The sequence below is a fragment of the Phyllobates terribilis genome, unplaced genomic scaffold, assembly GCF_046119375.1.
Source record: "Phyllobates terribilis strain yellow unplaced genomic scaffold, ASM4611937v1 Scaffold_385__1_contigs__length_1830459, whole genome shotgun sequence".
NCBI classification, from domain to species: domain Eukaryota; kingdom Metazoa; phylum Chordata; class Amphibia; order Anura; family Dendrobatidae; genus Phyllobates; species Phyllobates terribilis.
Window position 1 is genome coordinate 1,486,960 of NW_027363145.1, and position 72,089 is coordinate 1,559,048.

The following is a 72,089-nucleotide window of genomic DNA, read 5'->3' on the forward strand; positions in this document are numbered from 1 at the left end:
GTAACCGCTGGAAGCTCGCGAAGCCACAGCCCTGCCTCACGCACTGACGCAGCGTCAGGTCCTGGAAGGAAGCCGCCGTGACAGTAAGCAAATGCCCTGACGTCAAACGCAAGGGACGCCAGGTCCTGCAGCGGGAACTGCTATTCGAGCAGTTCTCCTCTTCCCGTCCGAGGGACCGCAGCCGGCTCAACAAGCAGGAAGGTAGGACGTGGTTCACTAGGGGGGAGGAAGATGCCCGACGTGGAAAAGGGTTCAACCTGCTGGCTCGGCCGCTGCCACTGTAATGCCGTTATCAATGCCATACATACTGGGGGCGGCATGGTTGCCCCAGTACTCAGGGGAGTCGCACACCCTGAATGACTTTGAGGAAAGACTGCACAGTTTGTTTAAAGTATACCCCCTGTCTGAGGAGCAGAAAGTCAGCATCCTCATAGGCCAGCTAATCGGTGCAGCCCAGAGAGAGGTGAAGTCCTGGCCAGGCAGAGACAAAGGCACTGTAAAAGAAATACTGGCCCGATTAAAGGATACCTTTGACACCCGCACCTCAGCGGAAATTAAAATTAAGTTTTACGGATGCAAACAAAGAGTACAGGACAGTGTACGGGACTATGCGCTAAACCTGCAGGAGGTGCTGCGGGCCATCAAACAGGTAGACCCTGACAGTGTGCGTGATGAGAACAGATTGCTAACTGAACAATTTATTGAGGGACTCCTGTCCAGCGCTCACAGGACGCAGCTGTGCATTATGGCTCTGCAAAACCCTGATCTGGACTTTGCACAATTTAAAGACAGAGCCATCAGGGTGCTGCGGGAATCAACACCAGGAGGCGCCACATCCCACCGGCGCCCAGCTATCACCTACCACCAGGAGGTGGCATCCTTTTCCCCAACACCTGTGGAGGCTGACGCGCAGACGCTGGACAATGACCCGTCTGCAGACCTGCGCCTTCAAGGCCAAGAGTTGACCAAAAGAGTGGCCGCGTTAACCAAAACAGTGCAGGCCATGCAAGTGTCTCCAGAGGAAAAGATCGAGCTGGCTTCCAGTCCAGATGACGTCCCGTGGCGACGACAGAAAAGAATCCCACTGATCAGAGGGAGGAACAGCGATCGCTATGACCAGGACGGACAACCCATCTGTCGCTGCTGTCAAAAGGCAGGACACTACGCAAGGTACTGTAATTTAAATGAGCAACACCTGGGGCAGAGGGCCAACCCCAAGGAGTAAGGCGACCAGGCCCACAAAGTTGGCGAGACAAGTACGTGGGATCACGGCCGGTCCTACCTGTCGTGCTTGACGGCATCCCATTGAACACGTTGCTGGACACTGGGTCCCAGGTGACCACGATGCCATATGTCCTTTATAAACAATACTGGACTGATTTAGACATTACTCGCCGTCCAGATGAATATGACTCACCCCCTGGGCCAGTGCTGTAGTGCGGCGCGCGTGCGCGCGGGGGATACCCGGAGCCGGATCCGATGGGGGTAGTAGTCTTCTTGTGGCGGTGACCCGGTCCGCGCCCAGGGTGGTCAAACTAAGTGGCAGTTATTGGTATGATGGTATTAGTGTCCGACTACGCCACCCGTTGAATGCGGTTATGAAACCGCCGCTGCAGGGCAGACCGCTGAGGCCGGTGGTATAGGTGTGCAGCAATGTTGATATAACCCCCAACGGGAGAGGTATGGCCTCAGGGCAGCGGATGTGGGTGATGTTGGGAGTGATGGTGTGGATGTCCCAGCACTAACGGTGCGACAAGGAAGCACGGAGACGCGAGGGTACAGTTCAGGGCCTTTACTGATGGTACAAGGCAAAATCCCCCGGGAGTACCGGCTAGTAGTTGGGGCCTGGTTAGTCTGCGAGTAAGCCGGAGTTCCCCTGGCCAGGTGGAGTTGTAGGCCTTCCCGTTAGTCTGTACCCTTCCTGGCTACCCTGCTTTCGGCGGTTACAAGTAGCCCACGTCCCTGGGTATACCGTGTGGTGCTCACCCGTATGGCTGGTGACCTGGGGCCTCCTGTTAGCCTCCGCTCCGGGATGGCGGTGCTGGTCCCTTCGTTGTGACTGAGCCTCCGGGCTTTTATGGCCAGAGGACCTGGAATCCCCTACCGGATGGATTCTGCTGCTGGGTATATCTTAGTCCCCACAGCCTCGGACTCCTGTGTCCGGTTTTAGTACCTTCTCCCAGGGCGAGCTCTGCACAGCTCCAGCCCCTGGCGCTTCTCCTTGGCTCCTACAGAGCTCCTGATGTCTATCTGTCCCTGTTTCTGCGTGTCCAGACCAGACTCCGTCTCTGTCTGGAACTCCTCTCTCTAACCCTGCCTCAGCCCCAGTTTATGTAGGGGAAGTTCTTCCCCTCCCAGGACTGGGCAGGAGGTGTGGTGGCATGCTTAGGATTCCTGCCCAGGAGACCTCCCACCTGCTCACAGACGTAATACTGCTATTACTGTGGAAACCAGACCCCTGGGGTGCCACATTCCCCCCTAGTGAAATTTAGTACTCCTGGACTAAACATATTTTTTATTTTTTTTTCAAAACATAACAGGGTATAAACAATAACAATTAAATACATGAGATGGTCACGGCGTGTCCGTAACCGGGAAGCAATAAGGGTGTCCATTTCACCAAAGAACAGGGAGCCGTAACCAGGTAGGGGTCTGTCCTGCCCCGAGTCTTTAACAGTCTTTAGTTCATTCCTGGGTTACACTCCAAACATATTTACAACAGAGTTCCGGTTACTCACTGTCCATAACCTGTCAGTCCATATAAAGAAATCTGTAACTGAAAAACATAAGCAACGGCTACAACAAAACAGGTAAACATAAAATAGTTAAAGCAACTAGCCAACTTAGATTCTCCAACGTACGGGCATCTGGCCTCTGGTAACTCTAGTGGACCTACGGAGCTCACTAACTGGTCCTGCACTACAGGGTGTAGGAGGTGTTATGGGCAGGCTGGGCAGCTTTCTGCGCACTCTTTGGCTCACTAGGGGCACGGCAGGCTCACTACTAGCAGAGGGTTGATCCTCCTGTACTGCTGATGTGGACTCTTCTGCCTCTTGGGCCGGCTGCTCTTCCAGCTCTACTGGTTCCTCTGTAGGCACTTGCGGGGCTGGCTGGAGAAAGGTGAGGACGGGTACCACGACAGCACCGTTTACTTGTGTCCAAGACCGGGGGAAGTCTCCGAGTACAGTCCTGATCATTTCTTCCCTTTCCTCTGCGGGTCGAGGGTTTTCTTGATCTTCTTCTTCAGGGTTTTGCAGCTGCTCGGGACACTTCTTCAGGTGGTCTCTGGAGACAACGGCTGTGGTTTCTCCTCCATCCTTACTGATCACGCAAATCTTTGGGTTCTCATGGCTTGATGGCAGTACGGTGTACGGGTCCTTCTCCCACTGGTCGTCCAACTTGTGGAGCCGTCTTTTCCTCTTCAAGACCTGCTCTCCAGGTACCAGGGGAACAGCGGGAGCATACTGATTATAAGCCCTCTCTTGCCTTTCTCTAGCTTGAGACAGACTTCGCTCCACGCTCTCCTGCACTTTCCGATACTGCTGCTGCCGTCCTGTATCCCAGTCTGCCTCTGGCGAGGTGTCCTCGGGCGTCAGGACTCCCATATCCAGGTCGATAGGCAGCTTACCAGGCCTCGCTCTCATTAGGTAAGCCGGGGTACAGTTGGTAGAACCTACAGGGATGTGGTTGTATAGGTCCACCAGATCAGGCAGCTTCTCAGGCCACAGACTGCGTTCTTCCAGGGGCAATGTTTTCAGGAGGTCTATCACCACCTGGTTCATCTTCTCGCAGAGTCCATTAGTTTGTGGGTGATAGGGCGTTGTTCTTATCTTCGTGCAGCCATACAGGTTGCAGAACTCCTGGAAGACTTCCGCTTCGAAGGCTGGCCCTTGGTCTGTCAGCACTTGGTCCAGGTACCCGTGTGGACGGCAGAAGTGCTGCTGGAAGGCTCTAGCTGCTGTTTGAGCCGTTAAGTCCTTGACCGGGACCACCACCAGGAACCGGGAGTAATGATCTACGATTGTGAGGGCGTAGACATACCCAGATCTGCTTGGAGCCAGTTTCACATGGTCCAGGGCTACCAGTTCCAGTGGCTGTCGGGTGATGATGGGCTGCAAGGGAGTCTTCTGGCTGGCACGGTCCTTCCTTCTTAGGTGGCACGGTCCACAGTCTCTGCACCACCTCTCGATGGCTCCTCTCATGCCTACCCAGTAGAACCGTTCACGCAATAAGAACTCCAGCTTCTTCCACCCGAAATGTCCTGCTCCGTTGTGGTATGCCTCCAGAATCATAGCCGCGTCTCGTCTGGGGACCACTACCTGCCAGGTCAACTCATGTGTTCGAGAGTTAACCATTCTCCGGCACAACTTCTCCCTGTAGAGGAACAGCCTACTTTTCTCCTTCCACAGTTGCTTAGTATCCTCTGGGGCGTCTGGGTCCAGACTGGCATCGGCTTGGGTCAGCATTTCCTTCACCAGACGGACTGCAGGATCACTGTCTTGCGTCTCCGCCCAGTTGTAGTGGAGCAAGGGATTGAACGTCGCGGAGCGCCTGTCCTTCACACGGTGGGAATACAAGGTAATCCCATGAGGGTGGAACGCAGGGAGCTCAACTTCTTCCAGATCTTCTGGATCTTCCCCTACGTCCGGTAAGTTCGGCATTCTAGACAGGGCATCCGCGTTGGCATTTGAGCGTCCTGCCCGGTATTTGATGGTGAATTCAAAGTTGGACAGGCGAGCCATCCATCTCTGTTCCAGAGCACCGAGCCTTGCAGTGTCCAGGTGTGTCAACGGGTTGTTATCCGTGTACACGATGAATTTGGAGGAGGCAAGGTAATGCTTGAAACGTTCGGTCACTGCCCACACTACTGCCAGGAACTCCAGCTTGAATGAGCTATAATTCTCAGGGTTCCTCTCGGTGGGTCGTAGCTTTCGGCTAGCGTAAGCGATTACCCGTTCTTTTCCTTGCTGGATCTGGGACAGCACGGCTCCTAGCCCGATGTTACTTGCGTCCGTGTGGAGGATAAAGGGCTGGCTGTAGTCTGGATATGCCAGGATTTCATCCCCCGTGAGGGCCATCTTCAGCTGGCAAAAGGACTCCTCTTCCAGCTTTTCCCACCTGAAGGGCGGCTTCTGGTTTTTGGCTTTTCGAGATTGACCTATCAGGAGGTCCTGCATAGGGGCTGCCATTTTGGTGAAACCGGGAATGAATCTTCGGTAGTAGCCTACCAACCCGAGGAACTGCCGCACTTCCTTTATGCTGGAGGGTCTTGGCCAGTCCTTAATCACGGTGATCTTATCAGGGTCAGGAGCCACTCCGTCAGCACTCACCACGTGTCCCAGGTATTGCACCTTTGGTTTCAGGAGGTGACACTTGGAGGGTTTCACCTTTAGGCCGTAGTTTGCCAGAGCTTCGAACACTTCTGCCAGGTGTTTCAGGTGGTCCTCGTAGGTCTTGGAATAGACGATGACATCGTCCAGGTATAACAGGACCGTCTCGAAATTCCGGTGTCCCAGACAGCATTCCATCAACCGTTGGAAGGTTCCTGGTGCGTTGCAGAGCCCGAACGGCATACAGTTAAATTCGCTGAGACCCATCGGGGTGGTGAATGCGGTCTTCTCCCGGTCTGCCTCTGCTACAGGAACCTGCCAGTACCCGCTAGTGAGATCCAAAGTAGAGAAGAAGTTAGCAGATTTTAATGCAGCTAAGGACTCTTCTATCCTTGGTAACTGGTACGCATCTTTGTGTGTGATACGGTTGACCTTCCTGTAGTCTACACACATTCTCATAGTGTTGTCCTTCTTTTTCACTAAGACTAGTGGAGCTGCCCAGGGGCTACAGCTGTCCCTGATTACCCCAGCCTCCTTCATGTCTCTAAGCATCCCCTTGGCGTGTTGGTAGTGTGCAGGGGGTACGGGTCGGTATCTCTCCTTTATGGGAGGATGGTCTCCCGTGGGGATGTGGTGTTCTACCCCCTTTACTCGCCCGAAGTCTAACGGGTGTTTACTAAACACTCTCTCGTACTCTTGAACCACCCGATAGACTCCTTGTTTCTGGTGTGAGGGAGTGGAGTCAGTACCCAGATGTAGTTGCTGACACCAGTCCTCCACTGGTTTCTTAGAGCCGTTACCTTCCTCTGGTTGAGATGGAGGCAAGGGTTCCACGGCCTGTACAGAATTCTGGTTTATGGTGAACAATTTAGCTAGCGTGGCATACCGGGGCAGGTGTACTTCTCTCTCACCGATATTTATGATGCGAACGGGCACCCTCCCATGGCGTACATCGACCACCCCCCGTGCTGTCAAAATGGTGGGTCTACTGTCTGAGTAGACGGGTTCTACCATTGCTTGGTAGTCTCTACCTCTTAGACCAATAGCTGCCCGACACCAAATCATCATCTCACTTTTTGGGGGCATGGCAATAGGGAACGGGTCACACATTCACACGCTACCTATCTCACCATCAGATAGTTCCACCTGTTGCCGCTTCATCAGTGCCCGGATCTCTTTTTGGAGCACACGCTGTTGGCCGGAACTGGCGTTCTTGGCAACCTGCTGTAAAATGAGAATCACCTCTGCAAGACAATTTTCAATTACATTGGTTCCCAGGGTGATTCTAGGGTGACTCTCATGACGGTCTATGTCCACTATAATCAGTCCTTGTGCCGCCAGTTCGACTTTACCGATTTTAATGGTCACCTCCTTGAATCCCACCTGCGGCACGGGCTGACCATTGCTGGCGATGATACTCAGGTCGTCGTCTGGGTAGCGGGTTATGTCCGAATCATTCCAGTACTGCTTGAAGAGCACGTACGGGATGGTGGTGACCTGTGACCCAGTGTCTAGTAGGGCACTCATAGGAATGCCATCCAGTACCACAGGCAAGATTGGACGTCCCCCTACGTATTTATCACGCCAGTTTGATGGGCCTGATGGTCTTATGCCTGGGGGTTGGCCCTCTACCCCAGGTTGTGCCCGTTTAAATGACAGTACCTTGCCACATGTCCGGGTTGATTGCAGCGGCGGCAAATAGGTCGTCCGTCCTCGTTGTATCGATCGCTGGGTCTTCCTCTGGCCGGTGGGGTCCTCCTTGGTCGGCGCCACGGGATGTCCTCCGGTCCGGATGCCAGCTCGATCTTCCCTGCAGTAGAAACCTGTAAAGACTGCACAGTTCGGGTTAGCGCGGCAACGCTTTTAGTTAGCTCTTGGACCTGATGGTGCAGGTCTGTAGCCGGGTCACTGTTTAAAGCCTGCGCATCAGCTCCCACAGGCCCTGCAGACAAGGGCGCCGTCTCCTGGTGATAAGTGATAGCAGGGCGCCTGTGGGTCACAGCGCCACCTGGTGCCGGTTCTCGGAGCACCCGGATGGCTCTGTCCTTGAACTGTGCAAAGTCCAGGTCAGGGTCCTGTAAGGCCATTGCCCCCAACTGGGTTCGGTGGGCATTGCACAGTAGACCCTCAATGAATTGCTCAGTCAACAGCTTATCTTCATTTCCCACGCTGTCAGGGTCTGCCTGCTTAATGGCTCTCAGGGCCTCTTGTAGGTTTAGAGCATAGTCTCTTATACTCTCATGTGCCCGTTGTTTGCACCCATAAAATCTTAGTTTTATTTCGGCTGAGGTGCGGGTGTCAAATGTGTCTTTCAGCCGGGTTAGTATGTCTCTGACAGTCCTCTTCCTCCCAGGGGGCCAGGACTTTACCTCCCTTTGGGCTGCCCCGATTAATTGGGCCACCAGGATGCTCACTTTTTGCGCCTCCGTGAGGGGATACACCTGGAAGAGGCTATCCAGCCTTTCTCTGAAGTCATTTAGGGTATGTGACTCCCCTGAGTACTGGGGTAGCCAGGCTGCCCCCGGGATATAGGGCATGGTGAAAGGCATGACCGCAGCAGCGGTGGCGCTGGCGGCGGCTGTGGCGGTGAAGCTCTCCTCCGTATCCGACATCCTCCTCCCCCCTAGTGGACCGTGGCCTACCTTGCGATGATCCTCTTCCGTAGGCCGCGGCTCCGCAGTCGATCGTCAGGGTTGAGGACCTGGCGTCGCGCTCCGATGACGTCAGCGTCGCTCTTCCTCCCTTCCAGGACCTTGCGCAGCGTCACTGTGTGGGGCGGAGCTTCGGATCCCGCGCGCTTTCGGCGTCCGCGCCCCTCTTCTTCCTGTGCGGCGTCCCGAAGATGGCGTCCGAAGGCGGGAAGCAGCTGCGGATGGCGGGAAGAAGGCAGAAGACGGCGGGAAACGGTCCAAGATGGCGTCTGATGGCGGGAATTGGCTCCGGATGGCGGGAAACGACTCCGGACGGCGGGAAACTTCACCACAGGTAAGTATAAAAGTCTCTTTTTCAGGCACGCAGTACTCGGTGGTTGCGGGCACGAAATCCTGCCTACTACGCCAAAGTTGACTCACCCCCTGGGCCAGTGCTGTAGTGCGGCGCGCATGCGCGCGGGGGATACCCGGAGCCGGATCCGATGGGGGTAGTAGTCTTCGTGTGGCGGTGACCCGGTCCGCGCCCAGGGTGGTCAAACTAAGTGGCAGTTATTGGTATGATGGTATTAGTGTCCGACTACGCCACCCGTTGAATGCGGTTATGAAACCGCCGCTGCTGTTAGAACCTTGCTGTTAGGTTTTTTTTTCCTTTGCTGGTCACATGACCTTGTTGGCCTATTTAATCCTGCTCCGCCCTTCTGGCTTTGCTGGACTTCATTGTATATCTACTTTCTAGCTAGCCTGTGCTCTGTATCTAACTCTGTTAGTTTGCTTGGTCTACGGACCTCTAGGTTCTATCTATTTTGTTTGTTCGTCTTTCTGCTGCTATTTCTGTTAGGAGGTGTCCCATATTCCTCCCAGTCCTTAGTACTTGTAGGGATTCCCTCCCCAAATCTATAGGTCTCCGTACAGACTAGATTAGGACTTTAGCAGGTCTGATCGCAGGATCAGGTTCCCTGTTACATCGTAGGGATTCAGCTGAGTCTTATAGTAGGGACAGATCTCCTCTCTTTCCTTAGCTTTGGTAGCAGAACATAACAGTAAGTCCAGCCTGTAAATTCTCTAAGGAAAGATTTTTTTTTGTTCCATCATGGTGTCGGTTCAGGATTTGGCTAAACACCTGCAGGGACTCTCTCTGGAAGTGGCCGAGCTCCGTCAGCACGTGAGTAACTGTCCTGGAGCATATTTCTTGGAGCCTAAGGTATGTTTGCCGGATTTATTTTTTGGTGAACATCGAGAATTTTTTTCATTTAAAAATGCTTGCTTATTGTATTTTCGTTTGAGACCCAAGTCCTCTGGGGATGAATCCCAGCGCGTAGGGTTCATAATGTCACTTTTGCGCAAAGAGCCTCAGGAGTGGGCCTTTTCTTTGCAACCTAGTGATACATGCTTCAGATCAGTGGATAGTTTTTTTTCTGCTTTAGGACTATTATATGATGATCCTGACCGTGTGGCATCAGCTGAGACTGAGTTGAGACGTTTAAAACAAGGATCAGGTAATATGGAAAAATATTGTACACATTTTCGTCGTTGGTCCACTCAAACAGGGTGGAACGATTCTGCTCTGAAAAGTCTATTTCTTGCTGGGCTCAGTGAAAAGGTTAAAGACCTGCTAATTGCTTATCCTACACCTGAGGATTTGCAACAGGCTATGCAATTAGCTATACGGGTGGACAGAAGACTGCGTGCTAGGGTTAATGAGAGCAAATCCTCTGCTATGTCAGTTTCTGGTTATGATAATGTGTGTACTAACAGTGGTGAACCGATGGAGATTGGATCGGTGGCACCTCGCTCTCAAGAAAAACACCGTCGTTTTTCAGAAGGCTTGTGTTTCTATTGTGGAAAATCTGGTCATTTGATTAAAGGCTGTGAGCTTCGTATGAAGAAAGAAAAAAAAATGGTCAGTCACGCCCGTATTGCCTGTTTAAATTCCAAGGGTATATTTTTAGCTGCTTCCACGATTGCTCAGGAAAAATTAATGGAATTTCGGGTGTTTGTTGATTGCGGGTCTACACTGAATGTTATTGATGGGGGATTCGTGGAAAAACTCAATTTAAAACCTGAACCTTTATCATCCCCCATTGCTGTGGTTTCTGTGGATGGCTCCCCTTTGAAGAATATTACTCTCAAGGTCAGTGAATTTCCTCTCACTATTAATGGTGTTCACCATGAGAAATTGGATTTGGTAGTGTTGAATAACTTGCCTTCTCCAGTAATATTGGGTTTGCCCTGGTTAAAATTTCACAATCCTGTACTGGATTGGTCTACCAGTGAAATTAAATCCTGGAGCCATAAATGTTATGACAAGTGTTGTAACGGGCGTATTGCAGCTTTGGATAGGGGAGAATTGCCTGTTCCTATTCAGGATTTTTGGAGAGTTTTTTCTGAGAAAGAATCGCAGGTTTTGCCTCCCCATAGAGACTATGATTGTTCTATTGAATTTGTCCCTGGAGCGACTCTTCCTAAAAGTCGTTTATTTAACCTTACTATTCCTGAGAGGAAGGCTTTGGAGGAATACATACAGACAAGTTTGGCCGCCGGTCACATTAGGCCCTCTAAGTCTCCTGTGGCGGTTGGATTTTTTTTTGTAAAAAAAAAGGACGGCGGTTTACGTCCTTGTCTGGATTTTCGTGAGATTAACAAAATTACGGTACGCAATCCTTACCCACTGCCATTGATTCCTGATCTGTTTAACCAGTTATTGGGGGCCAAGTGGTTCTCTAAAATTGACCTTAAGGGGGCATACAATCTGTTGCGCATGAAGGAGGGTGATGAATGGAAGACTGCTTTTAACACTCCTGTGGGTCATTTTGAGAATCTGGTTATGCCTTTTGGTCTTACTAATGCTCCTGCATTTTTTCAGAATCTGATTAATGACATCCTTAGACCTTTGATCGGTAAAAATGTGGTTGTGTATTTGGATGACATTTTGATTTATTCGCCAGATCTGGAGTCTCATTGGCGGAGCGTGCGTGAGGTATTACAGTTATTAATGGACAATTCGCTTTTTGCTAAGCTGGAGAAATGTGAGTTCGCTGTACAGAGAATTAGTTTTTTGGGCTACATTATCTCCAGCAAAGGTTTTGAGATGGATCCGGTTAAGGTTCAGGCTGTGCAGGAATGGCCTAGGCCTATTGGTTTGAAATCAATACAGAGGTTTTTGGGTTTCGCCAATTACTATAGAAAATTCATGAAAAATTTTTCTAGTATTGTCAAACCTCTGACTGATCTCACCAGGAAAGGTGCTGATGCGGTTCAGTGGTCTTCTGAGGCCATTGAAGCTTTTGTGTATCTCAAGGAGAGGTTCACCTCTGCTCCCATCCTTATGCAGCCTGATGTTACTAGGCCGTTTTTGGTTGAGGTTGATGCTTCCTCTGTGGGGGTTGGCGCAGTATTGTCTCAGGATAACGGGGATGGATTACATCCCTGTGCATTTTTTTCCAAAAAATTTTCGGAGACTGAATTGAATTACGATATTGGTAATCGGGAATTATTGGCTATTAAACTCGCATTTGAACACTGGCGCCACTTCTTGGAAGGTGCGGAATTTCCCGTTCAGGTTCTTACGGATCATAAAAATCTGATATATCTTGACGCTGCCAAGCGCCTGAATGCCCGTCAGGCTAGGTGGGCACTGTTTTTCTCGCGGTTTAATTTCTCCGTTACTTACATCCCTGGTACTAAGAATGTTAAGGCGGATGCCTTGTCTCGCAGTTTTTCTCCCATAGTCGGTGCTGAGAAAGAGGAAAACATTTTACAAGAAGGTGTTGTGATAGCTGCTTTAGACTCCGTTTTGGAAGATGAGATTCTTAAAGCTCAGGAGAATGCCCCATCTAACACTCCTCATGGGAGGTTGTTTGTGCCTGGGACCTTTAGGAGAGATTTGTTTGTTGAGTGTCACGAATCTCGGTTGGCAGGTCATCCCGGAATCTCTGAGACCAAGAGACTGGTGGGTCGCAGTTTTTGGTGGCCTGGATGGCAGAAGGAAGTCATTAAGTGGGTGCGCCAATGTACTATATGTGCTAGATCTAAGTCCTCACATACTCCTGCTGCGGGGTTGCTTTGTCCTTTGGAGGTCCCCAGTGCTCCTTGGACACATTTGGCTATGGACTTTATAACTGACCTTCCCCCCTCTGAGGGTTTTACTGTCATCTGGGTGGTCGTGGACCGTTTTAGCAAGATGTGTCACTTGGTTCCCTTCGTCAAACTGCCCTGCGCTAAAACTCTCGCTAAGGCCTTTGTCAAGGAAATTGTCAGACTTCATGGCGTTCCTACTGACATTGTTTCTGATAGGGGTCCTCAGTTCGTGGCTCGTTTTTGGCGTGCCTTTTGTGACAGGTTGGGAATTCATTTGTCGTTTTCGTCCGGATATCATCCTGAATCTAATGGCCAGACAGAAAGGAAAAACCAGGATGTTGAGCAGTTCTTGCGTTGTTTTGTGGCAGACAATCAAGAGGGGTGGTCTGAGTTTCTGCCACTTGCCGAATTTGCTCTGAACAATCATACATCTTCTTCTGCTGGTTGTTCGCCTTTTTTTTGTTGTTCTGGGAGACATCCGTCGTTTGGGTCGTTCTCCAAGTTGGGATCTGCCGTGCCTGAGGAGGAGAATTTTTCCGGTGATTTGGAAAGAGTTTGGACGGATGTGCGTGGTAATCTTCAGGAGGCCAACAGAAAATCTAAAGACTACTTTGATAGGAAACGACAGGAGGTTTTGTTCGCTGTTGGTGACATGGTTTGGTTGTCCTCTAGGAATCTGCGGTTGAGGATTCCTTCTAAGAAATTGGGTCCCAAGTTTGTAGGGCCCTTTAAGGTGCTTCAGGTTGTCAACCAATCTGCTGTTAGGTTGGAGGTTCCTACCTCCTGGAGAATTAATCCGGTCTTTCATGTCTCTCTGTTAAAAAAAGCTGTTGTGTCGGATGGTGACGCCTCTGCCTCTGTTCCTCCGGTGGTGGAGGACGGGGAATATGAAATTTCTCGCATCCTTGACTCTAGACGGTATAGAGGTAGTTTGCAGTATCTTGTGGCCTGGAAAGGTTTCGGACCCGAGGATAACTCTTGGGTGAGGTCAGATGATGTTTCCGCGTCCAGACTTATCAGAGCGTTTCACAGGAGATTTCCTGATAAGCCTGGTCCTAGGGGATCCGGAGGATCCTCTTAGAAGGGGGGGTACTGTTAGAACCTTGCTGTTAGGTTTTTTTTTCCTTTGCTGGTCACATGACCTTGTTGGCCTATTTAATCCTGCTCCGCCCTTCTGGCTTTGCTGGACTTCATTGTATATCTACTTTCTAGCTAGCCTGTGCTCTGTATCTAACTCTGTTAGTTTGCTTGGTCTACGGACCTCTAGGTTCTATCTATTTTGTTTGTTCGTCTTTCTGCTGCTATTTCTGTTAGGAGGTGTCCCATATTCCTCCCAGTCCTTAGTACTTGTAGGGATTCCCTCCCCAAATCTATAGGTCTCCGTACAGACTAGATTAGGACTTTAGCAGGTCTGATCGCAGGATCAGGTTCCCTGTTACATCGTAGGGATTCAGCTGAGTCTTATAGTAGGGACAGATCTCCTCTCTTTCCTTAGCTTTGGTAGCAGAACATAACAGCTGCAGGGCAGACCGCTGAGGCCGGTGGTATAGGTGTGCAGCAATGTTGATATAACCCCCAACGGGAGAGGTATGGCCTCAGGGCAGCGGATGTGGGTGATGTTGGGAGTGATGGTGTGGATGTCCCAGCACTAACGGTGCGACAAGGAAGCACGGAGACGCGAGGGTACAGTTCAGGGCCTTTACTGATGGTACAAGGCAAATTCCCCCGGGAGTACTGGCTAGTAGTTGGGGCCTGGTTAGTCTGCGAGTAAGCCGGAGTTCCCCTGGCCAGGTGGAGTTGTAGGCCTTCCCGTTAGTCTGTACCCTTCCTGGCTACCCTGCTTTCGGCGGTTACAAGTGACGCGCCCCCTGGGCCGTGTGCTGTGCAGGGGAATACCCGGAGCCGGATCGCTGGGGGTTGTAGTTCTCCGTGGCGGTGACCCGGTCCGTGCCCAGGGCGGTCAAACCAGTGGCAGTCTATTGGTGTTATAATTGTCCGACTACGCCACCCGTGGATTGCGGTCAGTGGGGACCGCCGCTGCGCTGCAGACCGCTGAGGCTGATGTTGTTTGTGCAGCTGAGTATGGGATGACTCCCCACGGGAGGAGTATTGCCTCAGGGCAGCTAGTGTGGATAATGATGGGAGTGATGGTGTGAGTGTCCCAGTACTGATGGTGCTGGTGCGGCGATGAAACACAGAGACTTGTAATTGCAGTTTCCAAAGCTTTACTCACGGTTGTTATTCAGGTCAATGCTGCAGGCGATGACTGCCCAAGCCGTGCTGCTTCCATCAGGTGAGGGACTCGGTCAACTCCCAGGCAATTCCAGAGTGTGGCTCAGAGCTCCCCTCTCTTCCTTTCTACTGGCCGTCCCCACCAGGGACCCACCTTTGTCCAGCTTCCTCGGGCCTTCTGTTGGCAAAACCTCTCCCGGTTTCCCTGACCCTATACGGTATGCCTTTCTGGTGGATGTAGTGAGGGGTCGCACCAAGATGTGGTCACAACCTCCGGTTTTGGCTGAGGATTAGTCGCCTCCACCAATTTGGGTTCCGGTACCCTGCTCTGCCAACCCTTCACCCTGTATCTCCTGGGCATATGGGGTTCCTTCTGACTTCGTGTCTCTGGGCCTTTCTCTGTGTTCCTGTTCCTTGCTTCCTTTCTCCTCTGTTCCAGTTCCTTTCTTACTTTCCTTTCTGTTCCTCCTTCTCTCTCTCTCTCTCAGGCTCCAGCCTCCTGACAAGGCCTGCCTGCAGAGCAGAGCTCATGCAGGGGCTCTGCTTCCTGTCTTCTCCTCAGACTGTCTCCACTGAACTGAACCCTGAACTAAGATGGTGCCCACCTTTTATACCTCCTTCTGTGTGTGAGCCCAGGTGACTAGCAACCAATGGGCTCCTACCTATGCCCAGAGACCCACCCCTATCTGCTCCTACACCACTGGGTGTACTTTCCCCTCCCCACTCCAGCCAGGAACAGAAGCTGTCGTGCTTGCACTCTGTCTAGTGGGAGCACCGTTGGTCTGTTCCTCGGAAATGGGGTGTGTGTGGTGCATGCAGCTTACTGAGCCCCAGTCCACACTCCATCCTTACCCGGGAGTGGAATATCACACCTCTGGTTCGAGGTGCAATACCCCTGTAGCAGCCGAGTCCTCGGGGTGCTACATTCCCCCCTGGTAAATCACAGCACGTCTTCGGGCTGGAAAAGAGCAAAGACAATTCAAAAACATACAAAATTTTAGAATGCATTCGTATATAAGACATTAACTTTTCACCCATCCCTTTATGGGAGGTACCCTTCTCTTTTTAACGTTACTGGTATAAAACATTTTTATAAAACATTCTACTAATGCCACTGGAACTCTTTTTGCAAAACACCATATAAAACTTTTGGCATTACTATTTTAGCAGCATATTAAACTTTCCATTATAAGACATTTTCACATAAACATTTTCAAAACATATTCTTGAGCTCTGGCCGCTGTGCAACTTGCGACCAGGTAAAGGTGCAACAGTCCATTTTAATTTTGAGGTAGACGTTGCGGTTCTTGTATAAAACCAGTAGGGGGCGCTTTAAGAAGCGCAACTATGTACAAGGGTATGGCCACTCTCAGTCCTCGGCCAGTGGGGATAGGGGAATGGCTGCTCACAGTCCTCAGCCTGGTTAGGGATTAGGGGCACACACGTAACAGTCCTTTAACTATTCCACACGAGTCCCAACGGGGACCACACTTCACTCAGCAACAGTTCCACAACAGTAAACAGTTCCTGTACCCTGACGGGTAACTATGTACAGTTTGTGTACCATCACCTTTCAGTGGCGATGTCCTCCTGCTTCATACTCTTCAGACCCGTCCGGGCCCTCTTGGCACTCGGCCTTGCGACCAGGCCAGTGGTCGCTTGTTGGTCGCGCCCGGGGGTGGCACCGCCAAGGTAGGGGGCGCTGGTGAGGCAGCGGCGCCCGGGTGTGCTGGGTCTTGCGTCCTGGCCCGTGACGTCTCACGCTGTACGGCGCCAGGGTTCAGAGGGCACAGCGCGGGGCGGGGCGTGACGACGGTGCTTGCTGCCTGAGGCCTAGCTGGTGGCGGTGGAGGCGTGGTGTCAGGTACGGTCCCCGGGGCTTCGGGTCCCGCAACGGAGGGTGAGGGCAGGCTGGTGTTCCCCGGGCTTGGGGTGGTGGCGTCCCCATTACCTGCCTCGGTCTCCGTGGCCTCCTCCGCGGCTTCATCTGCAGCTGCCGGTCCCTCTTCTCCGCGCCCAGTGGTAAGCGCGCTGCCCGGTTCCGGCGGGGTCCTCTGCTGGTCACCTCCGTGCTGCCGGGCCATCTCCTCTCTCCACCCGGCAAACACATCCCGCTGCGCCCGGACCATCCTCCTATTCAGATCTTCCAGCGCTGCGCGCGCACGATCCGGGTCTCTAGGCAGTTGGGCCAGCAGTTCTGTCAGGCTGCAGGGTGGCTCCACTTGCAGCAGGCTGCGGGCCAGGGTGCTGGTGGAGTTTTCTGCTCCCTCCATCTCCGAGTGCAGCAGGTCCAGACTGATCCAGGCCGCACCCAGCCCCTCAGTTTTCTTTCCTATCCGCCCCCATGGGGGTTGGTCTTGGGGGCATCTGCTGACAATCACCTTCAGGGGCAGCCCCCCCACGTTGATGGACATCTCCATTGCTGCATTCATGGCTGGTGGGGGCGGGCTCCTTCTTTGGCGCCACTCTGGGACCTGGCCCACGATGGGAGGTGGCTTCCTGCTGTCCTTTGGTGCGCACATAATGGCGTCCGCTCTGCCAGGGCGGGAAAAACTGATGAAGATGGCGGGAAACGATCCAAAATGGCGTATGATGGCGGGAATCGGCTCCGGATGGCGGGAAACGACTCCGGACGGCGGGAAACTTCTGGAAATGGCGGGAGACTTCTTTTTAAGGTACATGTGCAGTTTTTTTCAGGCACGCAATACCCGCTTGTGGCGGGTTGGTAATGATCCTGCCGACTACGCCAAAGTTGACGCGCCCCCTGGGCCGTGTGCTGTGCAGGGGAATACCCGGAGCCGGATCGCTGGGGGTTGTAGTTCTCCGTGGCGGTGACCCGGTCCGTGCCCAGGGCGGTCAAACCAGTGGCAGTCTATTGGTGTTATAATTGTCCGACTACGCCACCCATGGATTGCGGTCAGTGGGGACCGCCGCTGCGCTGCAGACCGCTGAGGCTGATGTTGTTTGTGCAGCTGAGTATGGGATGACTCCCCACGGGAGGAGTATTGCCTCAGGGCAGCTAGTGTGGATAATGATGGGAGTGATGGTGTGAGTGTCCCAGTACTGATGGTGCTGGTGCGGCGATGAAACACAGAGACTTGTAATTGCAGTTTCCAAAGCTTTACTCACGGTTGTTATTCAGGTCAATGCTGCAGGCGATGACTACCCAAGCCGTGCTGCTTCCACCAGGTGAGGGACTCGGTCAACTCCCAGGCAATTCCAGAGTGTGGCTCAGAGCTCCCCTCTCTTCCTTTCTACTGGCCGTCCCCACCAGGGACCCACCTTTGTCCAGCTTCCTCGGGCCTTCTGTTGGCGAAACCTCTCCCGGTTTCCCTGACCCTATACGGTATGCCTTTCTGGTGGATGTAGTGAGGGGTCGCACCAAGATGTGGTCACAACCTCCGGTTTTGGCTGAGGATTAGTCGCCTCCACCAATTTGGGTTCCGGTACCCTGCTCTGCCAACCCTTCACCCTGTATCTCCTGGGCATATGGGGTTCCTTCTGCCTTCGTGTCTCTGGGCCTTTCTCTGTGTTCCTGTTCCTTGCTTCCTTTCTCCTCTGTTCCAGTTCCTTTCTTACTTTCCTTTCTGTTCCTCCTTCTCTCTCTCTCTCTCAGGCTCCAGCCTCCTGACAAGGCCTGCCTGCAGAGCAGAGCCCATGCAGGGGCTCTGCTTCCTGTCTTCTCCTCAGACTGTCTCAACTGAACTGAACCCTGAACTAAGATGGTGCCCACCTTTTATACCTCCTTCTGTGTGTGAGCCCAGGTGACTAGCAACCAATGGGCTCCTACCTATGCCCAGAGACCCACCCCTATCTGCTCCTACACCACTGGGTGTACTTTCCCCTCCCCACTCCAGCCAGGAACAGAAGCTGTCGTGCCTGCACTCTGTCTAGTGGGAGCACCGTTGGTCTGTTCCTCGGAAATGGGGTGTGTGTGGTGCATGCAGCTTACTGAGCCCCAGTCCACACTCCATCCTTACCCGGGAGTGGAATATCACACCTCTGGTTCGAGGTGCAATACCCCTGTAGCAGCCGAGTCCTCGGGGTGCTACACAAGTAGCCCACGTCCCTGGGTATACCGTGTGGTGCTCACCCGTATGGCTGGTGACCTGGGGCCTCCTGTTAGCCTCCGCTCCGGGATGGCGGTGCTGGTCCCTTCGTTGTGACTGAGCCTCCGGGCTTTTATGGCCAGAGGACCTGGAATCCCCTGCCGGATGGATTCTGCTGCTGGGTATATCTTAGTCCCCACAGCCTCGGACTCCTGTGTCCGGTTTTAGTACCTTCTCCCAGGGCGAGCTCTGCACAGCTCCAGCCCCTGGCGCTTCTCCTTGGCTCCTACAGAGCTCCTGATGTCTATCTGTCCCTGTTTCTGCGTGTCCAGACCAGACTCCGTCTCTGTCTGGAACTCCTCTCTCTAACCCTGCCTCAGCCCCAGTTTATGTAGGGGAAGTTCTTCCCCTCCCAGGACTGGGCAGGAGGTGTGGCATGCTTAGGATTCCTGCCCAGGAGACCTCCCACCTGCTCACAGACGTAATACTGCTATTACTGTGGAAACCAGACCCCTGGGGTGCCACAAATATCTTTGCCAGCAATGGTCAGCCCTTGCCTCAGGTGGGGTATAAAGAGGTGACCATAAAAGTTGGCAAAGTAGAATTGCTATCACAAGGAATGATAATTGTTGATATTGATCGCCGAGAAAGTCATCCCATGATAACCTTAGGCACTAATGTTATAGAAAATTGTCTTTCAGAAATTATTGTCTACTCTAATAGTAGGCCCACCATTTTGACAGCCAGGGGGGTGGTTGATGTCCGCAATGGGAGAGTGCCAGTCCGCATCCTGAATTGTGGGGAGGAGGAGGTCCATTTACCCCGCTATGCTACCCTTGATAAATTATTCATAGTTAGTAACAACTCTACAAAAGCAGTAGAGCCCCTGCCTCTATCCAAACCGGCGGAGGATAATGGCTCTAAGGGACAGATGGAGGATTGGTGTCAGAAGCTACACGTGGGCACTGACTCCACCCCTCAGCACCAAAAACATGGAGTATACCGGGTGGTCCAGGAGTATGAGCGGATCTTCAGCAAACACCCACTAGATTTTGGGCAGGTAAAAGGGGTACAACACCATATCTCCACGGGAGATCATCCACCTATTAAAGAGCGGTACCGGCCTGTGCCCCCAGCTCACTATCAATGTGCCAAAGGGATGTTACGGGAGATGAAGGAGGCTGGGGTGATAAGAGATAGTTGTAGCCCCTGGGCTTCTCCATTAGTTCTCGTCAGGAAAAAGGATGGTACAATGAGAATGTGTGTTGACTACAGGCAAATTAACTGCATTACACATAAGGATGCCTACCCGTTGCCCAGAATTGAAGAGTCCCTAGCTGCATTAAAATCTGCTAATTATTTCTCTACATTGGATCTCACCAGTGGGTATTGGCAGGTTCCTGTAGCAGAGACGGATAAAGAAAAGACCGCATTTATAATGCCGATGGGCCTCAGCGAGTTCAACTGCATGCCATTCGGGCTCTGCAATGCCCCAGGAACCTTCCAGCGGTTGATGGAGTGCTGTCTGGGACACAAGGACTTCGAGACTGTCCGGCTGTACCTGGATGATGTCATTGTTTACTCCAAGTCCTATGAAGACCACGTGAAGCACCTGGCAGAGGTGTTTGAAGCCCTAGCTGGGTTTGGCCTGAAGGTGAAGCCGTCCAAATGCCACCTGTTGAAGCCCAAGGTACAGTACCTAGGTCATGTGGTAAGCGCCGAAGGTGTAGCACCAGACCCTGAAAAGGTCACCGTAATCAAGGACTGGCCAAGGCCCTCCACTATTAAGGAAGTGCGGCAGTTCCTCGGGGTGGTAGGCTACTACCAAAGGTTTATCAAAGGCTTCACCAAGATAGTGGCACCTATGCAGGACCTCCTAGTAGGCCAGTCCAGAAAGGCCAAAACCCCGAAGCCTCCGTTCAAATGGGATAGGCCAGAAGATGAATCCTTCACCCGACTGAAGATGGCCCTCACGGGAGACGAAGTGCTGGCCTACCCCGACTATGGCCAACCCTTCATACTCCATACGGACACGAGCAACGTGGGGTTAGGAGCGGTGCTGTCCCAGATACAGCAGGGCAGAGAGGGAGTAATTCCCTATGCCAGCAGGAAGCTCCGGCCCACGGGAAGGAACCCCGATAACTACAGTTCCTTCAAGTTGGAGTTCCTCGCCGTAGTCTGGGCTGTGACAGAGCACTTCAAGCACTATCTCTCCTCCTCCAAAGTTACAGTCTTCACGGACAATAACCCGCTGATGCACCTGGAAACTGCGAAGCTTGGTGCCCTGGAACAACGATGGATGGCCCGACTATCTAACTACAAGTTCACCATCAAGTATCGGGCTGGGCACAAAAATGCAAATGCTGACGCACTGTCCAGGATGCCCAACTTTCCAGATGGGGGGGAAGACCTGGAAGAGATAGAGATACCAGCTTTCCATCGTCATGGGGTAACCCAGTGCTCCCATTGTGTGAAGAACAGGTGCTACGCCAATAGAGAGGTCACGTTCAACTCATTGCCCCACCATGGATGGGCAGAAACGCAGGATAGCGACCCGGTTGTCCGCCTAGTCAAGGAGTTGCTGACGCAAGCTGACTCGCGCCCTGACCCAGATACTCCACAGGAGACCCAACAGTTGTGGAAGAAGAAGGGCAAACTGTTAATTTACGAAGAAAAGCTGTGTCGAAGAAGCATCAGCTCCCAGACGCATGAACTTGTCTGGCAGGTGGTAGTCCCGAGGCGGGATGCGTCGATGGTCTTAGAAGAGTACCACGATGGAGCAGGACACTGGAAGAAGTTGGAAGTCCTGCTACGTGAGCGATTTTACTGGGCTGGCATGAGAAAAGCAATCGAGAGATGGTGTTGAGAATGCGGACCATGCAACCTGAGACGAAAAGACCGTGACAGCCAGAGGGCTCCCCTGCAGCCCATCATCACCAAACAGCCACTCGAACTGGTAGCCTTGGACCACATGAAGCTAGCCCCAAGCAGGTCAGGCTATGTCTACGCTCTCACCATCGTAGACCACTACTCCCGGTTTCTGGTAGTAGTGCCAGTGAAAGACCAGACGGCTCAGACGGCAGCCAAGGCATTTCAAAAGCACTTCTGTCGCCTGCACGGTTACGCTGACCGTGTGCTTACTGATCAAGGTCCAGCCTTCGAAGCGGAAGTGTTCCAGGAATTCTGCAACCTGTACGGCTGCAAGAAAATCAGGACAATGCCGTATCACCCCCAAACCAACGGGTTGTGTGAAAAGATGAACCAGGTGGTGATAGACCTGTTGAAGACGTTGCGTCTTGAAGAATGCAGCCTGTGGCCAGAGAAGTTGCCAGATCTGGTGGATCTATATAATCACATCCCGGTGAACCAATTGTACACCCGCTTACCTGATGAGGGCAAGACCTGGTAAGCTGCCTGTCGACTTGGACATGGGGGTCCTAACACCAGAGATAACCTCACCAGATGCGGATTGGGATACCGAGCGGCAGCAAAAATACTACAAAGTGCAAGAGTGTGTTGAAAGAAGTTTGTCCCAGGCAAGACAGAAGCAAGAGAAAACTTAAAATCAACATGCACCTGCTGTCCCCTTGCTACCTGGAGAACAAGTTCCTAAGAGAAAGAGACGACTCCACAAACTAGATGATCAGTGGGAGGTAGAGCCGTACACCATCCTACCCTCGAGTTACGATAACACCTAAGTGTGCCTCATCAGCAAAGATGGAGGAGAAACTTCAGCGGCAGTCTCAAGAGACCACTTGAAGATATGTCCTGAGCAGTTAAAACACACTAAACAAAATCAAGACAACCCTCAGCCCACAGAAGAATTGGAGGAAGTGGTCCAAACAGTGCTCAGAGAATTTCCCCGGTCGTGGACACAGGTAAACAATGCAATTGTAGTACCGGTCATTAACTTTCTCCAAGCAGCCTCACCGGAAACTGCAGAACTCCCAGAACAGCTGGAAGACCAGTTGGCCCCAGAGACGGAAGTTTCATCATCAGCAGACCAGGAGAATCAACCCTCTGCTAGCAGTGAACCTGTCGTACCCATGGTGAGCCAAATAATTCGTAGGAAATTACCCAGCCTACCAGTGTTACCTCAGAATACCTGTAGTGTAGTTCACACTGAACCCACCACACCAGGGGTAGACACAAGGGACCAGGGTAGAGCAGTAACTACCGATGTACTACGTAGATCGACTAGGAGTACAAAAGGTCAGCTCCCTGCCCGTTGGAGAAACTAAAATGTAAAGTTTAAAGTATAAAAGTATTAAAATGTATGCTGTATATAGTTACCCGTAAGGGTATGCCAGAGACATTGCCAGTTTGACAAGTTTTATATGTGTTTATCCAGTTACCTGAAAGGGGTACAAAGACTTGTAGGTTATGGACAGTGAATAACCAAAGAACTTTCCATTGTAAATAGTTGCACTTATTAGAGTGCCCCCCTTATTGGTTTTATGATTATAACAAATGACCTTAGAACAAAAACCCGTTTGGCATGGCCGAAGACGTGGTCCAACACCTGGATCATCCATGCCCTGCAGCCACGCCCAGGGCCTACGTTGAGGGTTTGCAGACGGGTCCCTCATGTTCAAGTTTGCACCTTAATAAGGAAAATGGACACCTGGTTGCAGATTATACTGTAACCTGCTAAAGACTGTAATGTTAATAATTTTCTATGTGCCTTGTTGTTGTTATTTGTTACTTTTGAAAAATATTCTCAGTCCGGGAGTACTGAAATTAACAAGGAGGGAATGTGGCACCCCAGTGGTACAGTTGCCACAGTGGCTTTGCCTCCCTCAAAAGAGGTAATGCCATGCCTGGAAGCAAGCAGGGATCCCCTAGTCAGGGATACTAAGCATGCAACATTTTCCTGGCTCCAGACCAGCAAGGGGAGCTCCTCCCCTTGGCAACTGGGATTTGGGGGCGGGGTTAGTTAGTCTTAGTATTGGGAGTTGAGTTTAGGACGTCGAAGAGAGAGGAGCTAGGGACTGGAGCTAAGGTAGCTTATCCTAGCTAGAAAAAACACAGAGGACCGGACACCGGAGTCCGAGGCTTTGGGGCACTGAAGGCCCAGCAGCAGATACCGTAGGGCAGGAGATTGAAGGTCTCCTGGCCCCATCAGACGCCCGGAGGCTCAGCAGCACAGAGGGACCAGCACCGCTACGTGGGATCAACGCATGAGTATGGCCCGAACTGCAAGCCATACGGGTGAGCACAGAACGTTACACTCAGGGACATGGGCTATAGCACAGTTACAAGCAGCAAAGCCAAAGAGTATAGTGAGAAGGGGAGGCCTACAACCTCACCTGGCAAGGAGGACTCTATGCTTGCTTCCAGGCTGACCGGACTCTTACCTCTAGCCAGTACTCCAATCCAGGCTTGCCTAATTGTCATCAGTAAAGACCCTGGGACTGCACTATACTGACTCTGTGGTTATTACTGCACTACGACACCCTGCACAACCACCAACATTTACACCCTGCCCTGAAGCTAACTCTTCCTGTGGGGAGTCATAACATCCTTGCTGCAATACCACCAGCTTAAAAGGACTGCTCCGCAGCGGCGACCCCTTTAGCCGCATTCCACAGGTGGCGTAGTTGGACTCTTTAATAAAACCTATACATATAATTTCCCTTGGATTGACCGCCCTGGGTCACGGACCGGGTCACCGCCACTGTGACTACAACCCCCAGCATCTACCAGCCCGGCACCGGGTACCCCACGGCCCAGGGGGCGCGTCATATCCATAGACCTTCCCAGCCTGATAATATCAGTAATATCAGCCTGTAGCTGTCTGCTTTACCTTGGCTGGTTATTAAAAATAGGGGGGACGCCACGTCATTTTTTAAAATTCATTACTTATTAAATAGGTCAGAAAATGTTAAAAACACCATGAAAGGTAGTAAAGGGTACAATTGTATAATATTTAGGGTGGGACGTAGAATAATATAAGCTCTCCCTTTTTAGATCAACTCTCTCTGAACTGTTTCCAGAGGACAGTGTGGTAAGCTTCGCCTCACAGGGTCTTCTATAAACCCGATGACGCAATGCAGCCGGCCAATCACAGTAATGCCAATAACCAACATGGCTAAGGCCATGTGTATGGAAAACATTTCCTGCATGTTTGTCAGCTGTCACAGCCGCACAATATGCGGGCCGGGGGCTTGAGCATGGCGCGTGAGCATAGTAGAATTAATTCTCAGCCTATTAGTTCAGCCACAACAGTCACAATTTCTTATGTGGCCCCTCAGGAAAATGAATTGCCAACCCCTGATCTCAATGATTTGTAACTTCAGTCGCTTATCTTTAATTGCTCAATAGTTGTCACAGTTGTTAATAGTCATGTGCAACCAATGAGTTAAATGTTCTTTGGTAAAAAAAGACACATGAGAAATAAATCTACACAATGTTTCCAGTAACATAACTGAGTATATTTTTAAGGTATGTTCACAGTTGGCAGTTTTTTTTCAGCCGTTTTTTTTCTTCTGAGGAAAACGCTGCATTTTACAGAGCCGGCTTAGAGAATGAGATTTCTAAACTCTCAATCACACCTTGCATTTTTTTTCCTGTTCTTTTAAATCTGCAGCTTGTCAATTCTTTCAGTTTTGCAGCGCTTTTCACCCATTAAAATGAAAAAAAAAAACATTAAAAGAGCTGCAAAAAACGCGAGTATTGTATGCAGCGTTTTTCCTCCTACCACTCAGGTTTTCGGGGTAGAAAAAAATGCTGTGAAAATGCAACGTGTGAACATCCCCTTATCCTGGTTGTGCTGTAATTGGAAATAAAATAAAACGTCCATAATAACATGGAGATGTAATTCATTCTATGGTGTTTGCACTTTCAGTATTGCTAGGTGGCATCTTTTTGTGCAGAGCCGCCAGTTTAACATTCTGTGACAAGATTCCATGATGACATCACTGGTGATGGTCGGCCATTATGACATCACAGCTCACAGCCATTACTTATAGAATGTACACAGGGTCACGGGTGCCTTTCTTGGCTTCATAGTGACTGATAGCATTTGCAGTTTTTCGCTATGGCTGAATTACTTTTGGATAATCTTCAGGTAGACGCACTATGGGAGATTATTATCAATAATAACCCAGACACTGCGCTTCTACCACCTGATGGCGTCCTCAGCTTCACTCACCGGATGGTGATAAAGCTAGTAAATGACTGCCTGACCAAACACTACCAAGGTCATCTAACGTCAGACTATCTGACGGATTTACCTCAGAACATCAGGACTTTACTACAGCAGGTAAGCGGTGGACGCTCCGCACAAATCTTCTCCATAATCATAGATAATAATAGCGGGACAGAAACTTCTTCAGAGGAGCAGATGTCACATACAATGGCCGCCTCCATTGTGCCCTTTCTCACTCAGGATTTTCATTTTTATTTCTTTTCTTTTTTATAGGCTGAAAAAAGATTTCAAAACGGCGATTTGGCTTTTATTAAAGAACTCGCCGAGAAAGTCCTGTCTGTACTGGAACGTCGGGCCCGCTCATCGGAACGCCTGGTAAGGAGCCGTCACCTCTATCACACGTCCTTGTTTTCTGATCTTCTCCAGATCAGCAGTCAGATATCAGATCTGGTGGTAGATGTTACAGGCCTCCTGTCAGCTCCTGGCAGGCTCAGCAAATGTATGGCCGCCAGTCTGTGCTGCTCCCTCGCCTGTGAGGACAGTCTGTATTCTGCTGATGTAGTCACAGCTCAGTGGTGGGAAGTCTGTATTACCGCTTCTGTCTATCACTATTATCAGAGTCTTCCTGCTTGTAAATGCTGAAGCTGAGATAATAGGCGATAATAGTGCACACAAGTCTCTTCTACACTATATTAACATGGACTTGTGGAGAGGAACTGCAGTGTAAAGCAATTCCACCCAATACTGTAGGGAATGGAGTACAAGATGTACCCATGATATAAAGAATGCAGGTAACACAGCTTTGGGGTATCAGTGCAGAAAAGTCGAAGTTTACACTGAACGTTTGATTTTTCAATCTTAATTTATCTTAATCCACGTAAATCAGAGAACTTTCTGAGAAATATTATCAAGATGGCGCATTATTTGTATAGTTACAATTGCTGCATCTGTAAATGTGGGTTTAGTGCTTCCTGATTTATGTGTTTCGTGATTTGGTGAAATCTTCCACATATTAAATATATATATTATAATTATTAGGAAACAGCAAAAGGCAACACCAAAGATGGGCAAAATCTACACCCGGAAATAATCCCTGACCCTAATACGAGTCAGCCGGAACTGACCAGTGATCTGATTACAGGTAAGCCGATCATCCGACCTTCTACCTATAATATAATCAGGGATGTGACAGAGACAGAAAGACACATCCCAGACTGGGAGGGAGGAGGATGAGGATGGAGGAGGAGTGTGGTGACTGATAAAGCGGTATGCGTAGGCGCTTACCGTGTATTGCGATCTCCAGTGGGGACATACCCTGATCTTCAGAGAGGCCGGTGGAGGAGACTGGCGCCAGAGGATGAGGGGGAGCATATACCAGGATGGGGGACCAGGATGGGGGAGCATATACCCGGCTGGGGGGGAACATATAACATGATGGAGGAGTATATACCAGGATGGGGGATCAGGATGAGGGAGCATATACCAGGATGGGGGACCAGGATTGGGGAGCATATACCAGAATAGGGGACTACGATTTGGGAGCATATACCAGGATGGGGGGTAGCATATACCATGATGGGGGAGCATATACCAGGATGGGGGATCAGGATGGAGAAGCATATACCAGGATGGGGGACCAGGATTGGGGAGCGTATACCAGGATGGGGGAGCATAGACCAGGACGGGGGAGCATATTCCAGGATGGGGGACCGGGATGGGGGAACAAGGACCAGGATGGGGGACCATATACCAGGATGGGGGAGCATGGAGCAGGATGGGGGAGCATATACCAAGATAGGGGACCAGGATGGGGGAGCATATACCAGGATATGGAACCAGGATGGGGGAGCATGGACCAGGATAGGGGACCAGGATTGGGGAGCATATATCAGGATAGAGGAACAGTATTGGGGAGCGTATACCACTATAGGGGACCAGGATTGTGGAGCATATACCAGGATGAGGGAAAGCATATACCAGGATGAGGGAGCATGGACCAGGATGGGGGAGCATATACCAGTATAGAGGACCATGATGAGAGAGCATATAACAGGATGGGGGACCAGGATGGGGGAGCATATACCAGGATAGGGGACCAGTATGAGGGAGCGTATACCAGAATGGGGGGAGCATATACCAGGATGGGGGACGAGGATAGGGGAGCATATACCAGGATAGGGGATTAGGATGGGGGAGCATATATCAGTATAGGGGACCAGGATGGAGGGGAGCATATACCAGGATGGGGGACCATATACCAAGATGAGGAACAATATACCAGAATGGGGGACAATATACCAGGACTGGGGAGCATATACCAGGATAGGGGAGCATATACCAGGATAAGGGAGCATATTCCAGGATGGAGGAGCACATGCTATAATGGGGGCCCAAGATGGGGGAGCATATACCATGATGGGGGAGCATATACCAGGATGGGGGAGCATATACCAGGATGGAGGATCAGGATCCAATGTCTTAGTCATGAGAAATCTAATATAAATCTGGATGGAAGTTCACTGGGGGGGGGGGGAGTCAGAGTGCAGTAACATGCCCCCAGTGCACTTCCAGGCTAATTTGCATATGGCTGCTCTGCTTGAACTGTCTCTTCCCATCACTCACATGTACAGTGAGGGTGATGAGTTCCTCATTCATGTGATGATTGGGGATTCCTCCATCATTTATATTACATGTATCTGTCTATGGATGTGCCGTACGTTCTCATATTTAGAATCCCCATATAATTAGTAATAGCCCCATTTACAGACGTCCTGCCATTTCTCCATTATATTGCTGTATTGTGTATATAGGATTGATATCATCTAATACATTTTATTTCTTCATCGTTTTATCACTATTTTAGATACAACTGTGCTGGCGGATGCTGACAGTGTAATCTGTGAGATCCCGGAGATCCAAGAACCTGCCGCTGTAAGTATCATAGAGGGAGATGTCTGTATATCACCAGATCATGGGGTGTGAATGACACGTCCAGTATTATCCCCATATAACCATGGGACATCTCTATTCTAAATGTAGATGACACTATTGTGTTAGATAATAGCACTTATACTAAAGGGAATCTGTCACCAGATTGTGCTACTCATCTGAGAGCAGCATGATGTAGGGGCAGGGACCCTGATTCCAGCACTGTCACTTACTGGGTGCAGCAGTTGTGATAAAATCTCTCTTTCTCTGCATGCTGGGCTATGTATAACTGCCACAGCACTGATTGGCAGCTTTCTTGTACAGTACGCTGTGGATAGGCAGAAATCCGCTAATCAGTGGTGGGGGCAGGGTTACACAGAGCAATAGGACTACATGGCACAAGACAACTAGTCCTGTAGTGATAATCTCTTGCTGATTAAACACTGATTTTAATAAATCAACGACACAGACCCTAGTAAGTGACACATCGCCGGAATCAGGATTTCGGCCCTTACTTCATGCAGTTCTTAGATTACATATAAAAAACAACTTGCTGACAGATTCCTTTTCAGTTCTCTTCTGTGATCTCCCATATTATTCTGCACTGTACAATGATTCCGGTGTATGGAGGATCCCCCTAAATTACCCCCATGTCTGCGGCGCGTCCTGCTTGTATCGCCCCCTACATACAATCAGTGTAAATCAGCTGGGACATAACAGAGGTGGAAGATGGTTTTGTATCCGGAGCTTTTTTCTTGCAGCTTTTTTATCTGAAAATCATTTCTTATTTTTTTATAGAGTTTGATTGAATCATTGATCCCGGCGAGAAAGCCGCATATGAGCGACTTCCAAACATCCAGACTGATCGGCAGCGGAGCTTTTGGGTGAGATTTCTGTTGGTATAATCCATATTTCTCAGGTTCCCTATGACAATGCTTCTGCCTCTGTGCTCTGCCATTCAGCGTTATCATAGGGAAATGATCGGAGTCCACATCACTGTTCTAATTCTCACTATTCAGCTCATTTATATACTGTTGAGCAAACTGATCTATAACAAATCAGACTGTAAGGGCCTGTGCACACATTGCAGATTTTTTGCATTTTTGCTGTGTTTTTTCTGCTCAGAATTGTCACAAAACCTGAGGGATTTCATGTTGCCAGCCAAGTGATGGAGATCCCTGAAATCTTATGCACACGATGCTTATTTTTCCTTGCAGATTTGCAGCACATCTGCATCATGTCATTTCTTTCAGTATTTTTTCTGCAGATTTCGCACATAATAATAAGTGGGGAAAAATCTGCAACAAAAACGCAGGTAAAAACATGACAAAACGCACCTCTTTTTTGCATAGTTTTTCCTGCCTAGGGATGCAGATTTGGTGGAAAACTTTCTGCTCCAAATACTTCATATGGACACATACCCTTAAGGAAAGAGATTAAAATAATATATTCCATTCCCCTGTCCTAGCCCCTCACCTGTTCTTATGCTGCACCTCCACCAGGGCTTCCTTCTCCTCCTCAGCGGACTTTGTTTTTTTCGGGGCGGCTCCATTATGGAGCTGATAAGAGAGATTGGCTGCACACGGTCACGTGAGGATTGACACGATACTGACGTCAATGACATCTGCACCCACATCCTCCACCATGACAATGTGAGTCCAATCACTGGCCTCAGCACCAGAAGGGGGCGCCAGAACATCCAAAGACTGGCACAGAGGACGCAGGACTGCAGTGATGGACAGGTGAGAGCCTAGGATAGGTGGGTATAACATGTTTTATTATTTTTTAACTACTTCCATCCCCTCCTTTTATTATGCCATAGGGTATGGGAGGAGCATAATAAATTTCTTCTTACAGCAATTGGAGGAATTTCAATTTGCAGTAAATTTCACTTGGACAGAATCGTATCTATTGACCAAATATAGAGAATCTGGCCAAGAAGAATTTCGGTAGATTCTCTCCCATGTCTCTAATGCGACATGGGTGAGGGCTCAGACAGACATGGCATTGTGCAGATCTCCCATAGTTGATCTAGAAAGTGCTATTTTATTAATTTCTTGAAATGAATATCATTGACGGCCAGATTTCAAGAATTGGTACAGAAGATCATGTAATGACTTCTATAGATGGACTATTCATAAGGATTCATTATAAACCATAGATTCTCCTTTTCTCCAGGGCCGTATACTTAGTGCACCATAAAGACTCACACCAGATCTTTGCAATGAAGAAAATGGCCAAGCAGAACCTGGATACTCCAAGAAAAGTGGAATTGGCCTTTCTGGAGAGGGACATCTTAACATTCGCTGATTGTCCCTTTGTGGTCTCCATGCTCTGCTCCTTTCCAACTAAATCTCACCTGTGTATGGTTATGGAGTATGTAGAAGGTAGGACATGTACATTATATTATATTCAATCCATGTCTGCTTACATCTTATCACCGCTCATATAATTAGGATTTGTCCAAGTGGTTGGCTACATCCCCACAGAGAATTTACTATAGGTTATATATTACCAAGATACCCGGAAATTCATTGATCTGTGTGCACGGGTGCTATGGTGCCCATGAGTCGGAGGGGTCCTGCGCCACTTTGCTTTGTTTCCCATCCCTGTTCCTATCATCAAAATTTCAGCATAGCCACATCCTCAGAATATGCGAATATGGCTGAACAGAATGGTGGATCAAGAAGCCAAAAGCTCCCTGATCCACCATCAGCCTGTGGTGAGTCTGAGACTCTGTGCACTGAAGGTGAAAAGTCGCAATAGCATCACGCCTGTAGTGTGGCGACTCAGTACTCACACTGCACTGACCAGAATGCCTGGGGAATGGGGTGAGATGAGTAGTGCTTTTTTATGTTAGTATTTGTAGGGGCCATAATACTAAATGGGTGTCTGGCAGTAGCCAATCATACTGTTTGGGGCACTAGTGGGGGTCATCATGCTGATTTCAGGGGGGCAAAATACTGAGTGGTGGGGCTGAAGGGAGCCATAATAATGAGTTGGGGGGCTAGTGGGGACAATTATACTGAGTGGTGGGGCTATTATACTGATTGGATGGATGGTTAGGGCCATAATACTAAGTGGTGGGGCTCGTGGAGGCCATGATACTGATTGGAGGGCTGGTGAGGCCCATAATACTGATTGGTGGGGCTGGTGGGGGCCATGATACCGATTAGATGGCTGGTGAGGGCCATAATACTGAGTGGTGGGGCTGGTGAGATCCATAATAATGAGTGATGGGGCTGATGGGGGCCATAATACTGAGTAGTGAGGCTTGTGTCAGCCATAATACTGAGTGGTGGGGCTGCTGGGAGTCATAATATTGAGTTAAGAGGCTCGTGGGAGCAACTATACTGATTTGTATAAGTGGTGGGGCTGGTGGGGGCCATGATACTGATTAGATGGCTGGTGAGGGCCATAATATGAAATAGTGAGGTTGGTGGGTGCCATAATACTGAGTGATGTGGCTGGTGATGGGCATAATACTGAATTGGGGGCTGTGGGAGACATAATACTGTGTGAGAGGCTATGGGAGACTGTGAATGCTCCTATATTGAGTTGCCGACTGTGAATGCCCCTAAACTGAGTGGGGTCCTCATACTGAGTGGTGTGCCGTGGGAGTCCTTATTCTGTGTGGGGATCCTCATTCTATGTTGTGGTCAAAATTATGTGTGAGGGGCCACTCATATTAAGTGGGACATGTATTTATGTACGGTAATTAGCTAAGGACATTTTACCACTACTTTAGTCTAATATTATGTGCACTATCCATTACATCTGTATATATTCTCTCCTGCCAAATATATCTGCTCACTTCTCATTATTCGTCACAGGGATCTGATTTATAAACCCTTCACTTGTCATATTTCCTTTTTTTCTATAGGTGGAAACTGTCAGACCCTTCTAAACACCAGGGGTCATTTATCTGTCCCCTTGACCCGCTTGTACTTTGCAGAAGTGGTTGTTGCAGTGGAATACTTGCACAGCTGTGGTGTGGTGCACAGAGACCTGAAACCGGAGAAGTAAGTGCCCCTGTAGTATAATAAGGAGGGAAAGTTATTATTTATTATCATATAGTCTGTAAGGCTAAAATCATCTTTTTTTTCGCAGCCTCCTGATAACATCTGCTGGACACATTAAAGTTACCGATTTTGGGCTTTCAAAAGTTGGTGTCATGATACCAAAAACCAACATCTACAAGCAATTAACAGAGGACATCACCAGCGAGTTCCGGGACCATGAGGTCAGCATCACTTACAGAAACCCAGCTTGTTCTTTACAAATCTCATCACACTATTGCTTCTTCTCTACGTTCTTCATTCCTAGAGAACTTTTCCACTGATATTTTATCTTCTGTCATTGTGTTTTTATGGTGAGAACTTGTCATATTAATGGTATCATCAATCTCATCTCTTTCTTCTATTGGTTTCCAGGTCTGTGGCACCCCATATTATGTAGCCCCAGAGGTCATCCTGAAAAAAGGCTATGGGAGACCTGTTGACTGGTGGTCAATGGGGATCATACTACATCAATTTCTTGTGGGATTGGTTCCATTTTATGGAAATTCCCCAACTGAGATTTATGAAAATGTTGTCACAGGTAAGTAGAATAATCCGATTATAGCTTTGATTGGTTACATTTTTTTACTTATTTCCTTTGCTTTATCGTACAGTCCAATAAAGAGGTTTCATTTTCTGTCTTTTTCTATATAACAGGAGGCGTAATTTGGGATTGTAATCCCGTTCCTCCCTTTGTTGCTCAGAACCTCATCACTAAACTGCTCAGAAAAATTCCTGCACAAAGACTTGGGACAGGTAACAGTTTACTTATTACACCAAGGACATATCGCTCAAGTCCATGAGACTCAGCACTTCTCTATCAGCTCATCCATTTTTAGTTTGCCATAATATGACTTTCAGTATATTTCCTGCATGTTTGCTCAGTTATGTCATTAGTTCAGATTAAGTTAAACAGTTCAGATATGGAGCAGTCTCTGACAATATCCGCAATACTTTTGTTTTGTCTTCTACAGCAGGAGCATTTCAGATCAAAGGTCATCCATTCCTGAGTGATGTAGACTTTGACAACCTTTTAAGTCAGAAGCCTGAGTACGTTCCTCAGCTTTTGTCAGACGTGGACACAAGCTCCCCTATCAGTAAGTAGAAGGAGACGTCATCTAGACAAAGCAGCTATTTGTCTCGTCTACCATAATTTGAGACAATTGGCTCCCATTAATATTATGGATAAATGGTGACTGTGCTAAACTAACAATCTCTAATAATACTTCATTACTTATCTCTGGTAGATCACTCTGATATAAACAAACATCTCGTCTCAGAGGATGAGGAGGACAATGAGAGCTTTAACTTCCAGAATTTTACATCTTCTTCTGAAAAGCTTTCTAAAGTAAGTATGAGAACAATAAATCTAAAATATGTAAAAAAAAGACCTCTAAAAGTAAAAAAAAAGTATTTAATATCTTCTTGTTGTCCGCATTTAGCTCTGTACCACCGCTACCAGGAGGATGAACAATGAGGATCCCAAGTCCCCTCCAGAGTGTACCCCGGCATCCAGCACAAGCATCTCAGAAATGTGAGTAGATTCTAGGGTCATTACTGGGAGCTCCATACTGACATATATGCACAAACCCAAATATAGGACATAAACACCATAACAACAAATACAGCATGCATCGCCCGTGATTAGCAGTCATTGTGCTTTTGGCTTCAGAAACCTCTGGTGGTGACAGCCCATAATTGCAGCTAGTCATGCACTTTTAGTGCTGCCCACACTGTAGGAGAGATGTAGTACTACATGCCAGCCATTCTTGGTAGTGGTTTTTCGCTCTGCTTTATAGAAGGTAGTTTTGAGTAGGAAACCTTCCCTACCATAACTGTTATATATCCTAATAGGCCTTATTGTTGATGTTAATCTAGTGAGACAACCCCTTCTATACCGAATTTACTTGTAATTTACACGTTTATCTTCTTCCAAACAGGCAGAAAGAATCTTTTCCTGTGTCTATTAGAGATGATGCTATTACCAGCTTGCCACCCTCGTCCCCATTGTCAGGTATGTACATGTCTACAGCACAAAAAATGAGAATGTTGATGTCAAGGCTCAAATATTTTCATATGGTATTTTTGTTAGTGGTCTTCTATGTTATACATGTTTCATGGATTCCAATTATGTTGCCCATAGGCCCATACTGTATCTCCATTTGCCTAATTTTGTAAAGCTTTTCCAGATTACCAGATGTATAGGGGACAGGAGTAGAACAATTCTACTATATGCAGGAAAGATACAAAGCAGATCCTATAAGAATATATTGTTAATGAGGCCTTTTTTCTACTTTCTGATTAGAAATTCCAGCTGACGTGGAAAGAAAATCTTCAATATATCTGAGTATAGAGCAAGAAATCTCAGAAAATGAAGAAAAGGGGGAAAAGAGACGAGGTAAGTGTGAGAGTCAGCTCCATGTTGTGTGATGTCATTCAGTGAGAATAATTCATGTGGAGCAGTTGTTATTAGGGATGGGCAGACCCGTGGATGTTCGGGTCCATCAGGCTCAAGAATGTTACCCTAACGTGATCCCGAACCCGAACGGGATGTGGTGAATATTCATGGGACTTTAATAGCGGGCACACAGACAGCTGAGCGCAGCAGGAGCCGCGCTGCGGCTACCACGTGCAAACTATTAGGGAAAATGAGTGGTCACTGCTCCCCACGCATGCAGTGAATATTCCAGCACAGAGGGGAACACAGCGCTGGAGGAGAGAGGAGGTGAGTATGATTGTTTATTTTTTTTATGAGCAGCGTGACAGAGATCAGGGGGTGCCAAGCATACCAGGATGAGGGGGCCATACATACAGGGATGAAGGGGGCCATGCATATAAGTGATGAGGGGGGCGATGCATACAAGGATGAGGGGGGCTATACATACAGGGATGAGGCATGAGGGGGGCCATACATACAGGGATGAAGGGGGCCATACATACTTGGATGAGGGGGTCCATACATACAGGGATGAAGGATGAGGGGGGCCATACATACAGGGATGAAGAGTGCCATACATACCAGGAAGAGGAATGAAGGTACCATACATACCAGGAAGAGGGATGAAGGTGCCATACATACCAGGATTGGTGTGCGGGGGCGCCATACATAACAGGATGAAGAGTGCCATACATACCAGGAAGAGGGATGAGGGGGCCATGCATACCAGGATGGGGGATTGGGGTGCCATGCATACCAGGGTGGTGGATTGGGGTGCCATTGCATATCAGGATGGAGATGAGGGCCACATATAACAGGAAGGAGGGGGCCATATATACCAGGATGGGGGATATTAACGGAAGTGGGGTACATTACCCCTATAACAGTGTCAGCAGCAGACCCCCTCCAGCTTAACAGGGCATCATGACAACATTTTTTGCTTAAATTTTTTTTCTATTTTGCTCCTCTAAAACCTAGGTGCGTCTTATAGTCCGAAAAATATGGTATTCACCAGCCGGTGCCTGTGCATAGTTAGAAATTTGTCAGTGTGATATATAATTTAGTGCAGTGTGTGTGTGTGTAGCTTACTGTACATGTATTTAGATAATAATTAAAAAAATAAAATAAAAAAATGCCCAGATGAGGGAAAGCAGACAGCTCGGGACTGGTGTTATTATTCTGGGAAGAGGCCAATGTCCATGAAGCTTCCCAGGCTATTAATATCAGCTCACGGCTGTCTGCATAGCCTTTACTGATTATTAAAAGGGGGTGCACCCCCAAAAATGACGTGGGGTCCCCTTTATACTGCGCCGGCCAATCACAGGCATACCAATACTTGGCATGGCTGTGATGGGGCCTGAAGTGCCCACACCAGAAAAGTTTGTTGATTGGCTGTGCTGCATCCTTTCAACAAGCTTTGTTCGGACTGCTGAACCCAAACAGTAACACAGACTTCCGGGAGACACTAGATGTCCAGTACGGACCATCACATATATGATGGCTAACAATGATCCCTGACCTCTTTATGAATAAGATTCCTCTGTCGTTCAGCCACAGTGACCACACAGTAGTATCAAGTAATAAGTCGTCCCTTTACTTACATTATAGACACAAAGCAGATCCTATAAGAATATATTGTTAATGAGGGCTTTTATTTACTTTCTGATTAGAAATTCCAGCTGACGTGGAAAGAAAATCTTCAATATATCTGAGTATAGAGCAAGAAATCTCAGAAAATGAAGAAAAGAGGGAAAAGAGACGAGGTAAGCGAGAGAGTCAGCTCCATGTTGTGTGATGTCATTCAGTGAGAATAATTCATGTGGAGCAGTTGTTATTAGGGATGGGCAGACCCGTGGATGTTCGGGGAACACAGCGCTGGAGGAGAGAGGAGGTGAGTTTGATTGTTTATTTTTTTTATGAGCAGCGTGACAGGGATCAGGGAGTGCCAAGCATACCAGGATGAGGGGGCCATACATACAGGGATGATGGGGGCCATGCATATAAGGATGAGGGGGGCGATGCATACAAGGATGAGGGGGGCTATACATACAGGGATGAGGCATGAGGGGGGCCATACATACAGGGATGTGGCATGAGGGGGGCCATACATACAGGGATGAAGGGGGCCATACATACCGGGATGAGGGGGTCCATACATACAGGGATGAAGGATGAGGGGGGCCATACATACAGGGATGAATAGTGCCATACATAGTATACATACCAGGAAGAGGAATGAAGGTACCATACATACCAGGAAGAGGGATGAAGGTACCATACATACCAGGATGGGTGTGCGGGGGTGCCATACATAACAGGATGAAGGGTGCCATACATACCAGGAAGAGGGATGAGGGAGCCATGCATACCAGGATGGGGGATTGGGGTGCCATGCATACCAGGATGGTGGATTGGGGTGCCATTGCATATCAGGATGGGGATGAGGGCCACATATAACAGGAAGGAGGGGGCCATATATACCAGGATGGGGTATATTAACGGAAGTGGGGTACATTACACAGTGTCAGCAGCAGACCCCCTCCCCCTTAACAGGGCAGCATGACAACATTTTTTGCTTACATTTTTTTTCTATTTTGCTCTTCTAAACCTAGGTGCGTCTTATAGTCCGAAAAATACGGTATTCACCAGCCGGTGCCTGTGCATAGTTAGAAATTTGTCAGTGAGATATATAATTTAGTGCAGTGTGTGTGTAGCTTACTGTACATGTATTTAGATAATAATTAAAAAAATAAAATAAAAAAATGCCCAGATGAGGGAAAGCAGACAGCTCGGGTCTGGTGTTATTATTCTGGGAAGAGGCCAATGTCCATGAAGCTTCCCAGGCTATTAATATCAGCTCACGGCTGTCTGCATAGCCTTCACTGATTATTAAAGGGAGGTGCACCCCCAAAAATGACATGGGGTCCCCTTTATACTGCGCCGGCCAATCACAGGCATACCAATACTTGGCATGGCTGTGATGGGGCCTGAAGTGCCCACACCAGAAAAGTTTGTTGATTGGCTGTGCTGCATCCTTTCAACAAGCTTTGTTCGGACTGCTGAACCAAAACAGTAACACAGACTTCCGGGAGACACTAGATGTCCAGTACGGACCATCACATATATGATGGCTAACAATGATCCCTGACCTCTTTATGAATAAGATTCCTCTGTCGTTCAGCCACAGTGACCGCACAGTAGTATCAAGTAATAAGTCGTCCCTTTACTTACATTATAGACACAAAGCAGATCTTATAAGAATATATTGTTACTGTTTTTTTTTTTCTACTTTCTGATCAGAAATTCCAGCTCTCGAGAAAAGAAAATCTTCGCTGTATTTGCTTAGAGAGCAACAAAACTCAGAAAATAAAGAAAAGAGGCAAAAGAGACGAGGTAAGTGTGAGAATCAGCTCCTTTACTTACATTATAAATACAAAGCAGATCCTATAAGAATATATTGTTACTGAGGGTTTTTTTTACTTTCTGATCAGAATTTCCAGCTCAGAAAGAAAGGAAATCTGAAAAAAATCTGAGTACACAGGAACAAAACTCAGAAAATGAAGAAAAGAGAGGAAGGAGACGAGGTAAGTGTGAGAATCAGCTCTATGTTGTGTGATGTCAGTGAGAATAATTCATGTGGAGCAGATGTCATCTGTCAGTGATGGGATTGTCGCATGTATGATGGCTAACAATGATCCCTGACCTCTGTATGATAAGATTCCTCTGCCGTTTGGCCGCAGTGTCCACGCAGTGGTATCATGTAATACGGAGTCCCATTACTTACATTATATTTATTTCTCTGCTCATAGGTTCCCTCCTCCGCCGGATCTTATCATCCTGCCGGCGTGGATTGTCCAGGGCTGCTCGGATATGTGCATGTTGTCACTGTTCCCCCAGCATCATCTAAAAGACTGAAAACCTCCGCATCTAGCGCCCAGAAATGCAGCAGATCCCCCATCACTGCTGAACCTGTATAGAAGGACCTTCACCAGCTTCCTGTGGCCTTCTCACTGGAACATCTTTACCCGGATATGTTTTGCCTCTATCATCAGGCTCCGCGGTATTCATACTACTCGCCTGACTTGGCTTTTACTGATCACCTGGTATCTGACCCCAGCTGTGTTCATGACTATGATTTCATCTATTAATAATATTCATGGTTTTGTTCATGTCTTAACCTTCTATCCTATTATTAATAATAAAAAAATTAAAATAAAAGCTGTTACTGTTGCTCTGATTTTTTTTCATCTTGAGTTCACAACTAATTGTAACTCACTAATTGTGCTTCTTAACACTAACTGCATTTGTCATTATTCTGAATGCAGCAGCCAGGCTCATATTTCTGTCCAGCAGCTACACCGGCGCCTCCACAGTACCAGTCATTGCACTCTCCCACAAAGCTCTCCACAGTGCTGCACTGTTCTACAACTCCTCCCATATGTCAGTCTACTACCATATCTACACTCCAATGAGCCAAGACTAATATCCTCCATAATCAGGACCTCCCACTCTCACGTCCATGACTTTTTCTGTGCTGCACCAGTTCTCAGGAGTGCATCAGGTTCATTCCTACTGTCTATGGATTTAAGTGTTCACTAAAAACAGATAATTTTTAGCAAGACTATCAAGTCATGTCACTAATCTAAGTTTTGCCCCCAGCACTTAATATCTGTACATATGTACAGATATTGGCTGGTGACCTGTTCATTTAGTCCAGGGCCGGCTCCAGGTTTTTCTGGGCCCCGGGCGAAAGAGTCTCAGTGGGCCCCTTTAACACATACCACGATTCATGATGCAGAGACACGGCGGAGAAATATATATATATAGTACAATGCAAAGATTTCACTTCTTACATTACATGAGTGATATCTATTATAAATTCCACAATAGCTCAGAAACCGGTGAATCGCTCCACACAGAATAGTGGCCCCCATATAAGGCTCCATACGGAATACTGGCCCCCATATAAGGCCCCATACAGAATACTGGCCCCCATATAAGGCCCCATACGGAATACTGACCCCCATATAAGGCTCCATGCGGAATACTGACCCCCATATAAGGCTCCATGCGGAATACTGACCCCCATATAAGGCTCCAGGCGGAATACTGGCCCCCATATAAGGCTCCATGCGGAATACTGACCCCCATATAAGGCCCCATACGGAATACTGGCCCCCATATAAGGCTCCATGCGGAATACTGACCCCCATATAAGGCTCCATGCGGAATACTGACCCCCATATAAGGCTCCATGCGGAATACTGGCCCCCATATAAGGCTCCATGTGGAATACTGACCCCCATATAAGGCTCCATGCGGAATACTGACCCCCATATAAGGCTCCATGCGGAATACTGGCCCCCATATAAGGCTCCATGCGGAATACTGACCCCCATATAAGGCTCCATGCGGAATACTGGCCCCCATATAAGGCTCCATGCGGAATACTGGCTTCCATATAAGGCTCCATACGGAATACTGGCCCCCATATAAGGCTCCATACAGAATACTGGCCTCCATATAACGTTCCATACAGGATACTGGTCCCCTTATAAAGCTCCATACAGGATACTGGCCCCCATATAACGCTCCATACAGGATACTGGTCCCCTTATAAAACTCCATACAGGATACTGGCCCCCATATAACGCTCCATACAGGATACCGGTCCCCTTATAACGCTCCATACAGGATACTGGCCCCCATATAATGCTGCATGCAGGCTGTTACCCCCCACATAATGCCCCATACAGGTTGCCCCCCCTTATAATGCTCCATGCAGGCTGTTCCCCCCCACATAATGCCCCATACAGCCCCCCCCCTTTTAATGCTCCATGCAGGCTGTTACCCCCCCACATAATGCCCCATACAGGCTGCCCCCCCTTTATAATGCCCCATGCAGGCTGTTCCCCACCTTATAATGCCCCATACAGGCTGTCACCCCTCCTCTTTATAATGCCCCATGCAGGATGTCCCCCCCCTCTTTATAATGCCCCATGCAGGCTGTTCCCCACCTTATAATGCCCCATGCAGGCTGTCACCACTCCTCTTTATAATGCCCCATGCAGGAATCCCCCCCCCCTCTTTATAATGCCCCATGCAGGCTGTCACCCCTCCTCTTTATAATGCCCCATGCAGGAATCCCCCCCCCCTCTTTATAATGCCCCATGCCTCCATACATAAAAAAAAAAAATCAAATACTCACCTCCCTTCTCACCTGCTGCCGCTGCTCGGGTCCGGACTCCAGCGTTGTCGGCGTCTTCCCGCTCAGCGCTCCCTGTGACGGCTCAGGGGAGGGCGCGGTGTAAAGGTGTCACTGCGCCCTCTGACCTGAGACGTCACAGGGAGCGCAGAGCAGGAAGACAGCGGATCTGCGGCGGCACGGGGAGAGGTAAGTATCCAGCTGCCGGGGCCCTGAGCAAGCGGCGGAGAAGGGCGGGCGCTGACACCGCTCTCCTCCGCCCATAGCCCAGCGGGGTGCGTGACCGCCAGTGGGCCCCTCTGCCTGCTCAGGGCCCCGGCATTTGCCCGGGTGCGCCGGGTGCTGACGCCGGCCCTGATTTAGTCTTAACTCCTCGAAGATAGGTGCTCCCTAAAACCACATCTGTTTAGGGCGGCCTATCACGCTCCTTAATCAAAGTCCTTTTATATATTTATAGCCCATTCATTATTTCTCCAAACATAAGTCACTCCACCGCACCCAAAACCCCTACAAATCCTGGCTGGTGACAGCTCCTGCAGCCTTTATCTCTCCCTCATCCCCTCAAGATGGCGGACCATCATTGTAAATAAGCCCCTGCACTTTGTGTCCCCCCACCTCATTATAGATTGTAAGCTCTTACCAGCAGGGTCCTCATTAGTTTTGCTTTAATTATTGTATTATCTTTAGCTATGTTACTTATGACTGTTGTATATGGACCTGAATTGTAAAGCGCTGAGGAATATGTTGGCGCTATATGAATAAAGATTATTATTATTATTATTATTAAAGCAAAACAACAACATGTTTCATACCGCCAAATCTTCCTTAACTCCTTAGTGACCAAGCCAATTTTGACCTTAATGACCTGCCCAAATTTTTGAAGTTTGACCAATGTCAATTTATGTGGTAATAACTCTTTAACGCTTCAACGGATCCCACTGATTTTGAGACTGTTTTTTCATGACATATTGTACTTCATAATAGTGGTAACATTTTTTCAATATGACTTTCATTTATTTGTGAAAATATCGGAAATTTGGCGAAAATTTTTAAAATTTCACAATTTTCAACCTTTTAGTTCTTACGCCCTTAAATCAGAGTGTCATGTCGCACAAAATAGTTAATAAATAACATTTCCCACATGCTTACTATACATCTGCGTCCTTTTTGAAACATCGTTTTTTCTGTTAGGAAGTTATAAGGGACAAGATTTGACCAGTGATTTCTCATTTTTACAACAAAATTTACTAAATATTTTTTTAGGGACCACATCACATTTGAATTGACTTTGGGGGGCATATATGACACAAAATATCCAAAAGGGATACTATTCTAAAAATTGCACCCCTTAATTCCTCAAAACCACATTCAAGAAGTTTATTAACCTTTCAGGTGCTTCACAGGAACTAAAGCAATGGCAAGGAAAAAATAAACATTTTTTCCACAAAAATTTTACTTTAGCCCCATTTTTTTTATTTTCACAAGGGTAACAGGAGAAATGGACACCAAAAATTGTTGTGTAATTGGTCCTGAGTATGCCAATACCCTATATGTGGGATAAAACTACTGATTGGGCGCACGGCAGGGTTCGGAAGGGAAGGAGCATAATGTCTTTTTGAATGCAAAAATAGCTGGAATCGAGAGCAGACGCCATGTCGTTTGGAGAGCCCCATATGTGCCTAAACAGTGAAAACCCCTACAAGTGACACGATTTTGGAAACTAGACCTCTCAAGGAATGCATGTAGATGCCTGGTGAGCACCTTGAACGCCCAGGTGCTTCACAAAAGTTTATAACGCAGAGCCGTGAAAATAAAAAAAAATCTATTTTTTACCACAAAAATATACTTTTAGCCCCAAATTTTTTTCCCACAAGGGTAATGGGAGAAAATGGACCCAAAAATTTGTTGTGCAATTGCTCCTGAGTACGCCGATATCCCATATGTAGGGGAAAACTATTGTTTGGGCACATGGCAGGGCTCGGAAAGGAAGGAGTGACGTTTTGGAAAGCAGACTTTGATGGAATGGTCTGCGGGTGTCATGTCGCATTTGGAGAGCCCCTGATGTGCCTAAACAGTGGAAATCCCCCCTCAAGTTACCCCATTTTGAAAACTACACCCCTCAAGGATTTTATCCAGGGTTATGTATAGTGAGCATTTGTAAACCACAGGTACTACACATAATTTGTTAACATTAGGTCGTCATATTGAAAATTGTCATTTATTTCACAAAAATGACGTTTTAGCCCCAAATTGATTATTTTCACAATGGACAATAGGTTAAAAAATAACGCGATGATCAAAAACTTCTATTTGGGCACATGGCAGGACTAGGAAAGGAAAGAGAGCTATTGGTCTGGAATATATTGTGAATGCCATGTCGCATTTGGAAAGCCCCTGACATGCGAAAACAGCAGAAGCCACCACAAGGGACCCAATTTTGGAAACTAGTCCCCTCAAGGAATTTATCTAGGGATGTATTGAGTATTTTTAACTTACAGGTGATTCACAAAACTTTATAACTTCCAGACGTGAGAACAAAAAATTATTTTTTTATACTAAAATACTGTTTTAGCACCAAATTTATAATTTACACAAGTGGTAATAGGAGAAAATGGACCCCATAATTTGTTTTGCAATTTTTACTGAACACAGTGATACCCCATATGTGGTTGTACACTAATGTTTGAGCACACAGCAGGGGTTGGATAGGAAGGAGCGCTACTTGGCTTTTAGAACACAGACTTCATTTTAATACAGTAGTGTTCAAAACAATAGCAGTGTGTCCAAAAACATGAGTTAAGCACAAAATCTTTATACTAGTTTTTATTTCCAGCATTGGGAACATTACACACTGTTTTCTAATTCAAAACATGAAGAGAAATGTATATAATTTTTAACTACTTTACAGAAAATAACAAAAAAAGGAGGCCAAGTACTTAAGCTACGTAGTTGGGAGAGGCGAAATTAAGCCACAGGTCAATAAGAACGAGGCAATTCAGAACTAGCTGCAACCGCTCTCCAAGAAGCAGGTGAGAGCGTTTCTTGGAATCGTGGGATATTACCGGCGGTTTATCCCAAATTTTTATATGATTGCCGCACCACTGACGGACCTTCTGAAAGGCACAAAATCAACGAGGGCGAAATGGACGGTTGAAACCGAGATGACGTTCCAACAGCTGAAGCTGGCACTCTGTAAGCAGCCGGTCCTGGTTGCACCAGACTTTACTAAAGAGTTTGTGCTCCAGACAGATGCCTCAGAAGTTGGCCTAGGAGCCGTGCTGTCACAGGAGATAAATGGGGAAGAGCATCCCATCCTGTATATGAGCCGGAAGCTCTCATCCTGTGAGAAAAATTATGCCATTGTGAAGAAAGAATGCTTAGCCATAAAATGAGCCATACACATGCTAAGATATTACCTACTTGGCCAAAAGTTTAAATTGGTGTCAGACTATGCCCCTTTGAGATGGTTGAGGGAAAAGAAGGGTAAGAATGCCTGAGCAACTAGGTGGTTCTTAGGTCTCAAAGACTTTAATTTTCACATGGAGCATAGGCCTGCGAAGTTACACGCTAATGCTACTGCCCTCTCCAGAATTCCCTGCTGGGTGACTGAAGGTGCCCCCCAGCTTTTGGCAGAGGGGGGGAATATGTGACAGAGTCACTGGTATTATATGCGAGGGGAGGTATGTGTCACTCAGGATTCTCTCCTGTGTGAACTGAGACCTACTGAATCTCTGCCAGCATGTTATATGCTGTGGGTTACCTCTTTTAAAGGGTGTGGTTTTATGGGAATGATGTAGTGATGTGAGGGAAGTCATTCCCCATACCTCCTCCTCAGGGTGTGGCTGAGCAAGCTTTAATTGTTCAGTCCTGTTTTTTTTTCTTTGTGCTGTGTTTGGAGAGGCAAGGTCTCCAGGCTGGACAGCCATAGCTCAGGACAGAGCTGAAGGGTGGACATAACCTGTGTGGGTGAACGGCACATACACATATGGACTGTGCTATTGTTTATCTTTTGTTATGTTGTTTTGCTAGTAAGGCTGTGTTTATCTTTGCTGGAGTTGCAGAGCTTTTGTCACGGGTGTGTCAGAGGTGACAGACAGTCGCCCTACAGTGGGTTGCAGGAGACATCTACGTTTGGCATTGCAGACAGCTTCTTAGATAAGAGGCTGTCTTTAGGACCAAGTAGCTACCTCTCTCTTGCTAATTAGCTCTCTGGCCTGGGTGTATATATACCTGGTGTGTCTGAGAGGGAGTCGCCGGCTATATTCATTTCTACTTGTGAGGCTTATCAGGAGCAGCACTTCATCCTTTCTGGAGCTTGAGGCCATGTGTATATTTGAAATCATCTAAAGCTAAGCAATTTTCCCCTGTTTTGTCTTCTCTTGTTGTCTATAGTGTTTAGTGGAGGTTGACTAGTTCTCATCTCCTTCCATCCCTAGCCGTAGCCGTACGCCAGGGAAAGTAGGACGAGGCACGCATATGGTGATTGCTGAAGAGGCAATATAGGTACGGTAGTTAAGACAGGGTGACGTTAGACCATACTAGGAGGTCTCTACTTCCTCCTTTCCCTTTTCCCTTTGTGTTGCACTAACTCCTGGCGTGACATTATAGCCGGCCGAGCACGTTTTGAAAAGAAAAAAAAAAAAGCTGTAATTTTTTTTCCTTTGTCTGGAGAAGGGATATATCAGACCCTCATCTTCGCTAGTGGCGGCAGGGTTCTTCTTTGTGAAGAAAAAAGATGGCGGTCTACGTCCCTGTTTAGATTTCGGGGAATTACATCAAATTACCGTCCATGATCCATACCCTCTTCCTGATTCTTCCCTCCAGGCTTTTTCTTCCTTAAAGAACCATTTTGCCACTGCATCTATACTCAGTCAACCCGATGTTTCTCAACCCTTTAATGTGGAGGTTGATGCTTCTGATGTTGGGGTTGGGGCTGTGTTGTCTCAGGGTTCATCCCCTGGTAAATGGCATCCATGCGCCTTCTTTTCTAAAAAATTGTCTTCAGCAGAGAGAAATTATGACATGGGTAATAGGGAACTTTTGGCGATCAAATTGGCGTTCAAGTAATGTCGACATTAGTTGGAGGAGGCTGTCCATCCTATTACTGTTATTACTGACCATAAGAACCCGTCATATCTCCAGTCAGCTAAATGTCTCAACCCTGGGTTCAATTTTGTTGTCACTCTTCGTCCAGGGGTCAAAAATGTCAAGGCTGATGCTTTGTCCCGGAGCTTCCCTGGTGGTGGTGACCATGAGAACCCTGCCCTGATATTACAGAAAGGGGTAGTCATTTTCGCTCTGTATCCTGAACTGGACGGTGAGGTGTTGGAGGCTCAGGGGGACGCCCCTGCCTTCTGCCCTTCAGGAAAGTTATTTGTACCATCTGACCTGTGCCGCAAAGTAATCAAGGAACATCATAACTCTGTGCTTGCTGAGCATCCAGGTGGTAAGGCAACTGCAGACCTCCTCTCTCGTCGTTTTTGGTGGCTGGGGTTGCATCGGGATCCAATTGAACACTTAGCTGCTTGTAGTATTTGCGCGCATTCTAAGGTTTCGTATACTCCTCCGTCTGGTACTCTTCTTCCGCTACTTATCCCTAGTAGGTCATGGACACACTTGTCCATGCATTTTATTACTGACCTACCGGTTTCTGCAGGTGAAACGGTGGTTTTGGTGGTAGTAGATAGGTTCAGTAAAATGGTTCACTTTGTCGCATTACCTGCACTTCCCAATGCCAAGACACTTGCTCAGGTGTTCATAAATTATATTGTGAAGCTTCACGGGGTTCTCTCCGATGTGGTGTCTGATCAGGGGACCCAGTTTGTTTCCAAGTTCTGGAAGGCATTCTGTTCTCGACTGGGGGTGCAGAAGTCCTTTTCATCTGCCTTCTACCCTCAGTCGAATGGTCAGACCGAGCGTGTCAATCAGAACTTGGAGACATACCTCAGGTGTTTCGTTTCCGAAAATCAGGAGGATTGGGCATCCTACTTACCGCCAGCAGAATTTGCCATCAATAATCATCGTCAAGAATCCACTGGCAGGTCACCGTTCTTCGGTACATATGGTTATCATCCACAGTTTGGTACCTTCAGTGGGGGAAGAGCTTCATGAGTTTCTGAGGAGGAACGGTTTACATCATTGCTCTCCTCCATATGGCAGGGTGTTCTTTGAAACTTAAAGACCATCTGAAACAGGTATAAACGTATGGCCGACAGAAAACGCTTGTCAGGTCTGGACCTGAATGTGAATGATTTTGTGTGGTTGTCTACCACGAATATAAGATTAAAAGTTCCTTCTTGGAAGCTGGGACCTAGGCTAATAAGCCCTATAAAATAACCGCCGTCATTAACCCAGCAGCGTTTCATCTTGAACTTCTTCAGGCCCTTAAAGGTCCACAATGTGTTCCACATATCCTTACTCAAAAGGTATGTGAACCTCTTGAACCCTCAAGTCTACCACCGCCCCCAGTACTGGTTGATGGTAATCTGGAGTTCCAGATTTTGAGGATTGTAGATTCTCATCTCAAATGTCGTTCTTTACAATACTTGGTGCACTGAAAAGGCCATAGTCCAGAGGAGAGGATGTGGGTTTCAGCGTCAGAGGTGAACGTTCCCAGATTGGTTAGCTCATTCCACACCTCTTTTCCTGAGAAACCCGGTCCTGAGGCCACTCGTAGAGGGGGGGCTACTATCGCAAGTGTGTCAAAGGTGACAAACAGTCGCCCTGCAGTGGGTTGCAGGAGATCTCTACGTTTGGCTTTACAGATAAGATAAGATTGTAGATAAGAATCTGTCTTTAGGACCAAGTGGCTACCTCTCTCTTGCTAATTAGCTCTCTGGCCTGGGTGTATATGTAGCACCCCGAGGGCTCGGTTGCTACAGAGGTATTGCATCTCAGCCAGATGTGCGATATCTCACTCTCAGGTATGGATGCAGTGTGGATCAGGACCCTGACACCTGCATGCATTACACCACATTTCCAGGGGGCAGGGCGACCGATATGCTCCAAGTAGAGCACGACAGTCCCTGTCCCTGGCTGGAGTGGGGGGAGGGAACATCGAGGAAGTGGGAACCCTGTAGTGCAGGAGCAGGGAGGAGGTAGTTCCTGGGTGCACCTAGAGGGAGGTATAAAAGGTGGGCACCATCTTAGATCAGTGTTCAGTCTGAGAGAGGAAGTGACAGAGCAGGGCCTCTGTGGAGCTCTGCTCCGGAGGCGGGCCTAGCCTGTGAGGCCCAGCAAGCACTAAAAGAGAAGACAGTTCAGTGAGAGAAGAAGAGGGAGCAGGAGGTGGGAGCAGAGGCTGGTGAGCACAGTACGACTTAGGCAGCCGTTACCTGCAGAAGTGGTCTGGATAATAAGAACTGTGAGTAAAGACCCTGGACTGCATCACTGACTCTGTGTCGTCACTGCTACTCCTGCACCATCACTCCCATCCTCCGCATACACTGCCCTGAGACTACACTCCTCCAGTGGGGAGTTGTACTACACTCTGCTGCACTCACAACACCAGCCTCAGCGGTCTGCCCTGTAGCGGCGGTTCATCCTGACCGCAATCCACGGGTGGCGTAGTCGGACATTTAATATCATAAAAACCACACAAATAGACTGCCATTTGAGTTGACCACCCTGAGCCACGGGACCGGGTCCCCGCCGCACGAAGACTACAACCCCCAGCATCCGCAATGAGTCCGGTTCCGGGTTTCCCCACACGCGCGCGGCCCAGGGGGCGTGTCATATATATACCTGGTGTGTCTGAGAGGGAGTCGCCGGCTACATTCATTTCCACTTGTGAGGCTTATCAGGAGCAGCACTTAGTCCTTTCTGAAGCTTGAGGCCGTGTGTATATTTGAACTGATCTAAAGCTAAGCAATTTCCCCGTTTTGTCTTCCCTTGTTGTCTATAGTGTTTAGTGGCGGTTGACTAGTGCTCATCTCTTTCCATCCCTAGCCGTAGCCATACATGAGGGAAAGTAGGGCGAGGCACGCGTGCAGCGATTGCTGAAGAGTCAATATAGGGGCGGTAGTTGAGAAACAGTGATGCTAGACTAGACTAGGAGGTCTCCACTTCCCCCTTTCCGTAGTGTCTGGGCTCCCTTTCCCTTTTCCCTCTGTACTGCACTAACACCTGATGTGACAGCATTATGCCATATAATAACGCCTGCAGAGAAAACCTGGTTCCTGAGTCTACTTCCGGAAGCGGCCGAGCAAGTCGACCTACCACACCATGTATAAAAAGGCTACCACACCATGTATATTTTTACTGTCCCTATTCTAGTCCTATTAATTACTCTAATTTTTTTAAATTCTTTTATCACACACAAAAAAAATAAATAATCGGATGCCGATCAGCGCTCAATGGCTGTAGGACGCATACACAGATCTGGTGAAAAAAGAGGATAAAAAAAATAGAAAGGAAAGAAAAAAGTCCTAGCCAAATGTGAGCATTGGTTCCAATTAGTGATGTGCGTCTGATCAGCGGCTCGGCGGCTGCAGGACGCATGCACGGAAGTGGTGTAAAGGAAGGGTGGAGGTCGGGGATTAGAGGAAAAAAAATTACTGGAAAATAGCGAGCACGAGTGCCGATTAGTGATTTGTGTCACTGATCAGTGCTCGGTGACTGCAGGACGCATGCACGAGTAACTAAAATGCTCCTTACTCGGACCAAACAATTCCTAATGCTCGGGTGCTCGTTTCGAGTAAAGAGTATAATGGGAGTCAATGAGAAATCTGAGCATTATTCCGGCAGACCCTACAAGGAGGTCTCGGGGGCAGACAAAATGTTCAAATGGATGAGAAAGGTGCTGAATGGAAGGAGAACAGCATGGGGAAGACCCCTGGAAGCATCTCTGACTCCCAGATCACAGCTGAGAACAATGGTTTCACACTTTTACTCCACTTTAAGGACTGACAATAAAACATTCCAAATCAACGATAAATTGCATTTTAGATGAAAAAAAATGTTAAGAAATATGTTTCCTGTATAATAACTTGTATTTTAAAAAAATTATAATTTAAGTAAACCAAAATAGTTTTTTTTATGAAAAAATAGTAAACTTCAGTGTAATTTATGAAGGAAGCACGAACTGCCAAAAATTATCGACTCGGATACACCCTGTATTAGACATAAAGGAGGGTCTCATACACATTCTGTTCAAATTGTCATGTAGTGGTACTCCTAGACTCATAAAGGCTATGCACTAAGTGCAAATCCTGCCAAAAATTACAAGCAGGGTTATCCATACTCTCTTGAAGGCACCAACTGTAGTGCTTCATTCAAATATTGTGAACAAAGTGTAGTTGTGGTACTCCTACATTCATAAAGGCTTTGCACAAGTACAAAGGCAGGAACAAATTATAAGTAAGGTCATCCATAGACCCTAGAAGGCAACAACTGGCAGGCCTCATTCAAATATAGAACATTAAAAACACTTTATATGCTGTTGTCATCAGGTGGTGTGTAAAAGCCTGGTATAATCCATGCTTTGTTCATTGTTATCAGTCAGCCTTTCTGTTGCAGGAGAAAGAGCCTGTCCGTTATGACCCCCCTTTGGCACTAAAAATCTGCTGAGACAAGACCCTAGCGGCAGTGCAGCACAACACCTCCAAGGCATAGAGGGACAGCTCATGCCAGGTGTCCAGCTTTGAGACCCAATAGCTGAAGGTCGCAGAGGAATTAACAAATAAGCTGGTTTGGTCGGCCAGGTATTGCTTGACCATCTTTGAAAACTTTTCCTACCTTGTCAAAAATACCTGGCCATGATGACGCGCCCCCTGAGCCATGGGGATACCCGGAGCCGGGCCTTGTAGATGCTGGGGGTTGTAGTCACCGTGGTGGTGACCCGGTCCGTGACCCAGGGCGGTCAAACCAAGGGAGTAGTCTATATGTACAAATGTTAATGTCCAACTAAGCCACCTGTGGATTGCGGTCATTGGTAACCGCCACTGCGGAGCAGTCCGCTGAAGCTGGTGGTATGTGCAGCAAGGTGATGTGACTCCCCACAGGAGGAGTGTAGCTTCAGGGCAGCGTGCTTGGATGATGGTGGTGATTGTCCAGGGCGTTCTAGTGCTATGAGTGCTGGCGCCGCAAGGAACACAGAGACAGGATAGTGCAGTCCCAGGGTCTTTACTCACTGTTGTTGTAGTTTAGATTACAGGTACCAAGCAATCTTCCCCCGTCGTGCTGTGCGTACTCAGTGAGCGGTTCAGTCCACCCTCAGGTATTTCCAGAGCACTTATCAGGACCCCGTTCTGTGTACCTTCCTCTGGCCTCTTCCTGCACCTCACACCCAGCGCCACTTCCATCCGGTACCCTCGGGCCTTGGCGGGCGACGTGTGTTCTGTCCCCTGGGTCCTGTGCGGATACCTTCTTAGTGTACTGGTGTGGACTTGTGGTCTGCAGTACTTGAAATGCTGCAGCCTCCGGTTACTAGTTAAGCATTTGCTGTTTCTCTACTAGTTGAAGGACCCGGTTTCCTGTTCTGGCCTGACCCCTCTACCTCCTGGTACGGGTGGCTTGCTGCACGGCCCGTACCCCTAGGGTCCCTTCACTCCTCATTCCTGGAGCCGTCCTGCTCCCTCTCCTCTCTCTCAGGCTCAGGCCTCCTGACTTGGCCCGCCTTTGGAGCAGAGCTCATACAGAGCCTCTGCTCCCTGACTTCTCCTCAGTCTGTCTGACTGGAACTCCACCTGCTCTTCTGTCTGAACCAAGATGGTTCCTTACTTTTATACCTCCTACACATGTGCTCCCAGTATCTATGTCCTCCACCCCATCCACTACATAGTTCCCCCTCTCTAGGTGGTTCCCCCCACTCCAGCCAGGGACCAGGGACTGTGCTCTCCCGTAGGAGCAATCTCGCCCTGTCCCCCGGAAATGTGGTGTAGTGAATGCTGGTGTTAGGGTCCTGAGCTGTACTCTTTCCTTACCTGGGAGTGAGATACCACACCTCTGGGTGAGATGCAATACCTCTGTGGCGACCGAACCCTCAGGGGCGCCACACCCCCCCCTGGTAAAACACAGCACATCCGGAGGCTGGAACAGAGCAAAAGACAGGGTAAATTAGGACATGCAAATTTTTGGATGCATCATATTATATAACATTATGGATACTTTTTAAAGGACATTTCTCTTCACACTTCTAAAATATTTCTTCACACATATAAGACATTTTTAATATAAACATTCTTCATATCAACACATTTTCAAGTAAAACTTTTGGTCAACCGGTCACAGTAATGCCTGCAACCAGGTGTCCATTTTTCGATAAAGTGCAAACTTGTAAACATGAATATGAGGGACCCGTCCCAAACCCTCAACGGAGGCCCTGGGGTGGCTGCAGGGCTTAGACGATCCAGATGCTGGACCTCGTCTTCGGTCACCTACAACTGGTTTTTGTTCTGAGGTCACTCGTTGTAGTTCTTATAAAACCAATAAGGGGCACCTCAAGAGGTGCAACTATTTACAAGAAGCGGCTGCTCCCAGTCCTCAGTCGGTTAGTCTCTGGACCCTTTACGGGTAACTAAACAACCTGGTAGAAACACAAACGGTGAACCTGCAGCGTCTATGCTGCTGTACGGGTACTGATTACTACTGGCAGTCCTTAGTAGTATTGCTCCCTCCAGGGAGGCTCTAGTTCATCACAAGCTGACCCAGCCGGGTCTTCAGCTTCATACTGGTAGAAGCCGTGCTCTTCTACCACCTTGTGGACATTTAAGGCGTACCAGCCTCTGACTCCTTTGTGACGGGTATAGGTCACGATGTCTCCGGGGTAGAGGTCCCTATCAGGGTGACCTGCTATTAGGTGGGACTCCACGTCCCTCCTGTTGACGAACAGATCAATGTCTGTGTGTGGGTCCCCGATGAATCCCCACCCGGCATCCAAATTGAATTTAACTACGGTCCCTTCTTCCTTGGGACCGTGGGTGGCTTTGTTGGCCTGGCAGGCCCGGGTCTTTTCCTGCATATTCTGGGCCTCTAATTTCTCCCACCGCACGCGCCGTGAGCTGCGCTCTTTTTCAAATTGGACCAGCTGCTGGTGGCAGAACTCTTTGCGATGGGCTGCGGCTGCCCTGGTCTCCTGGGACAACCCCATCAAGTCCTCCCCAGAGTGATCCCACTCAAACTGGGCCTCGTCTTCCGGCAACCGGGAGATGGCGGCAGGCTGCGGAGCGGGTAGGAGCGAGGGCCGCTGGTCCTCCACCTCCATGGACCAGTCCCACCGGCGACGTCTGTATACCCACTTGGCTGGTGGGGGAGTTGGTTCCTGCAGGGGACCCAGAAGCTGGCTGGCTGTGCCGGTGCCCGGAGGTGGCGGTGTCTGGGCTTGCGGGACATGCAGGGCAGGTGCGCCCGGGACTTGTGGACCTTGCGGCGGGGTCAGGTGCGGGCCGCCGCTGGTGGCGCCTGGGGTCAGCAGCTCCACCAGCGGGCCCAGGAGCAGGTCGACGCTGGCGGCGCCGGGGGCTGGAGGGCTTGGCTGGGGGCCTAGGAGGGGGCCGCCGCTGGTGGCGCCCGGGGCTGGAGGGCTTGGCTGGGAGCCTTGCTGCGGGGTCAGGAGCGGGCTGGTGTTGGTAGCGCTCGGGGTCAGCGGCTCCACCAGGGGGCCCAGGAGCAGGTCGACACTGGCAGCGCCCGGGACAGGGAAACTTCTCCTACCTGCTCCCGCGACCGCTCCTGCCTCACGTGTCGCCTCCTGGCGCTGGTCGGGCTCCGCTAAGGCTGGGGCACCGCCGGTGCTTGGTAGCGTCGTCGGCTGCCGGTTCGCCATCCGCTGTTCCATCTCCCGTCTCCACCCGGTGATGGCGTCTCGCTAGGCCCTCTCCATCCTCCGGCCCTGGTCTTCCATCCCAGAGCGGAGGAACTCCGAGTCCTCCTGAGGCAGCTTAGCCACTAGCTCCTCCAAGGTGTAGGGTGCTGCGGCCTGCAGCAGGCCGCTGACTGGGGCTCTGGTGCTGCTGTCCTCCATCTTCCCTACAGGGTGCGGTCTGTCTAGACTGATCCAGACCACGCCCTGTCTCCCAGTTTTCTTCTCTCCTCTCCCCTTTTGGGGCGGTCCCAGGGCAGTTTGTTGCGGTTCCATGGCAATCTGCTGTCGGTTACTTTCAGGGTCAGCCCCCCCCACCTTGATGGACACACTTGCATACATGACCACTGCTGTTTGGGGCGGGCTCCGCTTCTGGCACCATTCTGGGACCTGGCCCACGATGGGAGGTGGTATCTTGTCGTCTTTTAGCACGCACATAATGGCGCGCGATACCCGGTGATAACGGGTGGGCTCATATCCTGCCGACTACGCCAAAGTTGACGTGCCCCCTGGGCCGTGGGGTACCCGGAGCCGGGCCGGTAGACACTGGGGGTTGTAGTCACTGTGGCGGTGACCCGGTCTGTGACCCAGGGCGGTCAATCTAAGGGTAGTATTTGTGTGTAGGGGTTTTATAATGTCCGACTACGCCACCTGTGGAGTGCGGCCAATGAGGCCGCCGCTGCGGAACAGTCCTCTGAAGCTGATGGTTTGGCAGCACATGTGGTATAACTCCCCACAGGAAGAGTGTAGCTTCAGGGCAGTGTGAGTGGATGATGGTGATTGTAGGGCAAGGAGTCAGTAATGAAAACAGAGTCCGTGTGATGCAGTCCCAAGGTCTTTACTCACAGTTATTGCAGTTCTGGTTACAGGGACCCATGTAACGGCCCTCGTCGTTCTGTGCTCACTCAGTGAGGGGTTCAGTCGAACCCCAGGTAACTCCGGAGTATTAAGCAGGATCCTCCTCTGTGTGTCTTTTCTCTGGCCTTCTCCCTGCACCTCACACTCAGTGACACTTCTATCCGGTACCCTCGGGCCTTGGCGGGCGACGTGTGTTCCGTCCCCTGGGTCCTATGTGGCTACCTTCTTAGTGAGACTGGTGTGGACTTTTGGCTTACGGTACATAAAGTGCTGCAGCTTCCAGTATCTAGTTGAGCCTTGCTGTTTCTCTGCTAGTTGAGGGACCGGTTCCCCTTATCTGGCCTGACCCCTCTACCTCCTGGTAGCAGCGGGCGTACGGGTGACCTTCTGCACGGCCCGTACCCCTAGGGTCCCTTCAGTTCCTGGAGCCTTCCTGCTCCCACTCCTCTCTTCTCTCCTTCAGTCCTGGGCCTAACAGGCTAGGCCCACCTCTGGAGCAGAGCTCATACAGAGCCTCTGCTCCTTCACTTCTCCTCCTCTGACTGAACTCTCTAAGATGGTGTCCCTATTTTATACTGCTCCCACTCAAGTGTTCCCAGGATCTGCATCCTTCACCCCATCCACTACATGGTTCCCCCTCTCTAGGTGGTTCCCCCCACTCCAGCCAGGGATCAGGGATTGTGCTCTCCCGTAGGAGCAATCTTGCCCTGTCCCCCGGAAATGTGGTGTAGCGAATGCTGGTGTTAGGATCCTGAGCCATACTCCTTCCTTACCTGAGAGTGAAGTACCACACATCTGGATGAGATGCAATACCTCTGTGGCGACCGAACCCTCAGGGGCGCCACAGCCCCAACAGTGCAAACAACTCTGTATGATGCCCCTGAAACCCCCCACATATAGTATACAGCTCCAACTTTGCCCACAACACTTTATGATGCCCCCTCAGCCCTCCACACATAGTATATGGCCCCAATAGTGCCCACAACACTGCATGATACCCAACAGCCTCTCACACATAGTATACAGCCCTAACAATGCCCACACACTGTATGATGCCCCACAGACCCCAATCACAACATAGTATTATGTTCCATAAAGTGTACACACACTCAGCTGTCACACACAGACACAGATAGACACACTGTGTATATACACTGCTCAAAAAAATAAAGGGAACACTCAAATAACACATCCTAGATCTGAATGAATGAAATATTCTCATTGAATACTTTGTTCTGTACAAAGTTGAATGTGCTGACAACAAAATCACACAAAAATCATCAATGGAAATCAAATTTATTAACCAATGGAGGCCTGGATTTGGAGTCACCCCCAAAATTAAAGTGGAAAAACACACAACAGGCTGATCGTACTTTTATATAATGTCCTTAAAACAAGTCAAAATAAGGCTCAGTATTGTGTGTGGCCTCCACGTGCCTGTATGACCTCCCTACAACGCCTGGGCATGCTATTGATGAGGTTGCGGATGGTCTCCTGTGGGATCTCCTCCCAGACCTGGACTAAAGCATCCGCCAACTCCTGGACAGTCTGTGGTGCAATGTGTAGTATTGAGCGAGCATGCTCGACACTGCTCGGTACTCGCCCGTGCATCACGCTACTCGGGATGTTCGGCGAGCACCGAGCATTTCCGGGTTACTCGGGCGGGAGCTCGGGTCTCCGCCCTGCATGTTTGGCGCTCTTTACAGAGCCAATGAACATGCAGGTGTAGCACCCTGAGGACTCGGCTGCTACAGGGGTATTGCACCTCAAACCAGAGGTGTGGTATTCCACTCCCGGGTAAGGATGGAGTGTGGGACTGAGCTTAGTAGGCTGCATGCACTACATACATCCCATTTCCGGGGGACAGAACTACGGTACTCCCACCAAGTAGATGTGCAGGTACGACAGCGTCTGTCCCTGGCTGGAGTGGGAGGGGGGTGGAACATCCCAGTAGTGTAGGGGCAGATAGGGGGAGTACTCTGGGTAAAGCTAGGAGCCCATTGGGTGCTGGTCACCTGGGCTCACACATAGAGGGAGTATATAAGGTGGGCACCAACTAGAAACAGGGTCAGTCAGTCGAGTTCAGCCTGAGGAGAAGCTGAAGGAGAGTTCAGCCAGGAGGGCTGACTAGGAGCTGTGGCTCCGGCTGGGCCCAGCTCCAGGGCCAAGTCTGTAGAGGAAAGGAGGAAGAAGAAAGGCCCAGAGACGCAGAGCCAGAGGGAACCCTGAGATCCCACGAGTGAGCTAAAAAGGGTGAAGGGTTGGCAGAAGAGGGCACCGGATCCCAAGCTGGCGGAGGCAAAAGTAACCCTTAACCAGGAACCGGAGGTCGTGGTCAAGTTTTGCCACGACCCTCACCACATCCACCAGGAAGGTACACCAAGAGTAGGGTCAGGAAAGCCAAAGAAGGTTTTACCATAGAAGGCCCAAGGGAACCGGACAAAGGTGGATCCCTGGTGGGGACGGCCAGGAGAAAGAGAGAGAGAGGGAAGCTCAGGACCACGCTCCGGAACTACCTGGGGGTTGGCCGAGTCCAGGACCTGGTGGATGCAGCACGGCTCGGGTGGTCACTCAAGGCCAGAGTGACTGAAGGAACACCTGTGAGTAAAAACCCTGAAACTGCATCTCACGTCTCTGACTCTCCTTTCTGCACTATCACTACCCCCATCATCCGCACCAGCTGCCCTGAGGCCATACCCCTCCCGTTGGGGGTTATACCACCATCGCTGCACCCATACTACCGGCCTCAGCGGACTGTTCTGCAGCGGCGGCCTTGTGACCGCAAATCAACGGGTGGCGTAGTCGACACAGAAACAACATCTACCAAGACTGCCACACACTTAGTTTGACCACCCTGGGCACGGACCGGATCACCGCCACGAGACTACAACTCTAAAGAGATCCGGCTCCGGGTAAGCTCCCGCGTGCGCAACGCAGCGCGACACAGGCCCAGGGGCGCGTCACAGGGATTGCCAGCCAGTCACTTTAATGCCGCAGCCATGTTGTTTGTGGGCATTACAGTGATTGGCTGGCCGCACAGCGTCACCTCGAGTATTTAAAACCGGGCGCCGCCATCTTGGACACAGTCGCTCCAGAACAGACAGTGTAGGGACAGCGCTGTTGATTTAGGGAGAGATATATCCTGCAAAATAGTTAGTGTAGGGTCTGTAAAGGCTGCCAGATCAAACAAACAGTCCTTCTAAGGACTAATATCCATCCCAGATATCAGGCAGGCAGGCTGTATAGGAGACGCAGTGGTTATACCAGCAAACGCTGCATTACAGTCCTGTGTGCTCCTGTTGCTGAAATTGCTGGACTTAGCTCCAGGTCTTGGGGGCCAGGAAAAATCCTTTTTTTTCATCTAAATCCTCTTTTTTTTTTCCTCCTTCACACTGTACAAATACCCGTCTTATTAACCTTTTGGTGCCCCCCCCCCTCCCAAAAAAAAAGCGTGTCTCTGATTTTTCAGACACAAATATATCTGTTGAAAATAGTCTGGTGTAGGTCAGAGAAATAGAAGTGTGGTTTTGCAGTTCCATGGGCCATTTGTATCTAAAAAAATAGTTTGAGTGTGTCGCTCACTGTTCAGCCACAAATATATATACAGTACAGACCAAAAGTTTGGACACACCTTCTCATTTAAAGATTTTTCTGTATTTTCATGACTATGAAAATTGTACATTCACACTGAAGGCATCAAAACTATGAATTAACACATGTAGAATTATATACTTAACAAAAAAAGTGTTAAACAACTGAAAATATGTCCTAAATTCTAGGATCTTCAAAGTAGCCACCTTTTGCTTTGATGACTGCTTTGCACATTCTTGGCATTCTCTTGATGAGTTTCAAGAGGAAATCACCGGAAATAGTCTTCCAACAATCTTGAAGGAGTTGCCAGAGATGCTTAGCACTTGTTGGCCCTTTTGCCTTCACTCTGCGGTCCAGCTCACCCCAAACCATCTCGATTGGGTTCAGGTCTGGTGACTGTGGAGGCCAGGTCATCTGGCGTAGCACCCCTTCACTCTCCTACTTGGTCAAATTACCTTTACACATCCTGGAAGTGTGTTTCGGGTCATTGTCCTGTTGAAAAATAAATGATGGTCCAACTAAACGCAAACCGGATGGAATAGCATGCTGCTGCAAGATGCTGGGGTAGCCATGCTGGTTCAGTATGCCTTCAATTTTGAATAAATCCCCAAAAGTGTCACCAGCAAAGCACCCCCACACCATCACACCTCCTCCTCCATGCTTCACGGTGGGAACCAGGCATGTAGAGTCCATCCGTTCACCTTTTCTGCGTCACGCAAAGACACGGTGGTTGGAACCAAAGATCTCAAATTTGGACTCATCAGACCAAAGCACAGATTTCCACTGGTCTAATGTCCATTCCTTGTGTTCTTTAGCCCAAACAAGTCTCTTCTGCTTGTTGCCTGTCCTTAGCAGTGGTTTCCTAGCAGCTATTTTACCATGAAGACCTGCTGCACAAAGTCTCCTCTTAACAGTTGTTGAAGAGATGTGTCTGCTGCTAGAACTCTGTGTGGCATTGACCTGGTCTCTAATCTGAGCTGCTGTTAACCTGCGATTTCTGAGGCTGGTGACTCGGATAAACTTATCCTCAGAAGCAGAGGTGACTCTTGGTCTTCCTTTCCTGGGGCGGTCTTCATGTTAGCCAGTTTCTTTGTAGCGCTTGATTGTTTTTGCAACTGCAGTTGGGGACACTTTCAAATTTTTCCCAATTTTTCAAACTGACTGACCTTCATTTCTTAAAGTAATGATGGCCACTCGTTTTTCTTTACTTAGAATTTGTATTATGGCAAGAAAAAAGCAGCTAACAGTCTATTCAGTAGGACTATCAGCTGTGTATCCAACAGACTTCTGCACAACACAACTGATGGTCCCAACCTCATTTATAAGGCAAGAAAACCCACTTATTAAACCTGACAGGGCACACCTGTGAAGTGAAAACCATTTCCGGTGACTACCTCTTGAAGCTCATCAAGAGAATGCCAAGAGTGTGCAAAGCAGTCATCAAAGCTAAAGGTGGCTACTTTGAAGAACCTAGAATATAAGACATATTTTCAGTTGTTTCATACTTCTTTGTTAAGTATATAATTCCACATGTGTTAATTCATAGTTTTGATGCCTTCAGTGTGAATGTACAATTTTCATAGTCATGAAAATACAGAAAAATCTTTAAATGATGTTATGCACACGCCCGGGCTAAGCGGCGTGTGCGTGTGATTGGTAGTGATTCCACTGGACCGTGCCGGAGAGTGAATGCCTGGAGGGGCGTGACTAAGTATTCACCCGATCCGACCAGGGTCGCACGACGGCATACGACGCCAGTGCACCAAGGAGGAACCGAGCAGAGGGACCAGGTGCTACTCCAGGACAGACCCCGGACACGGCTGTTGACCCACACAGGGAAATACAGGAACAGGCTGGTAGGCTGGCACACAGACTGGAGGGTATAGGCAGGCACGACTGGTATGCAGGCAGGCGGGTATGCAGGCAGGGGGGTAAAGGCAAGCACAGCTAGAGTGCAGACAGGGAGGCACTAGCAGGTAGGAACACAGGCGGGATAGGACCCAGTACACACCGGGACTCAGGAACAATACAGGCAGAGGGTTACAGGCAAGCACAGCTAGAGTGCAGACAAGGCTGAGCAGGGAGGACAGGGCTCTGTTCACACGGAACAGACAGGAAGGGAAAGACAGAGCCAGATACTCACACAGTACTTGCAGAAGCAACAAGCAGGAGTTAGGTACGAGTTCAGACTCTGCAGAAAAAGGAAGGGAACGGACATAGAGGCAAAACAGGTAAAGGACAGGAGAGAGTTCAGACTGGAACTGAGTGTACGGAGGAGACCGACACTGCAGCGGGATACAGGAGCGGGTCTGGGAATACGGCCCCCAGAGAGGCGGAACGAACAGGCAAGGAGCGTGTTCAGACAGGACAGACCAGAAACAGGAGCGGGTCTAGGAAATCGGCCACTAGAAGGCGGAACGAACAGGCAAGGAGCGTGTTCAGACAGGACAGACAAGAGAACACAGAAAGGACTCAGTTCAGACACGGGAACTAATACCGCAAAGCAGGAGACATACAGGACTTAGTTCAGACACGGGAACTAATACCGCAAAGCAGGAGACATACAGGACACAGTTCAGACACGGGAGCTGATACCGCAAAGCAGGAGACATACAGGACTCAGTTCAGACACGGGAACTGATACAAAAAGCAGGAGACATACAGGACTCAGTTCAGACACGGGAACTGATACAAAAAGCAGGAGACATACAGGACTTAGTTCAGACACGGGAACTAATACCGCAAAGCAGGAGAAATACAGGACTTAGTTCAGACACGGGAACTAATACCGCAAAGCAGGAGACATACAGGACTAAGTTCAGACAGGCCTGGAAATACAGCCTCCAGGAAAGGCAGACAAGGAAACAAAGACGGGACCTGGCACCTTCAGAGTGCAAGCACACACTGAAGGAAAACACTTTGCTCAGGCAGGGATAGAAGGGAGCTGCTGAGCTATATACCAAGTGTCAGACAGCAATAGGCTGAGGACGCACAAGGGGTGTGACCCACAGCAGGTACAAAAAGCAGGAAGTGATCGGGCGCCGCCCTTAAGCAGCAGAGACAGACACAAACAGACAGCATGGAGGGAAGCCAGAGAGACACTCTGGACAGGAGATCAAGTGCGCTCTCTTGCACAGTGGGAGATGGACCACCATGCAAGGACGCCGCCAGGTATGTTACAAATGAGAAGGTGTGTCCAAACTTTTGGTCTGTACTGTATATAAAAAAGTCTGGTATACACCAGTAAATTATAACAGTGGTTTTGCTGTTCCACGGTAAAAAATCTCTATTATCCTGCTTTTGGCATTTTTTGCTGTTAAAAAATAAATAATAGTGTCTCCCTGATTTTTCAGACACAAATATATCTGTTGAAAATAGTCTGGTGTAGGCCAGAGAGACAGAAGTGTGGTTTTGCTGTTACACGGTAAAAAATCTCTATTATCCTGCTTTTGGCATTTTTTGCCGTAAAAAAAAAAATAATAGTGTCTCCCTGATTTTTCAGACACAAATATATCTGTTGAAAATAGTCTGGTGTAGGCCAGAGAGACAGAAGTGTGGTTTTGCTGTTCCACGGTAAAAAATCTCTATTATCCTGCTTTTGGCATTTCTTGCCGTAAAAAAAAAATAACAGTGTCTCCCTGATTTTTCAGACACAAATATATCTGTTGAAAATAGTCTGGTGTAGGCCAGAGAAACAGAAGTGTGGTTTTGCTGTTCCACAGTAAAAAATCTCTAATATCCTGCTTTTGGCATTTTTTGCCGTAAAAAAAAAATAATAGTGTCTCCCTGATTTTTCAGACACAAATATATCTGTTGAAAGTAGTCTGGTGTAGGCCAGAGAGACAGAAGTGTGGGTTTGCTGTTCCACAGTAAAAAATCTCTATTATCCTGCTTTTGGCATTTTGTGCCGTAAAAAAAAAAAAAAATAGTGTCTCCCTGATTTTTCAGACACAAATATATCTGTTGAAAATAGTCTGGTGTAGGCCAGAGAGACAGAAGTGTGGTTTTGCTGTTCCACGGTAAAAAATCTCTATTATCCTGCTTTTGCCATTTTTTGTCGTAAAAAAAAAATAATAGTGTCTCCTTGATTGTTCAGACACAAATATATCTGTTGAAGATAGTCTGGTGTAGGCCCGAGAAATACAAGTGTGGTTTTGCAGTTCCACGGTTCAAACCTCTGTATCATCCACTTTTGGGCCATTTGTATCTAAAAAAAACAGTTTGAGTGTGTCACTCACTGTTCAGCCGCAAATATATATATTTAAAAAAGTCTGGTATACACCAGTAAATTATAACTGTGGTTTTGCTGTTCCACGGTAAGAAATCTCTATTATTCAGCTTTTGGTATTTTTTCCGTAAAGAAAAACAGTAATAGTTTCTCCCTGATTGTTCAGATTGTTTAAAAGAGTCGGGTGTAGGCCAGAGAAAGAACTGTGGTTTTCCTCTTCCCCGGTTCTAATCTACTTTTTATTACCCTTGTTCCATTGATAGTGCGAGTGTAAGCTATTTTGCTTCCTTTACAATGGGCAAGGCACGTGGCAAGGGACGTGGAAGTGGACGTTCTGGTGATGGTGCGTGCAGAGGACGGGGCCGTGGCCAAGGTGAAAATGTGCCACAACCAACAGCCACATCTTCTTGCTCCCACTTCTTGACCGAATTACTAGGGAAGCACAGAACAACACCAGTATTGCGAACTGATCAGTGTGAACAGGTTATTAATTGGATAACAGATAATACTTCCAGTTACCTGGGCACCACCACCTCCGGCCTGTCTTCCACACGGTCGACTCTTAGTAGCCGTGAGTCTCGACCGCATACTCCTCCTCACCCTGATGCTCCTTCCCCCCACCATGCCGAGTGTCGTCAGACAGTAACTGATCCCACACTTGGACACTCTGAAGAGTTGTTCACTGGTCATTTCCATATTTGTGCCCCTCGCCTGCTCCGCTTGAAGTGGTGGAACAGGAGATCCCATGTAGCGATGCCCAAATATTTGAACAGCCACGGCCACAGGAAGTCGACGCTGGCAATTTGTCACAAGAGGTGGACGATGATGAGACACAATTGCCAGGAAGTGAGGAGGAGGATCGTGGTGCGCAAGTGGAAGAGGAGGAGGTGGTGGATGATCTAGTAACTGACCCAATGTGGCAGGAGGACATGCAGAGTGACGCCAGCAGCACTAAGGGGGAGGGAGGCAGAGTACCCCAACAGACAGGAAGAAGCAATGTGGTGGCCGCAGACTGAAGGCGGGCAACAGTTCCTCGTAACACCAACATGAGGGACGTTGGCAGTACAAGCGGTAGGTCTTCCAGAGTCTGGAATTTTTTTAAAGACTCTGCTGATAACCCCAAAAGGGCCATTTGTACCACCTGCCATGCCAGCATCAGCAGGGGTGACAAAACTACCAGCCTGACCACCACCAGCATGATCAGGCACATGGCAGCAAAGCACCCGACTTTGTGGGGCGAACCCCAGGGTCCACGACCAGTGTCAGCGGGTGTCACCACTGCTTCTTCCGCTGTTGTGCATCCAATAGAACCCCCTGTTGTGTGTGCAAGGCAATCCCCTGTCCATACTGCATGTAAAGATGCCCCCTCCTCTCAGTCTTCACTTGTTATGGCAGTTTCTCAAGAAACAGCATCAACGTCCACGTCCCACCGCAGCGTTCAATTGTCCATATCCCAGACCTTTGAATGAAAGCGGAAATTTGCAGCTAACGCCCCACAGGCCACAGTCCTAAATTCTCACATTTCACGACTGCTTGCGTTGGAAATGCTGCCTTTTAGGCTGGTGGAGACGGAATCCTTCCGCAACCTTATGGCGGTGGCCGTCCCTCGGTACTCGGTCCCCAGCCGACACTATTTTGCCTGGTGTGCCATCCCCGGACTACACAAGCACATGTCCCAAAACAACTGCCGTGCCCTCAACAAAGCAGTTACTGGCAGAGTCCACCTGACAACGGACACGTGGACAAGTGCTTGTGGCCAGGGACGGTACATCTCCCTGACGGCACACTGGGTAAACATAGTGGAAGCCGGGATCCAGTAGGACCTTGGGACGGAACACATCCTCCCTACACCAAGGATTGCGGGCCTTATGTCAGTCAGAGTTGCCCCCACAGTGTACAGCTCCTGCGCATCATCTTCCTCCTCCTCATGTTCAGCCTCCATCTCAGATATCACCACATCAGTTACAAGCTGGAAGCACTGCAGTACTGCCTCCCCCAAGTGGCAACAGGCTGTGCTGAAACTCATAAGCTTAGGTGAGAAACCTCACACTGCTTGTGAGTTGTGGACAGCTGTGAAAGAGCAGGCAGATCTGTGGCTGAGACTGCTGAACCTACATCCAGGCATGGTCGGGTGTGACAATGGCCGTAACCTGGTGGCGGCTCTGAGGCGAGATCACACACGTACCATGCCTGGCTCATGTGCTTAACCTCGTGGTTCAGCAGTTTCTTAAATCGTACCCCGAGTTGCCAGATCTGCTCATCAAAGTACGCCGCCTGTCAGCTAATTTTCTCAAGTCGGCTACAGCTTCCGCCGCCCTTGCCGTGTTGCAGCAGCGATTGCAGCTTCCCTCACACCGACTGGTGTGTGATGTCCCCACACGTTGGAACTCTACCCTCCACATGTTGCAAAGGATTTGTGAGCAGAAGAGAGCAGTTGTGGAGTACCAGCTGCAACAAGGCAGTCGATATTCAGGTCAGACTCCACACATAAGACCTCAGGAGTGGACCTAGATGTCTGACATATGTACCATCTTGACAAACTTTGAGGAGTCCACCCAGATGGTGAGTGGCGATGACGCCATCATTAGTGTCAGCATTCCACTTGTCTGTCTTTTGCAACGCTCTCTGCAGAGAATTAAAGAGGAGGCATTGCAGCCAGAGTATGATGAGATGGATCAAGAAGCCGTAGCGGTCGATTACACACAGCCCAGCCTCATCTCATCCCAACGTGCATTGGGGGACAATGAGGGAGAGGAGGAGGAGGAAGAACAGGAGCTTGTATCATGCGCTGTAGACGGTAGTACCTGTACAACTGTCATACCGTCGGGTCAGCGTGGGTGGCCTGAGGACAGAGGGGAGGAGGAGGAGGGAATAATGTTTGTAATATGCTGTACTGCATGGCTCTTGTAAGGGGCATTGCAAGTTCCTCTGTCCTAACTTTTGGCAGCTTTTGCTTGGAAGGCATAAGCAAATACTATAGGAGACACACTCCCCAATCATGGGAATAATGTTTTTAAGATGCTGTACTGTATGGCTCTTGTAAGGGGCATTAAAACAGTCTTGTTAAGCTACTGCGACCTCCACCACTTTTCCGAGGGGCATTAAAACCGTCTTGTTAAGCTACTGTGACCTCCATGTCTCTTCCAAGGGGCATTCAAACCGTCTTGTTAAGCTACTGTGACCTCCACGTCTTTTCCGAGGGGCATTAAAACCGTTTTGTTAAGCTACTGTGACCTCCACGTCTCTTCAAAGGGGCATTAAAAGCGTCTTCTTAAGCCACTCTGAACTCCACAGCTCTTCCAAGGGGCATTGAAATGTTGTTTTTAATTACCTCTAACCTCCACGACTCTTCCAACGGGCATTGCATTTCCTCCTAATTTTAGTCAGCTTTTGCTTTTCAATGCAAAGGCGAAAACTAAGGGAGACCCACTCCCCAATAATGGGTAGAAAGTTTTTAGTATGCTGTAATCCACGTCTGTTTCAAGGGGCATTGCAGTTCCTCATAATTTTTGTAAAGCCTTCCATTCACTGCTTAGGCCAACAGTGTACAGGAGACCCAGTTGCTATAAATGGAAAAAACGGTTTAGTTAAGGCCCTCTGACCTCCATGTCATTTCCAAGGGGCATTGGAGTGCCTCAAAATTTTGGCATTGCACTCACTGTATGCCCTATAACTGTGTAGCCGAACCGCTCCTTTTGTTACAGAAACATATCCTACAAGACATATGTGGTTTACTGGCCTGATATTGATGTGAATGGTCCCTGTTCCTCCTGCTCTCCTTTGCCACTACCTCATCCATCATTTATCACCTGAAGCTTTGTTTTAACGGGAGTCATAGAACTGGAATAGTAGCAGGAAAACATCCAGAAATCCACGGAGGAGGTAGGATATGCGCCAAAATGCTGACCACCTCAGGCCTAGCCGCTACTACATACATGCGCTTGCATTCCAAGAAAACAAAGCAGATGCTAACTTCTATCATCATCATCATGGTCCTCACCTTGGCACTCTCAACTCCCCTGATGAAGAAGCCAGGGCCCACCGGAGGAGTCTGGTTCTCTGGTGGGCTCGTCCAATGCTACCCTAAAGCAGGCCGGGCTAAGAAAAGTGTGTGTGGGGATGTTCCAAGGAGAAATAGGGGCGGCTGGGGACCATTTATGGACACCCGGCTGCCCCCAGGCGGCTGGGGACCGTGTGTGGACACCCGGCCACCCCCTTGCGGCTGGGGACCGAGTGTGGACACCCGGCCGCCGGGCGGCTGGGGACTGAGTATGGATACCAGGCAGCCAACGCAGCCATGACGTGGTGGCCAGATTCCGCCTCCACATGCCTAAAAGGCCCAATTTCAAGTGCAAGCAAGCAGTATGGTATTGCAGCCTGGGGGTGGGTGGGTGGCAGGCTGCACACTTACGCTTGCATTCCAAGAAAACAAAGCAGATGCTAACTTCTATCATCATCATCATGCTCCTCACCTTGGCACTCTCAACTCCCCTGATGGAGAAGCCAGGGCCCACCGGAGAAAAGTGTGTGGGGGATGTTCCAAGGAGAAATAGGGGCGGCTGGGGACCGTTTATGGACACCCGGCTGCCCCCAGGCGGCTGGGGACCGTGTGTGGACACCTGGCCGCGGGGCGGCTGGGGACCGAGTATGGACACCCGGCCGCCCCCTTACGGCTGGGGACCGAGTGTGGACACCCGGCCGCCGGGCGGCTGGGGACTGAGTATGGATACCAGGCCGCCAACGCAGCCATGACGTGGTGGCCAGATTCCGCCTCCACATGCCTAAAAGGCCCAATTTCAAGTGCAAGCAAGCAGTATGGTATTGCAGCCTGGGGGTGGGTGGGTGGTTGGCTGCATATTTGTGCTTGCATTGCAAGGAATGGGAGAGGTACAATTGAGCACTGCCCTGGGACAAGAACTTGCACGGGGATAGTTGCAAGTCTGTATCTTCTGATGCGGCAAGGATGACTTCTGATGGGCACACATTTAGGCAGTGACCTGGGTGTCAGAGATGCTTCCAGGGGTCTTCCCCATGCTGTTCCCATGTCTTTTCAGCATTGTATGCATGTGTTACACAGCACATGGCCAGATAAGGTTGTAAAATGTTAAAATGACATTTCCCGATGAATGCATTTGTCACGGTTGAAAGCAATACAAAAGTGTAAAAAAGCATAAAAAATGCTACTTGTGAACATAGCCCAAGGTGTGGAGGAGTATTTTTTTTTGGGTTATTTATTTTACCTTATACACAAGTCTTTACCCTGGAAAGGAACTTCCTTAACATATTTCACAGGAAAGCACTTCAGTTTCGTTTTTGAACGTTTTATTGTGAGCCCTTAACAGTGGCTTAATATCTCTGACCACGTTGCTGACAGCAGTGACCTGGGGGTCAGAAATGCTTCCTGGGGCGATCCCCATGCTGTCCCCATGTCATTTCAGCACTGTCACTATCGTTTTGGGCACTTGTTAGGCTTTTAAAAGACTGCCGGGGGAGCCGCCGCAAAAATGCTCGGGTCTCCCATAGACTAACATTGGGCTAGTTGCTCGGGTCGAGCACCCGAGTATCACGGCGAGCTCGGCCCGAGCTTCAAGCACCCCAGCATTTTAGTGCTTGCTCAACACTAGCAATGTGACGTTGGTGGATGGAGCGAGACATGATGTCCCAGATGTGCTCAATCGGATTCAGGTCTGGGGAACGGGCGGGCCAGTCCATAGCTTCAATGCCTTCATCTTGCAGGAACTGCTGACACACTCCAGCCACATGAGGTCTGGTATTGTCCTGCATTAGGAGGAACCCAGGGCCAACCACACCAGCATATGGTCTCACAAGGGGTCTAAGGATCTCATCTCGGTACCTAATGGCAGTCAGGCTACCTCTGGCGAGAACATGGAGGGCTCTGCGGCACTCCAAAGAAATGCCACCCCACACCATTACTAACCCACTGCCAAACCGGTCATGCTGAAGGATGTTGCAGGCAGCAGATCGCTCTCCACGGCGTCTCCAGACTCTGTCACGTCTGTCACATGTGCTCAGTGTGAACCTGCTTTCATCTGTGAAGAGCACATGACACTAGTGGCGACTTTGCCAATCCTGTTGTTCTGTGGCAAATGCCAAGCGTCCTGCATGGTGTTGGGCTGTGAGCACAACCCCCATCCGTGGACGTTGGGCCCCCATACCACCCTCATAGAGTCGGTTTTTAACAGCTTGTGCAGACACATGCACATTTGTGGCCTGCTAGAGGTCATTTTGCAGGGCTCTTGCAGTGCTCCTCCTGTTCCTCCTTGCACAAAGGTGGAGGTAGCGATCCTGCTGCTGGTTTGTTGCCCTCCTACGGCCCCCTCCACGTCTCCTGGTGTACTGGCCTGTCTCCTGATAGCGCCTCCAGCCTCTGGACACTACGCTGACAGACACAGCAAACCTTCTTGCCACATCTCGCATTGATGTGCCATCCTGGATGAGCAGCACTATCTGAGCAACTTCTGTGGGTTGTAGAGTCTGTGTCATGCTACCATGAGTGTGAAAGTACAACCAACATTCAAAAGTGACCAAAACATCAGCCAGAAAGCATTGGTACTGAGATGTGGTCTGTGGTCTCCACCTGCAGAACCACTCCTTTATTGAGTGTGTCTTGATAATTGCCAATAATTTCCATCTATTGTCTATTCCATTTGCACAACAGCATGTGAAATTGATTGTCAATCAGTGTTGCTTCCTAAGTGAACAGTTTGCTTTCACAGAAGTTTGATTTACTTGGATTTATATTCTGTTGCTTAAGTGTTCCCTTTATTTTTTTGAGGAGTGTATATACATACACAGTGGGGGAAATAAGTATTTGATACCTTGCTGTTTTTGTAAGTTTGCCCACTTACAAAGACATGAACAGTCTATAATTTTAAGGGTAGGGTAATTTTAACATTGAGAGATAGAATATCCAAAAAATGTGTTCCTTTGGAGGTGATCAGTCTCCGTATCAAGCCTCGCCGATGTGTCCCGCGGCATCTCCTTCGGTTGCTGGAGTTGGGGCGCCTCCTGCTGATGGCCCCACGTTGGGCGCCAAGAATGTTAGGGTGGTCCTATATCAGGACGCTCGATTGCCTGCTCCTGACCTAATGGTTTAAATCAAGTGCATGCGCAGAAGAAATAAAACCAGACACAGTCAGGTGCAGCTCCTCTCTTGACAGAGTAGGTGCGTCAAATCTTTATTGCGACACAAGCAAGGGGCATTTTATATCATCGCATACTAAGGCGTAGCTAGCTGATTGTCATGTCCTTTTCCATTGGATAGTCCATATATGGTCTTTGCATTGCGTAGACTTCCAGCACGAGATATCTTGCTTTCCAGGGCTTGGTCCTGAGTGCAGGCGCCATCTTGTCTCACAGCACTTTCTAGCATCTCTACTGACTCATATAAAGGCAATAATTAATTTCATAAACAACTTAATTTATTCATCTTAACACCTGTGTCTACAAAAAATCAGTTTTGCAGAAGATTACTAACTACATTGTTTCTTTCTTCCTGACCCTCTCCCAATGCTGCACTGAGATTTGTGAAGTAAGTATAACAGGATCTGCAATTATCAAGTGAGAAAACCTTACAAGGTCCAGCACAGAAGGTGGGTGTGCATGCATTTGCCTGTGTATGCATGTCCCTGTGTCTGCAAAATATAATTTTTGTTGATGATTATTAACTGCATTATTTCTTTCTTCCTGGCCCTCCCGAAATGTTGCCCCTGAGATTTGTGAAATAAATATCGTAGGACTTGCAATTATCAAGTGAGAAAACCTTTTAAGGTCAAGCACAGAATGTGTAAATGCACGCATGCACACCCACCTTCTGTGCTGAAATTTGAAAAGTTTTCTCACTTGATGATTGCAGGTTCCATGATATTTACGCCACAAATCTCAGTGCAGCATTGGGGGATGACCAGGAAGAAAGAAACAATGCAGTTAATAATCATCAGCAAAAATGATTTATTGCACACACAGGCACATGCATACATAGGCAAATGCATGCACACCCACCTTCTGTGCTAGACCTTGAAAGGTTTTCTCACTTGATGATTGCAGGTTCCATGATATTTACGCCACAAATCTCAGTGCAGCATTGGGGGATGACCAGGAAGAAAGAAACAATGCAGTTAATAATCATCAGCAAAAATGATTTATTGCACACACAGGCACATGCATACATAGGCAAATGCACGCACACCCACCGTCTGTGCTAGACCTTGAAAGGTTTTCTCACTTGATGATTGCAGGTTCCATGATATTTACGCCACAAATCTCAGTGCAGCATTGGGGGATGACCAGGAAGAAAGAAACAATGCAGTTAATAATCATCAGCAAAAATTATTTATTGCACACACAGGCACATGCATACATAGGCAAATGCACGCACACCCACCGTCTGTGCTAGACCTTGAAAGGTTTTCTCACTTGATAATTGCAGGGCCTATGATACTTACTACACAAATCTCTATGCATCATTGGGGGAGGGTAAGGAAGAAAGAAACAATGCAGTTAATAATCATGTGCAAAGATGATTTTTTGCAGACACAGGCACATGCATTCACAGGCAAATGCATGCACACCCACCTTCTGAGCTGGACCTTGAAATGTTTTCTCACTTGATAACTGCAGGTCCTACGATACTTCACAAGTTTCAGTACAGCATTGAGGGAGGATCAGGAAGAAAGAAAAAATGCAGTTAACAATCATCAGCAAAAATTATTTATTGCAGACACAGGCACATGCATACACAGGCAAATGCATGCACACCCACCTTCTGTGCTGGACCTTGAAATGTTTTCTCAGTTTATAATTGCAGGTCCTATGATACTTAGTCCTCAAATCTCTGTGCAGTCTTGGGGGAGGGACAGGAAGAAAGAAACAATGCAGTTAATAATCTTCTGCAAAGCTGATTTTTTGCAGACACAAGGACATTTACGCACACCCTCCTTCTGAGCTGGAATTTGAAAAGTTTTCTTACTTGATTATTGCAGGTCCTATGGTACTTAGTCCATCATTGGGGGAGGGTAAGTAAGAAAGAAACAATGCAGTTAATAATCATGCACAAAGATGATTTTTTGCAGACACAGGTACATGCATGCACAAGCAAATGCATGCACACCCACCTTCTGTGCAGGACCTTCAAATGTATTCTCACTTGATATTTGCAGGTCCAATGATACTTACTACACAAATCTCAGTGCAGCATTGGGAGAGGGTCAGGAAGAAAGAAAAATTTTGTTAAAAATCTTCTGTAAAAATGATTTTTTGCAGACACAGGCATATGCATACACAAGCAGAGGCATGCACACACACCTTCTGTGCAGAACGTTGAAAGGTTTTCTCACTTGATAATTACAGGTCCTATGATACTTAGTCCACATATCTCAGTGAAGCATTGGGGGAGGGTCAGGAAGAAAGAAACAAAGCAGTTAATAATCTCCTGCAAAACTGATTTTTTGCAGACACAGGCACATGCATACAAAGG

At 48.7% G+C, this 72,089-nt stretch overlaps 1 long non-coding RNA gene across 1 annotated transcript; it reads left to right on the top strand.

Annotated features, from left to right (window-relative positions):
* The first annotated feature begins 34,422 nt into the window (after positions 1 to 34,422).
* Positions 34,423 to 36,670, top strand: LOC141224287 (uncharacterized). Its single transcript, XR_012291745.1, has 3 exons — positions 34,423 to 34,489; positions 34,781 to 34,873; positions 36,583 to 36,670. It is a non-coding gene; the product is annotated as an uncharacterized lncRNA (long non-coding RNA).
* The last annotated feature ends 35,419 nt before the right edge of the window (positions 36,671 to 72,089 follow it).